Source organism: Microcaecilia unicolor, chromosome 2 (assembly GCF_901765095.1).
Source record: "Microcaecilia unicolor chromosome 2, aMicUni1.1, whole genome shotgun sequence".
Taxonomy (NCBI): Eukaryota; Metazoa; Chordata; class Amphibia; order Gymnophiona; family Siphonopidae; genus Microcaecilia; species Microcaecilia unicolor.
This window is the reverse complement of record NC_044032.1, coordinates 312,582,866-312,654,753: the sequence shown is the minus strand read 5'-3', so window position 1 is coordinate 312,654,753 and position 71,888 is coordinate 312,582,866. Positions and strand designations below refer to the sequence as shown.

General features: G+C 46.4%; 1 protein-coding gene across 3 annotated transcripts; it reads right to left on the bottom strand.

Annotated features, from left to right (window-relative positions):
• Positions 1–25,661: 25,661 nt before the first annotated feature.
• KLF4 (Kruppel like factor 4) lies at positions 25,662–35,667 on the bottom strand. Of its 3 annotated transcripts, none has more exons than XM_030194311.1 (5): positions 35,095–35,667; positions 34,843–34,960; positions 31,976–32,810; positions 31,730–31,894; positions 25,662–27,394 (listed from the first exon to the last, which is right to left on the bottom strand). In XM_030194311.1, the coding sequence occupies exons 1-5, from the start codon at positions 35,097–35,099 to the stop codon at positions 27,219–27,221; spliced, it is 1,299 nt and encodes a 432-aa protein (XP_030050171.1). In that variant the 5' UTR covers positions 35,100–35,667; the 3' UTR covers positions 25,662–27,218. The 3 variants fall into 3 exon arrangements, with proteins under 3 accessions (XP_030050171.1, XP_030050172.1, XP_030050170.1); XM_030194312.1 differs by having other exon boundaries at positions 34,858–34,960; XM_030194310.1 differs by having other exon boundaries at positions 31,730–32,810.
• Between the last annotated feature and the right edge of the window lie 36,221 nt (positions 35,668–71,888).

The window sequence follows — 71,888 nt, the reverse complement described above, 5'->3', positions numbered from 1 at the left end:
GGGTATACACCAGGGTCTGGATCTAGACAATCAAGGAGATCGGCGTAGTCGATGGTGCTGACAGGTATTTTAAGTCACAGTTTTATGATTTTCTCATTGAAGTATCTTGTGAGATTGTCTGCTCCTGGTGTATCTTTGCTGTTGGTTGTGACTGGTGTGATATGTAGTAGTTGATTCACGAGTTGGAAGAGTTTATGTGTGTCCTTGTAGCAGTGGCGTAGCCAGACCTGACATTTTGGGTGGGCCCAGAGCTAACTTGGGTGGGCACTATATATATAGGTTATTTTTTAACAGGCTCTCTCCCCGGGTATAGCCTGCAATTTTTTTTGTTGGGGGGGGGGGGCGCAGAGGCCTCAGTCTACCTCTGCGCCCCCCCCCCCCCCCAAATTGCAAGGCTGGCTAAACCCAGAGAGAGAGCCTGGGAGGGGGCAATGCATTACTCTCTCCAGAAAAAAAGAAAGATTTTAAATGCTCCCTGGTTCCAATCTAATTCATGTTTAATGTGGGATAAAATCCCAAAAATAAGTAAATAGATAGAAACTCTGAATGTTGAGCACCTGATTCTCATAATATGATGTCTGTTTTAGTGGACCTTTTAGCAGGAGAAAAAAAATCTCTGCAAGTATATAACACATGCTAGGGTGTCCCTGTAACCAGCCCCTCCCTCCAAATGACACACTAATTACGATTTATAACAAATTACTACTCTACCTATAAAAAGTTATACTTTCTCTAGTACATCCGTATGCTGCAGCAGCTGGCTGGTATGTCTTAAAATATAAATAAAATTAAATAAAAATGCTACCAACAATTAAACAATGTGGAAGCAGCAGCTCTTATTCAATCCAATCTGCTCCGGCTCCCTCCACCCTCCATCCCAGACTCACACTTTCTGTGGCTCCTCCGACTTCGTCCTCTCTGGTGGCACTGCAGGTCCCTCTCTCCTGATGATCTGCTCTCTCTGACAATAAGAGCAGATCGGGAGGGGACCCGCCACCACAGACACCTTCCATCTGGGCTTCGGCGTCTGTCTCCGCGCTGCTGCACAGCCAAGAGGACCAGGCCACATGAAAAAGCTGCGATCAAGGGGGCACACCGGCAAGTTGAGAAGGCGCGCAAGCGAGCACACACGCACTCGGCCGCTGCGCGATCAGTTTTTTTAAAAAAAGTAGTGCTGCGGGACACGCGGGTATACATCGGCAGGCAACAGGCTACTTCAGCCAATCCCAGGAGCCTTCCTTCAGCTTGTTCCACCCCGGAGGGTTGAAGAGAGGCCCCGGAATTGGCTGAAACAGCCTGTTTCCTGCCGACGTATACCATTCTGACCCGGATTTAAAAATGAAGCAAGGCACAGGTAGGAGAGGTGCTGTTTTTGCTGCCAGTGCTGGCGCAGCAGAACTGACAAGCGCCTGCCTATCTAGCACCCCTAGAAGATCCTCCTGATTGGGTGGGCCTGAACTGAGATTGGGTGGGTCTGGGCCCACCCAGGCCCACCCGTAGCTACGCCCCTGCCCTGTAGTTTGGTCCAATTTTGGTTTTGTAATATAATCTTTTGGTTTGTCTTATATTCAGCTCTGTCCTGCTCATGTGCAGTTATTACATACCAATGAAAGTCTGTAGCTAGAAACTAGGTGAAAACCATTGTGTAACAGGCACTCAGGGGCCCTTTTACTAAGTGGTGGTAAGCCCGCTGCGTGTTTACTGCATGTCAATCTGGAACTACAGCCAGGCTACCGCAGCACGTACCATTTCTGGTGCTATTTTTGTAGCACTGGTGCTTACCCAGCAATAATTGGCATCATTGGGTTAGTGCAGGAGCCCTAATCACCACCTCAATGAGTGGTAATAACTGTTCCCTCCAAAATGGCCATATGGTAAGTGGTTCACTTACCGCACAGCCATTTCTTTTTGAGAAACAAATACAGCACTTTATCCGCTGCAGTACAAGGGGGCCTCAGCGTGCATCAAAAACACACAGCTCAGGCCCTCTTTTACCGCAGCTTAGTAAAAGGGCCCGTCAGTATATAATTTTCTCCCCTTTTTTTTTTTTAACAGGAGGCTTAACAGTCCCAGTTTGCAAGAGTCCATAGAATTTTGTGTCCTCAGTGGGGTGATGTGGCAGGGTGTTAACTCCCATTACACAGATTCTCAGTCTCAGGAAGTGAATAAGTTGGATGTGAGAAGGTTTCTAAAAGAAGGACTACAAACATTATCCATGTTCTGTGTCCATATCATACAGCATAAGGAAAAAGATTCTGGAGCACCCTACTCTCAATCTGAATTTGAAAATAACATGATTTTTATTGAAACTATTTCCTCAAACTTTTTTGTATCTTTCTCTTCATCTTGCTCCCTGAGAGGTGTCCTCCATTGCTGTTCATCTTCAGCTACCTCCCTCCTACATGTTCTAAATGTGAGGCAGTCTTCTATCAAATTCAGTACCCTAATGTTTCTAGATGCAGAAAGCTGATGGGGCCAATGCAGAAAGCCACTGCCTGTCTAATTGCATGGTTACTTTGGGTTTTACGAGCACATTAGTGGCCACACAGTGCAGGAAGGGGTTGAGGACGAATGTTAAATTGTGCAGAAGACAATGCTGTAGCGGAGAGATGAAATGAATTCTTTGCTTCGGTCTTCACTGAGGAAGATTTGGGACAGATATCGGTGCCAGAAATGGTATTCGAAGCTGACAAGTTGGAGAAACTGAATGAAATCTCTATAGACCTAGAGGATGTAATGGGGCAATTTGACAAATTGAAGAGTAGCAAATCTCCTGGACCGGATGGTATTCATACCAGAGTACTGATAGAACTGAAAAATGAACTTGCGGAACTATTGTTAGTAATATGTAATTTATCCTTAAAATCAAGTGTGGTACCAAAAGATTGCAGGGTGGCCAATGTAATGCCAATTTTTAAAAAAGGTTCCAGGGGAGATCCGGGAAATTATAGACCGGTGAGTCTTACGTCAGTGCCAGGCAAAATGGTAGAGACTATTATAAAGAACAAAATTACAGAGTATATTCAAAAGCATGGCTTAATGAGACAACGCCAACATGGATTTAGTGAAGGAAAATCTTGCCTCACCAATCTATTACATTTCTTTGAAGGGGTGAACAAATGTGGATAAAGGTGAGCCAGTTGATATTGTGTATCTGGATTTTCAGAAGGCATTTGAAAAAGTACCTCACGAGAGACTCCAGAGGAAATTGGAGAGTCATGGGATAGGAGGTAGTGTCCTATTGTGGATTAAAAACTGGTTAAAAGATAGAAAACAGAGAGTAGGGTTAAATGGTCATTCTCCGAGGACAAGCAGGCTGCTTGTTCTCACGACTGGGTGACGTCCGCGGCAGCCCCCACCAACCGGAAGAAGCTTCGCGGGCGGTCTGCACGCAGGGCACGCCTACCGCGCATGCGCGGCCGTCTTCCCGCCCGTGCGCGACCGTTCCCGCCAGTCTTTTCTTTTCCGAGCTGGAGAGAGTCGTGCGTCGCCGCTCTCTCTTAGTCAGCCCCAGAAAACCGTCGCGTTGTTCGCGAATTTGTTAATTTTTTGTTTCTGGTTGTCGCGCGTTCCAGACCTTTCTTTTCCTTTTAAAAAAAAAAAAAAAAAAAGAGAGAACGCGCTTGTATTTTTCCCTCATTTTCTAGCGGGGGCGTCGTGGCCTTGTGGCCGCGCGGTCGATTTATTTTTCGAGGTGTGATTTACCGCCACCATCGACGACTTTAACTTCGCCGATGCGATTTTTCTGTCGATGTCCTCGAAGGTCCCGAGTGGATTTAAGAAGTGTGGTTGGTGCGGCCGGCCTATCTCGCAGACCGACACCCACGCTTGGTGCCTCCAGTGCCTCGGGCCGGAGCACAATATCAAGTCATGTTCTTTGTGTCTTGGTCTCCGGAAACGGACTCAGGTTGAGAGGCAAGTTCTTCGGGACCGTCTTTTTGGAACTTGCGCCGGCCCCTCGACGTCGACGGCATCGGTATCAACGGCCGGTTCTTCGGTACCGGTATCGATGTCCGCGAAATCGGCACCGATGGCATCGACCCCAGGAGTACAGGTCCCGTCGGCCCGCCGGTCCTCCGGTGACGGTAGGGGTGAGAGGCTGCGTGGGCAATCGGCCCCGGTCACTCCCTCTGCCCATGGCCCTCGGGACCGAACCCTGTCTGACCCGGCCCCTCGAGACCGAGGGGGATCGACCTCCTCCTCCTCCGTTCCACCTGGCGCCAATGACGGGCACCGCAAAAAACAGAAAAAGCACCGTCATCGGTCCCCATCGGTGCGCCCGGCCCTCGGTGCCAGAGAGGAGTCGACGCCGAAGCGTCCACGTCGAGAGGAGAGGTCCCCCTCAGTAGTGGAGGTACCGACGCGTCAGGGTCCCAGCACTTCGGTGCAGTCTCCTGGACCCGAGCAGCTTCCGGCACCGACGCCTCTACCGGCCCCCCCGTCTTTCCCGACAGCGGGCCTGGACGAGTGCCTCCGAGCCATCCTTCCGGGGATCCTGGAAGGGCTGATGCGCCAGGCTGTGCCGGCGCCGGGGGTGCTTGCGCCCTCGGCGCCATTGACTGTGGCGCCGGCGAGCTCTAGCCCGGTGCCGAGGCCTTCGACGCAGGTGGAGTCCCCGTCGACGTCGATGGAGGGAGCTTCATCCCCGCCGGCGCGGGAGTCCACCGCTCGACGACACCGAGGCCTCGGTGCCTCGACGTCGAGCCGGGCCCGGTTAAGGACTCAGCTACATGAGCTTATATCCGATACCGAGGAAGAGGCCTCGTGGGGGGAAGAGGAGGACCCCAGATATTTCTCCTCAGAGGAGTCTGTGGGCCTCCCCTCTGACCCCACGCCTTCACCGGAGAGGAAGCTCTCGCCTCCTGAGAGCCTCTCCTTTGCCTCCTTTGTTAGGGATATGTCTATATGCATTCCCTTCCCCGTGGTCTCTGTGGACGAGCCGAGGGCTGAGATGCTCGAGGTCCTCGACTATCCATCACCACCTAGAGAGTCCTCCACGGTGCCGTTGCACAATGTCCTCAAAGAGACACTGCTTCGGAACTGGATGAGACCATTATCTAATCCCACCATTCCTAAGAAAGCAGAGTCCCAGTACAGAATCCACTCGGACCCAGAGTTAATGCGGCCCCAATTGCCCCATGACTCGGCGGTCGTGGATTCTGCTCTCAAGAGGGCACGGAGTTCGAGGGATACCGCCTCGGCGCCCCCGGGGCGGGAGTCTCGCACTCTGGACTCGTTTGGGAGGAAGGCCTACCAATCTTCCATGCTCGTGACCCGCATCCAATCTTACCAGCTCTACACGAGCATCCACATGCGGAACACTGTGAAGCAACTGGCGGACCTGGTTGATAAGCTCCCGCCGGAGCAGTCCAGGCCTTATCAGGAGGTGGTCAGGCAGCTGAAGGCGTGCAGAAAGTTCCTGTCCAGGGGTATCTATGACACCCGTGACGTGGCATCTCATGCTGCGGCCCAAGGTATAGTGATGCGCAGGCTCTCATGGCTGCGTGCCTCTGACCTGGACAACCGCACCCAGCAGAGACTAGCCGACGTCCCTTGCCGGGGGGATAATATTTTTGGCGAGAAGGTCGAGCAGCTGGTGGACCAACTGCATCAGCGGGAAACCGCCCTCGACAAGCTCTCCCACCGGGCGCCTTCAGCATCCACCTCAGCAGGTGGACGTTTTTCCCGGGCCCGGCAGGCTGCGTCCTATGCTTTTGCCAAGCGTAGGTACACCCAGCCGGCCTGAAGGCCTCGACAGGCACAGGGACAGCCCCAGCGCGCTCGTTCTCGTCAACAGCGTGCGCCTAAGCAGCCCCCTGCGCCTCCACAGCAAAAGCCGGGGACGGGCTTTTGACTGGATCCACGGGAACATAGCCGCCCTCAAAGTGTCCGTGCCGGACGATCTGCCGGTCGGAGGGAGGTTAAAATTTTTTCACCAAAGGTGGCCTCTCATAACCTCCGACCAGTGGGTTCTCCAAATAGTGCGGTGCGGATACGCCCTAAATTTGGCCTCCCTTCCACCAAATTGTCCTCCGGGAGCTCAATCCTTCAGCTCCCATCACAAGCAGGTACTTGCAGAGGAACTCTCCGCCCTTCTCAGCGCCAATGCGGTCGAGCCCGTACCACCCGGGCAGGAAGGGCAGGGATTCTATTCCAGGTACTTCCTTGTGGAAAAGAAAACAGGGGGGATGCGCCCCATCCTAGACCTGAGAGGCCTGAACAAATTCCTGGTCAAAGAAAAGTTCAGGATGCTTTCCTTGGGCACCCTTCTGCCAATGATTCAGAAAAACGATTGGCTATGTTCCCTGGATTTAAAGGACGCATACACTCACATCCCGATACTGCCAGCTCACAGACAGTATCTCAGATTCCGCCTGGGCGCACGGCACTTTCAGTATTGTGTGGTGCCCTTTGGGCTCGCCTCTGCCCCACGGGTGTTTACAAAGTGCCTCGTGGTGGTGGCGGCATATCTATGCAAGCTGGGAGTGCACGTGTTCCCATATCTCGACGATTGGCTGGTCAAGAACACCTCGGAGGCAGGAGCCCTTCGGTCCATGCAGTGCACTATTCAACTCCTGGAGCTGCTGGGGTTTGTGATAAATTACCCAAAGTCCCATCTCCAGCCAACCCAGTCTCTGGAATTCATAGGAGCTCTGCTGAATACCCAGACGGCTCAGGCCTTCCTTCCCGAAGCGAGGGCCAACAACCTCCTGTCCCTGGCTTCGCAGACCAGAGCGTCTCAGCAGGTCACAGCTCGGCAGATGTTGAGACTTCTGGATCATATGGCCTCCACAGTCCATGTGACTCCCATGGCTCGTCTGCACATGAGATCTGCTCAATGGACCCTAGCTTCCCAGTGGTTCCAAGCCACCGGGAATCTAGAGGATGTCATCCGCCTCTCCACCAGTTGCCGCACTTCACTGCTCTGGTGGACCATTCGGACCAATTTGACCCTGGGACGTCCATTCCAAATTCCACAGCCCACGAAAGTGCTGACGACGGATGCATCTCGCCTGGGGTGGGGAGCTCATGTCGATGGGCTCCACACCCAGGGTCTGTGGTCCCTCCAGGAAAAGGATCTGCAGATCAACCTCCTGGAGCTCCGAGCGATCTGGAACGCACTGAAGGCTTTCAGAGATCGGCTGTCCTGCCAAATTATCCAAATTCGGACAGACAATCAGGTTGCAATGTATTACACCAACAAGCAGGGGGGCACCGGATCTCGCCCCTTGTGTCAGGAAGCCGTCGGGATGTGGCGTTGGGCTTGCCAGTTCGGCATGCTCCTCCAAGCCACATACCTGGCAGGTGTAAACAACAGTCTGGCCGACAGACTGAGCAGAGTCATGCAACCGCACGAGTGGTCGCTTCATTCCAGAGTGGTACGCAAGATCTTCCGAGAGTGGGGCACCCCCTCGGTGGACCTTTTCGCCTCTCAGACCAACCACAAGCTGCCTCTGTTCTGTTCCAGACTTCAGGCACACGGCAGGCTAGCGTCGGATGCTTTTCTCCTTCATTGGGGGACCGGCCTCCTGTATGCTTATCCTCCCATACCTTTGGTGGGGAAGACCTTACTGAAGGTCAAGCAAGACCGCGGCACCATGATTCTGATAGCGCCCTTTTGGCCCCATCAGATCTGGTTCCCTCTTCTTCTGGAGTTGTCCTCAGAAGAACCGTGGAGATTGGAGTGTTTTCCGACCCTCATTTCGCAGAACGACGGAGCGTTGCTGCACCCCAACCTTCAGTCCCTGGCTCTCACGGCCTGGATGTTGAGGGCGTAGACTTCACTGCGTTGGGTCTGTCTGAGGGTGTCTCACGTGTCTTGCTTGCCTCTAGGAAGGATTCCACTAAAAAGAGTTACTTTTTCAAGTGGAGGAGGTTTGTCGTTTGGTGTGAGAGCAAGGCCCTAGAACCTCATTCTTGCCCTGCACCGAACCTGCTTGAATACCTTCTGCACTTATCAGAGTCTGGCCTCAAGACCAACTCAGTAAGTAATCACCTTAGTGCGATTAGTGCTTACCATTATCGTGTGGAAGGTAAAGCCATCTCTGGAGAGCCTTTAGTCGTTTGATTCATGAGAGGCTTGCTTTTGTCAAAGCCCCCTATCAAGCCTCCCACAGTGTCATGGGATCTCAACGTCGTCCTCACCCAGCTGATGAAACCTCCTTTTGAGCCACTGAATACCTGCCATCTGAAGTACTTGACCTGGAAGGTCATTTTCTTGGTGGCAGTTACTTCAGCTCGTAGGGTCAGTGAGCTTCAAGCCCTGGTAGCTCATGCTCCTTATACCAAATTTCATCACAACAGAGTAGTGCTCCGCACCCACCCAAAGTTCCTGCCGAAGGTGGTGTCGGAGTTCCATCTTAACCAGTCAATTGTCTTGCCAACATTCTTCCCCAGGCCTCATACCCGCCCTGCTGAACCTCAGTTGCACACATTGGACTGCAAGAGAGCATTGTCCTTCTACTTGGAGCGGACACAGCCCCACAGACAGTCCGCCCAATTGTTTGTTTCTTTCGACCCTAACAGGCTAGGGGTCGCTGTCGGGAAACGCACCATCTCCAATTGGCTAGCAGATTGCATTTTCTTCACTTACGCCCAGGCTGGGCTGGCTCTTGAGGGTCATGTCACGGCTCATAGTGTTAGAGCCATGGCAGCGTCAGTGGCCCACTTGAAGTCAGCCACTATTGAAGAGATTTGCAAGGCTGCGACGTGGTCATCTGTCCACACATTCACATCACATTACTGCCTCCAGCAGGATACCTGACGCGACAGTCGGTTCGGGCAGTCGGTGCTGCAGAATCTGTTTGGGGTGTAAATCCAACTCCACCCTCCAGGACCCGAATTTATTCTTGTCAGGCTGCACTCTCAGTTAGTTGTTCTTCGTAGGTCAATTTTCTGTTGTGTCCTCGCCGTTGCGAGGTTCAATTGACCTGGGTTCTTGTTTTGAGTGAGCCTGAGAACTAGGGATACCCCAGTCGTGAGAACAAGCAGCCTGCTTGTCCTCGGAGAAAGTGAATGATACATACCTGTAGCAGGTGTTCTCCAAGGACAGCAGACTGATTGTTCTCACCTACCCTCCCTCCTCCCCTTTGGAGTTGCGTTTTCATCATTTTTGCTTGTCATTCAACTGGCGGGAACGGTTGCGCAGGGCGGGAAGACAGCCGCGCATGCGCGGTGGGCGTGCCCTGCGTGCGGACCGCTCGCGAAGCTTCTTCCGGTTGGTGGGGGCTGCCGCGGACGTCACCCAGTCGTGAGAACAATCAGCCTGCTGTCCTCGGAGAACACCTGCTACAGGTATGTATCATTCACTGTATTCTCAATGGAGAAGGGTAGTTAGTGGGGTTCCCCAGGTGTCTGTGTTGGGACCGCTGCTTTTTAACATATTTATAAAATGACCTAGAGATGGGAGTAACTAGTGAGTTAATTAAATTTGATGACGATACAAAGTTATTCAAAGTAGTTAAATCGTGGGAGGATTGTGAAAAATTACAAGAGGACCTTAGGAGACTCGGAGACTGGCGTCTAAATGGCAGATGACGGTTAATAAGAGCAAGTGCAAAGTGATGCATGTGGGAAAGAAGAACCCGAATTATAGCTATGTCATGCAAAGTTCCACGTTAGGAGTCACCGACCAAGAAAGGGATCTAGGTGTCGTTGTTGATGATATGTTGAAACCTTCTGCTCAGTGTGCTGCTGCGGCTAAGAAAGCAAATAGAATGTTAGGTATCATTTGGAAAGGAATGGAAAACAAAAATGAGGATGTTATAATGCCTTTGTATCACTCCATAGTGCGACCACACCTCAAATATTGTGTTCAATTCTGGTCGCCGCATCTCAAAAAAAGATATAGTGGAATTAGAAAAGGTGCAGAGAAGGGCGACGAAAATGATAAAGGGGATGGGACGACTTCCCTATGAAGAAAGGCTAGTGTCTAGGGATCTTCAGCTTGGAGAAAAGACGGCTGAGGGGAGATATGATAGAGGTCTATAAAATAATGAGTGGAGTGGAACGGGTAGACGTGAAGCGTCTGTTTACACTTTCCAGAAATACTAGGACTAGGGGGCATGCGATGAAGCTACAAAGTAGTAAATTTAAAATGAATCGGAGAAACTTTTTCTTCACTCAACGTGCAATTCAACTCTGGAATTCGTTGCCAGAAAATGTGGTAAAGGCGGTTAGCTTAGCAGAGTTTTAAAAAGGTTTGGACGGCTTCCTAAAGGCAATACTTATGTACTTATGACATGGCCACAACACTCCATTAAAAGGTATTGTAACTGTACATATGTACATAAGCACTGCCACGCTGGGAAAAGACCAAAGGTCCATCAAGCCCAGTGCTCTGTCTCCGACAGCGGCCACTGTTCTGTATATTATTTCTTAATATTTTTATTTCTTCTGGTAATTTGCCAGATATGGCTTGCTATTTCTTTACTGTTCCTGTATGAATGGTTTGTAATATTATTGAAAATGCAAATAAAAAAGTATTGTAATGAACACATTCAAGTATTCTGTGCAATGCAGAGAAGGAAACTGTGGCTCTTGACACATGCACAACGTGAGAAATTTTTTGCCAAGTCCGGGGCAGCACAGAAGGGTTAGCACAGAGGATATATTCTAGTTTTTGACATTTATCTGCCAGTTTGTCTTATTTTGTAACTGGAAAGAAGTGCCTGCAAGTTTGAAAGCCTGAAGGGAAGGTTCACCTGCATTCTTATCATCACATATCATTCCTTATACTCCTTCTAGAGCTCTTCGCTCTTTAGATTCACATTGCTTGGTGATTCCTTCTCTGAGTTCAGCACAATTTGAATCAACAAGTTGTGCAGCCTTCTATTTCATTGCCCTAAAACTGTAGAATGATCTCCCTCCCATTGTTAGGGGGGGAATTATCCTATAGAAACTTTAAGATAGCATTGAAGACCTTTTTTTCCTCCAAGCATTCGATTGTAAAGATTAGGAGGCCCAGTCCATTTCCATTTCCTCATTTTATATCTTTACTTGTGTGTGTGTGTGTGTGTTTTTTTTTAATCTTTAAACGTTTTTTATTGATGAACAAACATTTGGAACAAAATTATAAAAGGCAAACATTCTATAATAATAGTAATACATCATATGCATTTATGTACATCTTAACTGTATCATCAATTTGTTTCCCCCCCCCCCCCATTAACTCCCCCTCAACCCACCCCCCTCCCGAAACCTCTGTGCATGGACTTCTTACTTCATGGAATCTTCCTTCAAGTTCTGTCTCCAGTCTACCTATCTAAAACAAGGAGCATATATCTACTGGGTTCTTCACAAGTTAGGGTTTGCCAAGATTATTAAGTACAGCACTTCTTGCTTTGTGAGAAATATTTTGCAAGTATGGGTTCCATATAATAATAAAATTCTTTCTTCTCTTTGGGTTGCCAGAGGCCGCCCTGGCTTCCCAGAGCATTAATTCATGGAACCTATTCCTCCAAAGCCACACGAAGGGTGGTTCGTCCTGCATCCAGTGCCTGAGTATACATTTCTTCCCCACTGCGTATGCCTTACAAAAGAGCAACTCCAAATTTGTATCTGAGATCCCAAATGCATTGCTTTTATTCAAAAGTACTCCTCTCCAGGAGGGGAACAGCCCTTGCCTTGATAATTTTTCAAGATATTTCTGTACTGCTTTCCAAAACAGTTTTATTCTATCACATCTCCAGAATGCATGCATAAAGGTATTTCTTCCTCTGTGACATTTAGGGCATTGGGCTTCAGATATCCAGCCAGCCCTAGCTGCCTGTGACTGAGTAATGTACCCCCTGATGGATAAGGTAAAATTATGTATAATCATACCTGATAATTTTCTTTCCATTAATCATAGCTGATCAATCCATAGACTGGTGGGTTGTGTCCATCTACCAGCAGGTGGAGATAGAGAGCAAACTTTTGCCTCCCTATATGTGGTCATGTGCTGCCGGAAACTCCTCAGTATGTCGATATCAAAGCTCCATCCGCAGGACTCAGCACTTAGAGAATTACACCCACGAAGGGACACTCTGCCCAGCTCACCACCGCCGAAACGGGGGAGGGGAATTAACCCAGCTCATCCCCACACAAGTGGGGGAGGGGAATCCGTCCAGCTCATCCCCGCCGATGCGGGGGGATCTGGCTTATCCTGCAACCGCAACCGCGGGAGGAGCTGACTGACCCTAACACCGCCGAAGCGGGAGGGGTACAAAGCTGCCCTACAGCCGCACGAAGCGGGAGGGAGTGCCGGCAGAATTTTAAGTCTCAATCCAGCCCCGTAAAACGGAGGGGAGAGGAATGCAGCAGCTCACTGTAACACAAACTCGTCTTAACTCTTGAAGAATCCAAGTGAAAAAACTTGAACACGAAGTCTTTCTGAAGTAACTGAAGACTAAACTTGAACCTGAAATGCAACCAGAATAAAAACAGTACAGATATCTGGGAGGGGCTATGGATTGATCAGCTATGATTAATGGAAAGAAAATTATCAGGTATGATTATACATAATTTTACCTTCCATATCATCAAGCTGATCGATGTACCGAAGCAGTACTCACCCAGGGCGGGACATTGAAATCCCTGACCTCAACACTGAAGCTCCAAACCGGGCCTCCGCCAGTGCAGCCACAGTCAAACGGTAATGCTTGGAGAATGTATGAGCCGAAGCCCAAGTTGCCGCCTTGCATATCTCTTCCAAGGAGACGGATCCGGCCTCTGCCATCGAGGCCGCCTGAGCTCTCGTGGAGTGAGCCTTCAGCTGGATAGGCTGCACCTTCCCCGCGGCCACATAAGCCGCTGCAATGGCTTCCTTGACCCACCTTGCCACTGTAGGCTTAGCAGCCTGCAGACCCTTACGAGGACCTGCAAACAGGACAAACAGATGATCCGATTTCCGGAAATCATTGGTCACTTCCAAGTATCTGATGATGACTCGTCTCACATCCAGATATTTAAGAGCAGAGTACTCCTCTGGGTAGTCCTCCCTACGAAAGGAAGGGAGACAGAGCTGCTGATTCACATGGAAGCGAGAAACAATCTTGGGCAGGAAGGAAGGCACTGTGCGAATAGTCACTCCTGCCTCAGTGAACTGCAGAAAAGGCTCTCGACATGAGAGCGCCTGGAGCTCGGAAACTCTTCTGGCTGAAGTGATAGCCACCAAAAAGACTGCTTTCAACGTCAGGTCTTTCAGAGATGCCCTCGACAAGGGTTCAAAAGGCGGCTTCTGCAATGCTCTTAGTACCAGGTTGAGATTCCACGCAGGCACCACTGAGTGCAGAGGAGGGCGCAGGTGATTAACTCCCTTGAGAAAGCGCACCACATCTGGCTGCGAAGCCAGGGAAGCACCCTTCAGGCGGCCCCTGAAGCAAGCCAGAGCCGCTACCTGGACTTTAAGGGAACTGAGCGACAGGCCTTTCTCCAGACCTTCTTGCAGGAACGCCAACACTGAAGAAATTGGAGCAGTGAAGGGAGAAAGTGAGCCTGCTTCACACCACGCTGCAAAGATACGCCAAACCCTGGCGTAAGCAGTAGAAGTAGAGCGCTTCCTCGCTCTCAGCATAGTGGCGATGACCTTGTCTGAGAAGCCCTTCTTCCTCAGACGCTGCCGCTCAATAGCCAGGCCTTAAGACCAAAGGGGGAGGGATCCTCCATCACCACGGGACCCTGATGTAACAGGCCCTGCTCCACTGGCAGCCGCAGAGGATCGTCGACTGAGAGCCTGATCAAGTCCGCATACCAGGGACGCCTGGGCCAATCCGGACCCACCAGGATTACCCTGCCGGGATGCTTTGCCACCCGATCTAGCACCCTGCCCAACATGGGCCAGGGCGGGAACACATAGAGAAGCTCTTGTGTCGGCCACTGTTGGAGAAGAGCATCTACTCCCAGGGATCGAGGGTCCCGTCCTCTGCTGAAAAAGCGCGGCACTTGGCAATTGGCCGATGACGCCATCAGATCTAGGCTCGGCTGGTCCCAGCGCTTCGTGATGTCCAAGAACGCCTGAGCAGATAGCTGCCACTCTCCGGGCTCCAAGGTATGGCGACTGAGAAAGTCCGCCTTGACATTCATGACTCCGGCAATGTGGGCCGCTGAAAGCTGCTCCAGGTTCGCTTCCGCCCACTGGCAAAGATTCATAGCCTCCTTGGCTAGAGGGGCGCTCTTGGTACCTCCCTGGCGGTTGACATAGGCCACAGCCGTGGCATTGTCCGACAGGACCCGTACAGGCTTCAACACCAGTACCGGGATGAACTCCAAAAGCGCCAACCGAATGGCTCTGAGTTCCAGGAGGTTGATAGACCACTTTGCCTCTGCAGGAGACCAGAGCCCCTGCGCTGTCCTTCCCAAGCAGTGGGTTCCCCAGCCCGACAACGAGGCGTCCGTCGTGATGACAATCTACTCTGGGGTCACCAGAGGCATTCCCGCAGACAACTTGTCTGTCTGCATCCACCAGCTCAGCGCCCTGCGCACTGCTGTGTCCAAGGGAAGGCGCACAGCATAATCCTCCGACATCGGAGTCCAGCGCTGCAGTAAAGAGTGTTGAAGTGGTCTCATATGAGCCCTGGCCCAGGGCACAACTTCCATCGTGGCCGTCATAGAGCCCAACAGCTGCACATAGTCCCAAGCCCGAAGGGGAGAGGCTACTAAGAACTGGTCCACCTTAGCCTGAAGTTTGACAATCCGATTGTCTGGCAGGAACACTCTGCCCACTTGGGTGTCGAATCGAACTCCCAGGTACTCCAGGGACTGAGTCGGGCGCAGCTGGCTCTTCTCCCAGTTGATGATCCATCCCAGGGAGCTCAAAAGAGCAACTACCCGGTCACAGCTTTGCCGCACTCTGCATAAGAGGGGGCTCGGATCAACCAGTCGTCCAGATAAGGATGGACTTGTACCCCTTCCTTTCGTAGGAAGGCCGCGATGACCACCATTACTTTGGAAAAGGTCCGCGGAGCAGTAGCCAACCCGAAAGGGAGGGCTCTGAACTGGAAGTGTCGTCCCAGGACTGCAAAACGCAGAAAGCGTTGATGAGGAGGCCAGATGGGAATATGCAGGTACGCTTCCTTGATGTCCAAGGATGCCAGGAACTCTCCTGCCTTCACTGCCGTTATAACAGAGCGGAGAGTCTCCATGCGAAAGTGCCGCACTTTCAAGGCCCGATTGACCCCTTTGAGGTCGAGGATAGGCCGGACAGAACCTCCTTTCTTTGGTACCACAAAGTAAATGGAGTAACGTCCCTTGCCAAGCTGACTTTCTGGCACCGGAACGACCGCGCCCAGGCGGATCAGATTGTCCAAGGTCTGCTGCACTGCCACAGCTTTGACCGGAGACTTGCAGGGAGAGAGTACAAACCCGTCTTTTAAGGGTCGGCAGAACTCTAGATTGTAGCCGTCTCTGATGACTTCCAGCACCCACGCGTCTGAAGTTATTGTGGTCCACTCGCCCAGAAACGAGGACAGCCGTCCTCCAATCTGCACTGGGGCGTGGACCAAGACCCCGTCATTGGGTACGAGACCCTGGGGGAGGACCGGAGGGAGCACCTCTGGGACGGCGGTCTCTGCGAAAGGAATGCTGCTTGGGGGAGAAATTCCTCTTGAAGGAAGAGGGGGCAGAGGAACCCGACCTGCCCGGGCGGTACCGACGGGCTTCCTGCAACCGTCCTCTGGAGGTACCGGGACGAGTACTAGCCCGAGCCCTGACCTCTGGTAATTTCTTGCCCTTAGACGTGCCGAGATCGGTCACGATTTTGTCCAGCTCGACCCCAAAGAGCAGCTTGCCTTTAAAAGGCAACCTAGCCAGGCGGGATTTAGAGGCATGGTCAGCAGACCAATGTTTCAGCCAAAGCCACCGCCGCGCAGAGATTGTCTGAGCCATGCCTTTCGCTGAGGCCCTCAAGACATCATACAGCAAGTCTGCCAAATAGGCTAAGCCCGATTCCAGGGCCGGCCAATCAGCCCTCAAGGAATGATCCGAGGGGGAAGCCCGCTGCACCATAGTCAGGCACGCCCTGGCCACATAGGAGCCGCAAACTGAGGCCTGCAAACTTAAAGCAGCCGCCTCAAAGGACGACCTTAAGGCCGCCTCCAATCTTCTGTCTTGGGCGTCCTTTAGGGCCGTGCCACCTTCCACCGGCAACGCCGTTTTCTTAGTCACCGCAGTGATTAAAGAATCCACGGTAGGCCACAGATAGGCCTCACATTAACTCACAGCCAAAGGATAGAGGCGGGACATAGCCCTAGCCACTTTAAGGCTCGCTTCTGGGACATCCCATTGAGCCGAAATTAAGGTGTGCATGGCATCATGCACGTGGAAGGTTCTAGGCGGGCGCTTCGTCCCCAGCATAATGGCAGAGCCAACAGGGGCTGAGGGAGAGACGTCCTCCGGAGAGGAAATCTTCAAAGTGTCCATGGCCTGTAACAACAGGTTGGGCAAATCCTCTGGGCTAAAAAGCCGCGCTGCAGAGGGGTCATCCGCTCCATCCGAGCGGGGATCCGTCTCCTCCAAGGAATCCGCAAAGGACCGTTGGGAGACCTCAGACACGCTGCCCTCATCTACATCGGAGGAGACAAATTCCTCCAAGGCCTGGGAATCAACCCGAGGGCGTTTACCTCTGGGAACCTCAACCTCTTTACCAGACGAGGGAGCAGGGGCAGCGTTGTGCATGAGGAAGGCCTGATGCAGCAGCAAAACAAACTCGGGGGAGAAACCCCCCAGACTGTGCACTTCCGCAGCCTGGGCAACAGCCCTAGACGCACCCTCAACCGGCGCTCGCAATAGCGGGGGAGAGACATGCTGCACATCCAAAATGGCGTCCGGCGCGAAACTCCGCGAAGGAGCCGCGCGGGAAGAACGGCTCTTAACTTTAGCCGCTTCTGTGCCGTCGCCCAAATTAAGGGCGTTCATGGCATTAATGTCTCCAATCTCAAGGGCGGCCCAAGAAGAAGCCGTCCGAGCCGCGTGGCCGGCCAAGATGGCGGAGGCGAGGAGCGGGGGATGGGCGTTTATGGCGGGAAAAACCGCCACGCCGGAGGAAGGACCGGGACATTCATCGGTCACGAAACTGTCACCAAACAAGGGCGAATCAGGCTTTAAGACCCCCGCATCCCCTCTAGAAGCGCTGAAGCGACCCGGGGAGCGACCCTTTGCGCCCTCGCCCTCCGATGCCATATGCCACGAGGAGAAGAATCGGGGAACCCCCTGCCCGCTATAAAAAGGTAAAAATTACCTGCTGTCCGCTCCGAGTTGTAACGACCTGGTGTCCCAGTGAGTAGCTGCAATAGACGCTTAAATAAACGTCGAAATAAACGCCTTTAAGGATGTTCAAAATTTTTTTTTTTTTTTTTTTTTAACGGAGCCAGCGGGAGGGGGGGAGAAAAGGAGGGACCTGGCACCACCAGGTTTGCACTTGCTCAAAAGAGCCCTCAACCCCAGGCACTCAACAAACCTAAAAATTAGGCTTGGAGGCCTAGCCAGAGCTGCTGCTGTGTGTGACCACCACCTGCTGAGATAGAGAACATACTGGGGAGTTTCCGGCAGCACATGACCACATATAGGGAGGCAAAAGTTTGCTCTCTATCTCCACCTGCTGGTAGATGGACACAACCCACCAGTCTATGGATTGATCAGCTTGATGATATGGAATCCTATATTGACTCTCCTGTAGCTCCGACCCACCCACCTGTTTGGGTATATCTTTGATCAATTTAGCAAAATTTATTCCCTTCAGCTCATATCCCAGGTCTTTACTCCATGCATCTTTAAGCTTCTCATATACGCGAGGGGGACTGAGCAAGGTTAAAGCTTGATATTGACACTTTTCCATATGCATCCCCTCTCAAGAATTCGCGCAACTTTTGTCCTAACCTCGTGTCCAAAGCTGCTTGGTCCAAGCTATACCAATAATGGTGTATTTGTCTATATGTATAATAATCTTTATTGGTAAGTGAGAGCCTCTGCTGCAAGTCCTGAAATCCATACAATCCCCCTACTTCATTCCTCAAATGTTCAAGCAAGGTAATTCCCAAATCCGACCACCGATCCTTTCTCTAATCCCGGGGAAAAATCCCCGTTCCCTTTTAGCGGGAGTTGATCACTTATATTGGGATCTTGTCTCCAGGATCGCATAAGAGATTGCCAAACACGTCGCAGCGGCTGCAACAGTATGCTTTTCCTGCAAACAAGTGGCAAGCTCTTTGTTTTAGCCTGCAACAAAAAGTTCAAGTGCCAAGGTCTATATAGTGTTCGTTCCCAGCTAAGCGGCGTATGTTGATTTGTATTAAGCAGCCAATCCCTAAGGTGTCTCAGAAGGCATGCCTGATTGTATCGTTTAATACAAGGGAATCCTAACCCTCCCTGTGCCCATCCATCATACAGGTATTCAAATCTTATTTTAGACTTCCTCCCCCCCCATAAAAATTTCCGACACAGCCTGTTCAGCTTGCGCAGATCTTTACCAAGTATATGTATTGGCAACACCTGTAAGATATAAAGCCATTTCAGGAATATGATCCTTTTGAGTAAGTTAATTCTACCCATTAATGAAATAGGTAAGTGGCTCCATCTCTCCAAAGAGCATGTGGTGTCTTCTAACAACTTGCCTATATTAATTTTATACAGTGTGGTAGTGTCCATAGTCAGCCGTATTCCTAAATATCTGAAAGATTCCTCCGCCCATTTTAATGGAAGCTGTTCCCGCCACGCTCCAACTTGGTCTCCCTCCCTCAACAAGACTTCAGACTTCTCCAAATTTAGCTTAAAGCCAGAGAAATCGCCATACTCTGTCATACATTCTAGGAGAGCTGTTGTGTGTTTTTTTTTTAATGAATATTGTTTTTTTATGTATGTGTTAAGGAATTAACTTTCCTATTTATAATGGCGGTCCTTTGTAATTATTGATTTTGTATTTTACTATTGTAAATCTAAACCTACTCTGCCTAGATTAGGTGGTATAGAAAGTTTTATTAAACATTAACAGATCATGTGAGCATGTTGAGACAAAATGTAGCACATCAGCACCTGTTCTGCGCATAAATATCAGCCTCACAAAAACTTCATGTGCAAGAAATTTTGGGGAGACTAATTTTTGAGCCTGCACTTTATTTTTGTTTGGACACGTGCACAAGAAGCTGTGTTTACCATGAAACCTTTGTGCGCGTAAGCCTGGCCAGATTTCCCTTATTAATACGCAACTTCTGCACATTTTAAATGTACAAATCATTAAGTCCCTGCATGGCGTGGAATTAGATTTGCAGTAGACTCTATGAGCTCACTCATTTGCCTTTCTGCATCAGCCTTCTTGTTTCTCCTTTCCTTACCAACCTAGAACATGTCAAATACAAAGACAACTTTCTGTGGTCCACATGGCAAAGCACAATTACTATCAGTCCTCAACCAATGCCATGCTACTCATAACCAGCAGATGTCACTGTTGAATCAGAGCCTACCACTTTATTCCTCTTATTCTTGAGCCCAGTAAGCAGATTTGATTTTCAGGTTGTCTATTTTTACAAGTTAGGTCTGAATAAAAAAAATAAAAAGGTTAAGTGAAATATTGCATGTGATAAACTCATTTGTCTGGGTCAAATATTTACAATAATGTTTATAGGTAGAAGAAAATACCAGGTTAACTTGGGTTCTGTAAAGAGACTTTTTCTTTTGAAGTGCCTACTATTCAGTCTAATTTGCAGATGTTTTTTGATGGTTGTAATCAGTGTTGTGCTGGAGCAGGCTCTCACAGGCTCTCGAGAGCTGTTTAAGTTTTTAAGAATTTTGGAGCCGGTTTTCCATGGCTACTTTAACAAATAGATCCCAAAATGTGGGCTTGGGCCCCTCCTGAATTCTCATTTACTTTGCTGGCAAGAGAGAGCCCCCTGTTAACAATTTACCAGCACACCCCTGGTTGTAATTACGATCAACCCTTGATTGTTTTGGGGAGTAATTTTGGGACATGATACATAAATCAGGTGTCGTAGAAATGAAAGGTCCAAAAAATTCCACAAAAGTCCAACACAAGAGAAAAACGAGTGGAAATACAATTTCAAGAGATCAAACCAAAAAAAGAGATGAAATGCTCCGAAAAACTTTATTGAGGACATAAATCAGGTGACCAGAACAAAAACTATGTCTCCACAATCTACCAGGGGCCATCAGAGTCAGGAATCCTACTGGTGAGCCACCAGACAAGTTGCCATTAAAATATCTCTCAAAATACATTGTCATAATGCAAAACTCAAATTAATACACTCATAGGTTTCCAACTGTATGTTGTCCATGACCGTGAATGTTGTACCTTTTTAAGATTCTATTATGCTGCCGGTAAGGCTGATTTGTATACATGCTTGATAAAGTGTCATATATAATCCAATAATGGGGCCAAAATGCATAAAGCATTACAAGAAGCTTTCAGTGCATTATATTTAATTACTTATTGCATTTCTAAATTCAATCAGGTGAATTACAAAGTCAAGTACAAGAGAGTTCACAAACTAACAGCCTCACTTAATAACTGGTATTAGCATGTTAACAAATATCAATATAATTACCGTATGTTAAATAGCACAAGCCCCATGATCCTCAGTGGGACCTGTTTACGGTGGCAATTCCTATAAATTGGCATCTACATTTAGGCACTCTGATGACACATGGGTTTGTGTTAATTGTATAACCGCATCTGGGTGGATTCCATTATACAACACTTGTAGAAATCAGCATTGGCATGCCAGAATGCATGTGCACCCACTTAAGGCAGGTCAGTGGCTGGGGTAAATGCAGCAAGCTACGCGCTCATCTTATAGTAGTCTATAAGGCAGTGTTTTCTAAGTCCGGTCCTGGAGTACTCCTTGCCAGTCAGGTTTTCAGGATATCCACAATGACTATGCATGAACTTGATCAGCATACACTGCCTCCATTATATGCAAATCTCTTTCATGTATATTCTTTGTAGCTATCCTGAAAACCTAACTGGCAGTGGGTTCTCCAGGACCATACTTGGGAAACACTGCTATAAGGCACATGTGTCAGTGGGAGACACGCTCATGTCCCCCACCCATAATCTGCCCACTTTTATGCCCCCTAACAGATGTGCAATGCCACTTATAAATGCCCTTATAAGTTAGTGCTTAAATTGTGTGTATGCATAAGTGGCAATTAAGGTACCATTCATGTGCACTGCTGGTGCACAGTGAAAGAATTGCCTTTTATGTGTTTCACTTGAATTAACACAAATCAATGCACATTAACTTGTCACTTCAGGTTAATCAGTTTGTACCTGAAACACTGAAGGGAAGTCACTTTCCCAAAGATCATAAGTTGTGAAGTACAATTTGAATTGTGTCTTCCCAGTTCTTTGCTCACTGTTCTAACAACTAGCAACTATGCCTTCCTCAGAGCCTGGTTACTAAACTTTTTTTTCCTCATAGACTGAGGGAAAAGGCTTAGCACACTAGGCCCATCTAATAAGCACTCCATGAAAGAAGTGTCTTTTCTCTTGAGCTACTCCTGTTTCTTCAACCTTTCAAACAAAAACTATGCTAAAAAGCATGAACCTCTGTCCATGGAAAAACTTTCTCATATTTATCCCTCCATGGTGGACAAAATAAGAGAGCATCAAGTATAACATGAACCAATTACAGGGCTCTGGCTTCAGATCTTACTGCCAGCAGAATACTTTAAAGCAGCAAATTAAAGGATAGAAATACATTTGAAAATCCACAAGCCTTGTATGGCAGGCCTGTGAACCAAATGCCATTGTGTGCATAGGAGCTGAAAATAACCCCTTTCTAGCATAGAAGTGGCTAGACATCAAATACTATATTAAACACCATTGTGCAAAATAACTGGGGTTCATATTCAAAGGAACTTATGTGGTCAATCCTTTATTTTAAAACTTTGAGCTGAAACACACCAAATTTAACTTGACAATTTGATACCTGGCCAAAAATGATTCATCTACGAGAAGGATCAGGGACATTCTAGGGGATGGGACTACAGCTAATTTGGATAACAGTTATATTCAGTCACTGTGTGGAAAACTTTATCCAGTGAGGAGGACCATGAATCAATTACACTTTTTAAAGTTTAGGACCTCACTGAGACACAAACTATCTGGCATAAAGTTCTGAATGATATATCTGCTTCACTTTATGCCACCAATCAGGATCTGAATATCAATCCCACTGTTCCCAGTGGCAGCTGAGTAACTTGGCACAAGAGAATAAAATCCCTAGCTAGCTGTGAATGAAAGGTAATACTGCTGGATCCCAGCTCTGGTTCCCAACTGAGCTGGATGAGAAAGGAGGAACTAGTTCCCCCCCTTGACCCTAAACGCCTGTTCATCTAAAAATGTACAAAGGGCCACCTTTGCGGTTAAGAAGAGTTAGAACAACAGTAAACACTTTCCCATTCTACTTTAAACTTTGGCTTGTGCAGACTTGCATTGGAAGGTGCAAGGAATGTTCTGGGAGATTTTGGGCTGATTACTGGTTTTGTGTTAGTGTGGGGACTCTCCTCCCCCTCCAATATGATAGTCACTTCTTATGTTATCAGCAGCCTATTCCCTATAATGCTCTGTTACAGTAAGTATTGCTTTCCCAGATCTATTGTTTGTCTACAAAGCCAAATGGAACAGGTGGCTAATACACATGCCTGGTATTGTTAGCAGTACTTGCATATCAAAGTACAAATGGAATAACTGGTTATTTCAATTTTCTCCCCCCCCCCCCCCCCCCAATTAGGTAAAAGGATTCATTTAGAGCCAGAAGTGATCTGAAGGGCTCTTGTCAGCTCCATGCATTTTTGTAGCTTTTCTTTGCACTGCCTCCAGTCTTTTTACATTTTTAGGAGTGGCCTAGTGGTTAGGGTGGTGGACTTTGGTCCTGAGGAACTGAGTTTGATTCCCACTTCAGGCACAGGCAGCTCCTTGTAACTCTGGGCAAGTCACTTAACCCTCCATTGCCCCATGTAAGCTGCATTGAGCCTGCCATGAGTGGGAAAGTGCGGGGTACAAATGCAATTGGTTGACAATATTCTAAATTCCAGTTCACTTATGAATATTTCCCACCACAGTAAACATCAAAGAAAAACAGACTGAAACAATGCTGTTTGTTTAAAAGCCCCTTAAATGAAGCAAAATCATGCAAACACACTCTAGGAAGGCATGTAGCTGAGGACATGACTCCCTCTCCAAAATGAGGGAATGTGAAAAAGAGAGTGCAGTCATATTGGAGGTAGACAGATGTAAAGGTATATTTATATTCCCTCTCTACTACTTTCACAATGCACACAAAGTCAAATAATCTTGAAGAAAGTTTAGACTAAAAAGGCCATTAACCAAGAAGCACCTTTCCCAATTATAAAATTGTCTTTATTGCATTAGTAACATGATGGCAGTGCAGTAGAAGTAAAAAAAAACCCCAGATAATACAATGAACAATATGTCAGGTAATGTCTGGAGACTATTGTTACACCCAGTTTGGATTTTGAGGAGAAAATTGCAGTCACAAAGATATATCCCTAATGTTTGCTTTGGCTCATTTTCCTGGTCTATGCATTTTCTGTGTGCTAAGGCCCACAAAATGCAAAACCCCACAGACTCAGTAACGATGGTGGTACACATTGTTTTGGTAAGACTTTTTGTCAGATTCATACTCTCAAATTTCGCTCAGCTATTTCAGGAACTTTTTTCCCATCACAGCAGGGCCACTTAAGGACAGCATATTTAATAAGGAACAAAGGAATAAAAAGATAGTCACATCTCAGACATCGGAGAAACAGAACATGTGAAATCCAGTCATGAATCACAGGAAGGGTTGTTAGGCTTAAGTGGACATAATATCACTTTTCTTTTGCAGCCATAAAAAATGAATTAGATAAACTGGTCACAGCCATATGACTTCCCCTGACTCCCAATCTCTCTTGTCTTTCCAATGTGCTTTGCAGGCTGGAGAGGGGGAAAAGGAGAAAGGTTACATCTGATGAATGCAGCAGATCAGACTACCTACTGAACATGATGAGAATCTGGGCAGAAACAGACACAAAGATACCAATATATTAAAGTGCTTAGACACCAGCACTTATCATGTCAATTAGATTGTGTTAATGGCCCAAGTTGGTGTACAAAATGAGTTTTGCATTAATTTACATAGGCTTAAACATCACATTAATCTGACCACCATAGTTAATGTGAACGTCATCACACAATCTTAAACACTTTTAGCACTAACAGCTCTTGTTACATTTTGGGTGTTTTAGGGTGTGTTATTTTCCAATGCACTAACAAGTGACAAGCTCTGTTGCACAGCTTGGAATCTCATTACTTTATTAGCAAATGTTGTGTGTTGAAATGCTCATAAACTAATTGGTGTGCATTATAAGCATGTTTGATACAAATAAGCTAGATTAGTCACACTAAACAGTGCTTTTAACACGTATGTCTTTCTGAGCATTAGTGTACTTTTCAGTATAGTGACCCCCAAGGTGTTTTAGACCCCCATTAGCTTGCCAAATTGAGTAATTAATGGTTCTAGGATATGATTTTAAAGTTGAACAAAACTTTGTATGCTTTTCTTTCATTTTATTATCAACAATTCCCACCTCTATGGTTAAAAAAAAAAAAAGCCAACCCTCTCTTCATTCCCTATTCCTTCCCCAGGATCTTATCATACCAGATACTATCTTCAGGAGGCAGGAGCGACACAGAAAATAAAAAGCCGCCATCTTATGGTTAATTGTAGTACTGAGGATCTATCCTGCTTGGTGAAGACAGTAATAGATGGGGCGAGATGTGCAGATGGGGTAGGGAGAGTGCCCAGAAGGGGTTGTTTTTGCCATGGGGGAAGGAGGTTTGGGGCCTGGACCCACCAATGTTTTTTTTGTTTTCCTCTCCTTTTTCAACTTTGGGTCTTATTTACTAAGCTGCGCTATAGACGCACTAGCGTTTTTAGTGCGCACTAAATGCTAGAGACACCTATAGGAATATATGGGTATCTCTAGTGTTTAGCACACACTAATTTTTAGCACATTCTAAAAATGTTAGCGCACCTTAGTAAACAGACACCGTCATCTGTGGCTTGATTTTGTTTCATAAATAAAACAGAATTGTCTGGGCATAGCCCTAAATAGTTGTTAATTTAGTACACCCTACCTATTAAATTCAGTTAGACACACAAGGAAGGCAGGAGCAAAACATCAGACCAGTGAGCCTCCAGTGTTGGCTGCAAAAGAAAAGTCCCAGGTAAACATAGCTGATTGGCAGAGCTCCAGATTTGCTGAGTAATTAGAACCAGCACTCAGATACGATGTCTATTAGTTTTTTAAGTCTTTGACAGTGATAGCTTCCTGTGAGTTGGTAGCAATTTACTGCAACATTCTACCTTTATTCAAGAGATACTGGGCTCCTTTTATGATGTGGCACTATTGATTAGTGTGCGTTGAATGCAAAGAAGTCCATGGGAACTGAATGGGCTTCCTCACATTCAGCGCATGCTAATCAGTAGTGCTGCTTCTTAAAAGGAGCCCATTATTTGTTATGTTAAGGCACTGTTATTTTTAATCTCTCTCTATCTTTCTTTTGCTTCTCTCCTTCACGCTATCATACAAAATCATATTTCAAGGATAACAGAGACCAAAACAGCAAGCTATGGCCTCAAGATATTTTTATTTTTCACTGAAAGTAAACTAACAAAATTTCTCAGAACATCTGCAGCAAGTATTAGAATCCAAGTTTATGGCAGTCCAGACAGAACATGGTTCTCTAAACTCATTATCCCATGATCATAAGGTCAACTATGAATCTTTAATGACCTTCTAAGAAGGCCAGTTTCTAATATGTTTTCTAAAAAAACAAAAAAAGGTATTTTAGTTATAACGCAAGAATAAATAACTTAGACTAAGCAATGTAGTGAGAAGAAATACCACCAAACAGGCAATAAACACAGAAAATGAGGTGAGCAGGTAAAGTGAGGCTTTGGTTTCCAGCTACAGTGCCATATTTTCTTTAAAACAGGAGGAGGAGAGGGTTTAGCAGCAAAACAGGGTACAAAGCCGCATGGTAAAGATTCTGGCTTCCAAGTTTGCAACACAGACAATTCTAGTGTAGACTGGAATGGGAAAATGGTGAAACCAGGTAAAATATTATAGGCTTTATTTAAGACTTATTTCAGACTTGAATATGCATTGAATATGCAAAATACAAACTCCCAAAAACTTTAATTTTATTTATAGTTTACAAATATACAAAATAGAAGTTTGCTTAGAATTTATATTACATATTTATTATGTAAAGTACTATATAGGGGGAGAAAAGGCATTTGTTCTGCTTCAGGCCTATTTGGAAATAAACCATAGTACTGTACAAATTATTGCACATTGTAACACACTGTGGTTACAGACTGTCTGCATAAAATAAAATAAACATTATTAATAAACCAGGTGTATTTACCTGACTTAAGTCATAACTGAAGATCGGAAGACAAAAATATATATTTCCTTGTCAGATATGCAGCAGTTGTTTGAGAACTCTCTGGTTTCTACTTTTTGGTACCTTTAGAACAGGCAGTCACTAAGCACCATGAATTAGAAGTTTATCTTTTTTTTTTTGTTATTTCTTTTTTGTTGTACCTGAATTTTTTTTACCTATTCCCATAATAAAATAATGGCTTTCATATAGCTACTGCGCTGACACAAAGATCACAGGAATGTAAACTCCCCTCCCCCCAACCCCATGTATAGTTTATTAAACCCTGATATCCGTGGCTTCCAGTCATTTTTTGGCATTTTTATATTCCAGAAATATTCAAGTTGAATTTTTATATAAAAAAATGGAATGCTTGAAGATCCAGTCACAGAACCCAGTATTTTTGTCTTATTCATACAGTTTCACAATAATGTATTACTAATTTAAAAAAAAAAGTATCCACGAGTTCCACCTTCTGGAAGACTAATTGTTCCATCCGCATGATCCCTTGTAGTGCCTCCAGAAGCATAGCTAGGTGGGGTGCAAGGGGAGCAGCCGCTCCCCCAAACAGATTTTGAATGAAACAGTGCCTATGCAGATCAGCCCTTTGGCCTTACATCAGTGCCTATTTTACAAAAGGTCTGCTTCCCCTGACATCAAAACCTGGCTATGCTTTTGAGTGCCTCATTCTACCTCTTCAGTCTGTGCAAGAAAGTGTTGTGCTCAGAATACTGACTCTTCTGGCAGTACAGAAAGGAAAACTTCCACTACTTTCCCACTAAAAGTGCCTCTTCATATGTAAGGCCAAGTGGTCCGACCTGGAGAAGGCCCGGTCGCATCTCTGACACTGAAAAGGGCGATGACCAGTGTGCTTCCTGTAGTGACGAGTCAGTTCATCGGAGCGTGCAAACTTCCAGCCACAGCCTTCCCAGTCACAGTGGTATGGCTTCTCTCCTATGAAAAGACAGAGCGAAACATTTACATTTCCAACCTGATATGCTGATATCAATTTGTCTGCACTCTAGAAGCTATGTCCTGTGGGCCTGAGAGGGGAAGAAAGCAGATGCATATTACCACCTTCACAAGATGCAGCATTTCTGGGGGTTACACAACAATTATCAGATATAATCAATGTTTGGGATTATAACTAATCTAGATAGGTTGTTTGTAATGTAAGAAAAACAATAAAGATTATTTCAGCCACAAGGTGAGATTTACTAAAACGCACTACAGTGTTACCCCATGCTAACATGTATTAACATGTTTAAATAGGCCCCATGGCATAAAATGGGACCTGCAAGAAGTAACAAGCATTAATGTGTATTAGTACATGGTAATGCTGCATCACCTTTCAGTAAACCTAACCCATTATTTGCATATACTGTAAAACAGTATTTTCTAAGCTGTGTACAATAAAACATAAATAAACATTAAGCACATCATTAAGACAACATAATACAGAACAAAAAAGACAAAATTCTCTTAATACACAAGGCTCCAGATCATGGCTACATAATATACAGACGCTTTTATTTGTTGTCAGGTTATATGAGTAGATTGGAAGAGTTACACTGATCACTATTACAATACTGGTTATGGTCACATGCCTTACTAATATGAAGAACTGAAGACAGGTTAAAAAGGATACATTGTTAATCATTAGCTTGCATTAAACTACAACACTTGTCTCTAATTAGTTAACAAATCTTGAGCATCACAAACTAAGGGCTCTTTTTACAAAGCGGCGCTTCTGATTGGCGTGAACTGAATGCGAAGAAGCCCATGGGAATTGAATGAGCTTCTTCGCATTCAGCGCGCTGCTAATCAGTAGCTCAGCTTTGTAAGAGATGCTCTACATTTCAACAAATGCTTCTCCTTTGGAAGAACATTATTACTGGAAATTCGGTTTATAATCATGCATGCTCATGCTTTATAGAAATATCTCAAATCTACATTCAAAACTGCAAGATTAAGTAGGAAAAGGCCTGTGCACCTATTTCTCCAGCTTAGCAGGACAAAACCAGCAGGAACAGATGTGTATATGCACAACTCTTGCCCAGGTTGAAAAACCAGCCCTTATTGAAAAATTACAACTGATGAAAATTAGCTTATCTGGCCAAAAAAAACACAAAGGAAAAAGGTATGGGATTTGATATACCACCTTTTCTGGTTACAATCAAAGCAGATTATTATTGTAAGTAGTATACTACGCCATACTTTGCATTGTTATTTGAATATTTTTACTGCTGTAATTGCCATGCTCATGTTTGATTTATTCTTACTGTACACTGCCTTGAGTAAATTCCTTCATAAAGGTGGTAAATAAATCCTAATAAATAAATAAAAATAAATTTATAGGCACTTTTTTTTTGTACCTGGGGCAATGGAGTGACAATAAAAGAGCAGATTTCCCAGACTAGCAAAGTGTGAACAATGAAAATCCATGTGTTTTAGGGACCCTATTGCAAAGCTGCCGCAATAAGTGGCCTTAGCGTGACCTTACACGGGTCTTTCCTATGAGCTAAGGCCATTTTTGCTGATTTTCCATTTTCCATATTAATGGCCATGTGCTAACGTTGCCATTAAGGTGCAACCATTAACATAAATTAATGTAAGCGGTAAGGACTCATGTACTAATCCTGTGCTAATCAGAGTGGTATACATATTATATACAGGTACTTATTTTGTACCTGGAGAAATGGAGGATTAAGTGACTTGCCCAGGGTCACAAGGAGCTGCAGTGGGAATAGAACTCAATTTCCCAGGATCAAAGTCCGCTGCACTAACCACTAGGCTACTTCTCCACTTTATACTTTTAACATGTAGGTGGCCCATACTCATGTGCAACTTACTATGGGATGCCACAGCACACCCCACATTACACCTTTTTAAGCTCTGGTAAACACACGTTAGTGCTTAATGCAGCTTGGTAAAAAGGCCATTTACGCCCTAATTCTATATATGGTGCTCATAAGCAGTGGATTTTTTCAAGTCCATCTTAATAATGGCTTATAGATTTTTCTTTTAGGAATATATCCAAGCATTTTTAAAACCCTGCTAAGCTAACTGCTTTTACCACATTCTCTGGCAATGAATTCCAGAGTTTAATTACAAGTTGAGTGAAGAAATATTTTCTTCAATTTGTTTTAAATGTACTACTTTGTAGCTTCATTGAGTGCCCTAGTCATAGTATTTTGAATAAAATGGCTCTTATGCAGATCAGCCCTTCAGCTTCATATTGACACCTAATTTACAAAGAGTCTGCGCCCCCTGACATCAAAACCCGACTATGCTTCTGCCTTTAATAACAGAGTAAAGTTCAAGACTAAGAAGAAACCATCAAATAAGTATTATTCTCTCCCAAATACTCACTGAACAAGATTCATATCTTCCTGCCTAATGCCTGAAGTTCTTATGTCAGACCTCCCATATAAATCAAGGTAACCCAAGAAAGAATATAACTACTGCTCCCAATAAATCCAGAATTTTGGAGCACCTGTGAAAATACTTCTTTAAAACTATGGGCTCATTTTACTAAGGTCCACTAACAGATTTAGCATGTGCTAAATACTATGAAGCCCATTTTATTCCTAATGGCTTCTTAGCAGTTAGCACGTGCTAAATTAATTTGCGTACCTTAGGAGTCCTATATGTTGAACTTAAAAAACAAACCTCAAACTTTGTTAAATTATGTATAATATTGACAAAAAAGTTTTACAACTGACAGGGTACTTCCCTGTCTAGATTTACGAAAGCTACAAAAAGCAACCTTTCCTGTGTTGTTAAAAAAAAAAACAAAACAAAGAAAAACCCATCCACACTCCCAATTCATGACATTTCAGAGAGGCTTAATGACAAGCTCCTCATTCATTCAATCATCTCTGCCTTCAAATACAAACAGAAAGGTTATCCATCTTAGCTGCTGTAGTGGCTTTTACTTTTGCTTTCTAATACCAACAATGATTTAATCAAACCCAGCTTTAAATACATTCCTGGAAATTCACAATTACCAGTAAAAAAAAAAAAAAAAAGTGGTAAAAGCATCTGCATAAAAACAGATAAAATGTAATCAAAGAGAACCAGATATGCAGGTTGCAGAAGTGCAGATGCTATGGAATTGATTTTTGACCCAAGTCCCAAATGAAACGGACATCAGAACATGCAAATACATGGAAGCAGGTTTCGAGACAGCAGAAACTAAGGACCATCTGGCTCTATATGCTTGTTTCGACATTTAGAAGTACTTTGAGAGGTTTTTTTGTGTACAGAAACCTTTGAAATAGGACTGGTAAAACCAGGACCTGTTCACAAATACCATTAAGCTGGAAGTCAAATGAGGACACAAAGAGGCATATTTTCAAAGCACTTTGGGAGGCTAAGTTCCATGGCTTTCTATGGAACTTTGGGAGGCTAAGTGCTTTGAAAATGAGCCTGCTAGTTATCCTTAGTCCACTTTGAGGCTCATTTTCAAAGCACTTAGCCTCCCAAAGTTCCATAGAAACCTATGGAACTTAGCCTCCCAAAGTGCTTTGAAAATATGCCTCTTTGTATTTAACTTTCCTCAGAATGTATTTGAAACCAGATAAGGTTATCTTGTGTTTTTGTTGTTGTTTTAAACTGGCTTCAAATACATGTAAGTTAAATGAATAATACACTGTACTTTCCTGAAACTATGGAATTTTGTTTTAAGAATCCCACTATCCAGCAGCTTTGACCATTCCAATGGTAATTGTAAGCAGAGATAAATACCTCTACACAGTGATGATTCTCAGCCCAGTACTTAGGATACCCTCAGTCAGTGGAAGTGTCAAAATATCCACAATGAATATACATGTGATAGATCTGTATGGAATGAAGGCAGTGCATGCAAATTATCTTATGGATATCCTGAATCCAACTGGGAGTGTGCCAAGGACTGGGTTGGGAAACTGTACTGTACAGGTAGGCTAATTGCATTTCTTATTTAACAAAAAAGAAAAAAAAATGGTTAGCACAATTGGATCATAGGAGACTTAAAAGCTTTGCAAGACCAGAAAGCAGTATAATAGCACATACACCTCTGTAAGTTCAAAAGTTCTTAAATGACATGGTGAGCTCATAATATTTGATATACCAACCATCAAATATTTATTTCTAGATGGTTTACAATATTCATATGAAGGCTTTAATAATGACCACAAGGGGTACTTCAGAAAGAAGAAAGTCTGGAACATTCTCTGCCCTGGTTAGGCTTTTTCATCTGAGAACTGCCACCCACCAGTGAGCTAACCACACCTGAGAGTTGCTTACCTGTGTGGGTGCGGAGGTGAGCCTTGAGATGAGAGCTCTTGGTGTAGGTCTTCCCACAGCCAGCGTAGTCACAGGTATGAGTGGCTGTCCTTTTCCTGGGCCAGCTTCTGCGACCCCTCTTTGGCTTGCTTTCCTCTGGCATGCAGCTTCCAGAAGTCATGAGCTCTAAAGGTGAAGAAGGTGGAATCAGCATGGTCCCTGGCATGTTTTTTACAGCTCCTTCAAAAAGACTGAGATAAGACTGACCTTGGTACTGAAGAGCAGTTGGTTGCTGGTCAGGCTGGAAGGGAGGATAGCCACTGGCAACATGGAAAGCCTGGGGTAGTGGCAGTGCTGGATGGCTTAGTCCCTGGGGTGAAGGGTGGCAGTCTCTGTTTAGCATCTCCTCTTGGGGTAAGGGGGCAGAAGTCCTGTTGGAAAGTGCTGGACGCCCACCAGGGAAGTCATGCTGGGCTCTGGGCAGAGTACAAGAAGCTGTTCCTGCCTCCTGTTTGATTTTGGGGCACATCCTAGGCAGCTGTCCACTGTAAGGCACTGAACTGCCTTTGCTAACGTTGACAGCCAGGCTGTAGTCCCCCATGTCCAGGGTGGTTTTAACCACAAATTTTCCATGCAGGCTAGTGGCAGGGGGCGGTGGTGGTGGTGGCAGCGGCTGCATGTACACAGGGTCCAAGTCGGGTCTCATTAACTCTGCCACAAAGCCTCCAGAGGGTGACAAATCACTGATGTCATCCAGGTTGAAGGGGTTGTCTCTGGAGCCGTACAGCAGGGGCCCTGGGCCAGGATTATTGCTGGAGGTGGGCTGCCCCCGGGGACAGCGCAGCGGGTAGGGGAAACTGCAAGGAACAGCTGGGGGAGGGGAGCAGGAGGAAGGGGAAGAAGAGGAAGAAACCCCTGGGCCTTGCTCCTGGTGGCTCAGAGAGTTGGAGAGGATGAAGTCAAAGTCCAGCAGGTCGTTGAACTCCTCAGGGTCCCGGTGGCTGGGTGGCTCAGGCTCTGTACTGGAATTATCCTCGTAGGGCCGGCCAGGGTTCAGCCCAGGCAGCCGTTGCTTCATGTGAGAGAGCTCCTCCCTCCACCTCTGTGCAGAAAGTCACACAAACACACATACAAAAGAAAAAAAACACACCCAGATTTTAGTATCCCCTTCACTTATACCATGTGTCTTGATGCTAACTGCCAGAACCAACCGCTCCTCCTTCCTCATTCTCTATTTCTGTGGATAACATTCTCATCCTTCCTGTCTCATCAGCTTGCAACCTTGGGGTCATCTTTGACTCCTCTCTCTCCCCTTCTCTGCACATATTCAACAGACTGCTAAAACCTGTCATTTCTTTCTCTATAATATCACCAAAATTCGTCCTTTCCTTTCTGAGCAAACTACCAGAACCCTCATTCACACTCTTATCACCTCTTGCTTATATTGCAACTTGCTTCTCACAGGTCTCCCACCTAGCCATCTCTCTCTTCAATCTGTTCAAAATTGTGCTGCATGACTAATATTCTGCTAGTGTCGTTATGCTCATATTAGACCTCTCCTCAAGTCACTTCACTGGCTTCTTATCCGTTTCCGCATTCAGTTCAAACTCCTCTTATTGACCTATAAGTGCATTCACTCTGCAGCTCCTCAGTACCTCTCCACTCTCATCTCTCCCTACATTCCTCCCCGGGAACTCCATTCAGTGGGTAAATCTCTCTTATCTGCACCCTTCTCCTCCACTGCTAACTCCAGACTCCATTCCTTTTATCTTGCTGCACCATATGCCTGGAATAGACTTCCTGAGCCGGTGCGTCAAGCTCCATCTCTGGCCGTCTTCAAATCTAAGCTAAAAGCCCACCTTTTTGATGCTGCTTTTAACTCCTAACCCTTATTTTATCATCCTCACTTTAATAATCCCTTATCTCTTGTTTGTCCTGTTTGTCTGTCCTAATTAGATTGTAAGCTCTGTCGAGCAGGGACTGTCTCTTCATGTTCAAGTGTACAGTGCTGCGTACATCTAGTAGCGCTTTAGAAATGATAAGTAGTAGTAGTAGTAGTAGAACCAAAAGAAACATGCAAGAGGGCTGGCACACATCTTCTTGTCTTTGACTAGATACACTTAGTATCACTGTAAAAATAATACCTAGTATTAGCAATGGGTTCTGCAGTCTGTACTAAGTGCAACTGCTCTGGAAATAGCATGAAAGTTAAAAAATGATGGTAATAAATTCTTATTTCATGATCTTGCATCATTTTGCTCTACAAGTTCCAGATAGCTATCTAAAAGGAGCCAATCAACTAGGCTGTTTCTGAGCTGCTTCTGCTAGGTACCTAAGCCACCCATCCCTGGCCAGGGAAAACTGCTGGCAGCTCCAGTCAGAGATGATCGGGTGCTCCTCAACTGGTTAAGAGCAGTAGTGGGATCCCAGGTGCACAAAATACTTCTGATTGGTGAACACCTCATCCCTAACACCTGCAGGAAGGTGAGCCAGTACGGCATACCTTCAGCCCACAGCCCCATATGCAAACACAGTTTTTTAAAAAGCCAAGTGATTAGCAAGCAGAGCGGAAATATGAAACAAAAAAATTCAAACTATTTACGTTTTAAATAATTTGTCTCGCTTTTTTGTAAGTTCTTATGAGCAGGGACTGTCTTTTCTTCGTGTTCAATTGTGAAGCGCTGCGTAGACTGGTAGCGCTATAGAAATGATTTGTAGTAGGAGTAGTATGATTGTTGTTGCTTGGCTAGTATATATGTTTGTAACTTCTGTTTTATGATTTTGTATATAGCTTAGAGCCTGGTTGAATAAGTGCTTGATTAATGTATGCCTGAAGGATAGAAAAAAACATTTTAAAAGAAAGAGAGAAGGTTTACAAAAAGGCAGTTCGTATATCGTTTAGGTATTGGATTTCCAGTTGGAACGCATTTGTCAGAATGTCCCTCGCACCCATGCGAACAGCAGGTGAGGTTACACCAAATTCAGGCAGCTCTAGCTTCAGATGAAAGTTTCAGAGAAGTGGAAACCAAGAACATGCAAGACGGAGGGCTTAGCAAATAAAGCGGATCTATTTCAAGAACTCATGTTTTGTCAGGTCTTTGGTAACAGGTTGGGGTTGAGGGTCAGATACTCACGTTGCCAGCACTTGCCTGTCTGAGGGATTTCTCTGTGGCTGGGGTGCCCGCCGCGAAGGTGGCGATGGAAGGGAGCAACGTGCCGCTCAGAGCCATGTCAAAGTCGCCGGGCGGTTGCCTGAAGACAGGAGACAGAAAGGCATACATCAAAAAAGCACGTCCCAACTGAATCCGGTTTATTTTCAATCGCCAACCAATCCTCTACCAAGAGACCTCAGGATCACAATGCTTGCGATCATCCAAGCAATCTACCTCATTAATGCAAGCAACGACGAAGTTGAGTACGAAGTCCAGTAGCTTTTCAATGGCAGAAAAAATGTAAAACAAAAACCCTCCCCTGTTATTAAAAAAAGAAAACCAAATACACTTGTAATCGTGTTTTAATTCTTAATCAGATCTGCGAGGTGCGCTGATGCTTTCCTTGGCGGGGTCGGCAGTATATGTTAGCACAGAGGCGCACTGCTGCCAATCTGGGGAGCGGGCGCGAGACGCTCCGAGCCGGGGATTCCCTCCACGCGCCGGCCGGGCGCCGCCGACGCTGCCATGGGAGCCCTGGAACTTGCCGCGCGAGAGATGTGGAGAATATGCGCGCGTGCCCGCGCGGGAGTTGTTGGGTGTGAAAGGGATCCGGTCCGCGATCCTTCTCGCTCTCTCTGCCACCTCGATGCTTGTGAGTACTGTACATGTACACCCAAACACGTACATACACGAAAAAAGGCGATTCCAAGACGGGCTCCCCCTATCCCAGCCCAACCCCCAAAAGCGCAAGCAGCAACCGTTCTTCCCCACCGTCAGAGCCCAACTCGGAACTGTCATGCCGATCAGCAGAGGTTCCTTTACTTATGACTTTTTTTTTCACACGACACGATCCCCACCCATTTTTTTTTCGGTCGTTGCCTGTTGCCATGACGCTTGGAAAACAAACTACAGTACGCTGCTGAACACGTGGGGGGAGGGGAATGGCACTGGCAGACCGGAGGGAACGCAATAGAAGGGGAAGGGAGAGGGAGAGAGGGAGAGGGGGGGGGGGGGGGGGTTGGGTTGTGACGTCACCAAAAGCAGCTGGCTGCCATTGCGCTGCAGTGACGCCAGAAGCAACCGTAGGAGCGGCGCGAGGCAGCAGACGGGGCGGGGCCGAGCTCAAACATTTCCCAGTTGTTTGGGATTCGGGAGCAAAACACTCGCATTGGCAACCCAAGGCGCGGGGAGTTCCCTGAAGCCGCGCAACTTCCATTACCGGCAGGCAGGCACGCGTGACACTAGCCACACGCATCCCACTTGCCAGGGCTTCTGTGTATGCGTGTTTGCTTGTATGTATGTATGAAAAACGGAGCATTATTTACGGAAGTAAAGCTTTTCTTTGTTTTATTTAGCTGCAGTTTAATAATTCTATTTTAAGGCCCCCAAGCGACAATTCTAGAAAAAGACCAGGGTAGGGGGCACGATTTTCACTCAGAAGAACCCAAGCAAGTGGAATTCATGCCAAAGTTTTGAATATTTACACTTGGCTCATAGGGGTCGAGAAGAATTGAGAGAATGAGGCCTTAGGCTGCCTGTCAAGTAATGCATGAGAGACAATTTTTTTCGTAGGATTGGGAGGCATTTCATTTATTAAAATGTATATTCTGTCCTATCTCCAAATAATTTTAACAGATTAAAAATCTAACAAACATATGAAAGATAAATTAAAAACTATAAATCTCATCAAACAACATATCAGAACTATTACAAATTAACACATTCATTGTTTTTGTTTACAAAACAAACAAAAAACAAAGCCATGAATATAAAACATGAAGAAAAATAAACCTTTCCCTGTGTGTCATCATCAGACTGGGACAGGTTGGTTGTGCATGTCTGTATTCTTGTGTGCTTGACTATATATGTATGCGTTTGTGTGTTTATTTTGTACATCTATCGGGGTCAAATAAACACCTTTTCTCCTGTTTCACTGGATAAAGTAGTGTGGTTGCTATGCTAATCCAATTTAAAGGTTAATAAATAGAAACAACACAAAACAGAAAAGAAAAACTTTATCTTTTTTTTTTATTTGGGTAAACTTAACGTATTTCTCAAATAGGTTTTGAAGGCCAGAACTTTCTTCCTCTGCTCAAGATAATATGAACAAAAGGTGACAAAAATATCAAAATGTAAGTGAAACATGAAAGCATTCTGATAACAGTCTCAAGAGAAAAGGAAGAGGTGGAGGGAGGGTGAGAAAAAGGGAGTGATAGATGGATGAGGTGGAGGGAGGATGAGAAAAAGGGAGTGATGGATGGGTGATCTTGTTGGTGTTGAAGTATCTTTTCTTCTTAACCATTCATATGTCTGGGTTTGATCCATATATTTTATTTTTTTATTTTTGTTACATTTGTACCCCGCGCTTTCCCACTCATGGCAGGCTCAATGCAGCTTACATATTGTATACAGGTACTTATTTGTACCTGGGGCAATGGAGGGTTAAGTGACTTGCCCAGAGTCACAAGGAGCTGCCTGTGCCTGAAGTGGGAATTAAACTCAGTTCCCCAGGACCAAAGTCATATGGTTCTTGGAGTAACACTTGGGGTTGATATTCAGATGGTGGCGCTCAGCATTTTGTTGACTGTTGCTGGCGCTAAACCTGGAAATTCAGTGCTGGGCCATATCCAAGTCCAGCATTGAATTTCTGGGTTTGTGGAGCCAGCTAACACATAGCCAGTTAAGTGTGATATTAGAATTTTATGCGGTTAACTTGGCTGGTTAAGTTCTGAACATTAACACTTAAAAGGCCAAATGCCTACTCTGCCCCCGGAACACCCCCAAAATAGCTGATTTTGAGTTTGGCCCTAACCAAGTATTTTCAGTGGCGCTAACCGGTTAAGGGGCCCTTTTACTAAGCTGCGGTAAAAGGGGCTCTGAGCTAGCAGCGGTGGCCATTTTACTGTGTGCCAGGGCCCCTTTTACTGCAGCAGGTATAAAGGCCGAAAAAAGAAATGGCCGTTCAGTAAGTTTCCGCTTGCCGTGTGGCCATTTTTTTTGGTGGGGGGGGGGGGGGACACTTACCGCCACCCACTGAGGTGGCAGTAAGGGCTCCCACGCTAACTCAGCAGTAACCGGGTAGCATGCAACACTGCAAAATTACTGGTGGGTAACCCCCTGCAGAAATATTTGTTCAATATTTCCGCTACTGCTGGAAATATCACGTACTGGGTGTGGAACTACTGCTGGCATCTGCATTGGGCTGGTGGTAGTTCCGGGTTGCTGCACAGCAACCCTTTAGTAAAAGGGCTCCTAAGTGCTTGCTGTTCTCTGTTGCTGCTTAAGCTTAATTTTATGTTTCATCCTTGTTTTCCTGTTCCCATTGTAGTTGCTTTTCATTTTCCGCCATTAGGTTTTTGACTTTGAATTGTAAACCAGTTTGATGGAATCTCCCTTAGGCAGTATATCAACTTGGAAACTTGAAAATGACTGGTTAGCCCAAACAGGTGATTTAACTGGCCAGGAGCTATCTCTGGCCTGTTATAAGAACATAAATATTGTCATACTGGGACAGACCGAAGTTTCATCAAGCCCATCATCAGGGGCGTAGCCAGACTTCGGCGGGAGGGGGCACATTTTAGCCCCCCCCTCAGCGCCGCCGACCCCCCCCCCGCCATTGCCAACCCCGCCGCCACCACCACCACCTTGACCCCCCGCTGATGACCCTCTCGACCCCCCTCCTGCCGCCAACCCTCCCACGCTGTCGCCGTTGCCTACCTTTGCTTTGCTTTACAACGTACAGGACGTCAGACTCAGAAACAGAACGAAGGAAGAAGAGGACCATCGGCTGGCGGGGGTTGGGGTCCCCCGCCAGCAAAGGTAGGCGATGGCGGGTTGGCGGCGAGGGGAGGGTCGAGAGGGTCGTTGTCAGGGGGGTCCAGGGCCAAATCTACGGGGGCCCAGGCCCTCGTGGCCCCACGTAGCTACGCATCCTGTTTCTAACAGTGGTCAATCCAGGTCACAAATACCTGGCAAGATCCCAAAACAGTACATTCCTTGTCACTTGCAGCAGATGAATCCAGGAACAAGTGGGTTAAGTCTGCCTACCAGCAGGTGGAGATAGAGATAAACTAAAGGCAGTGATGCCAGACGACCAGCTCCTTCCTCAGTTAGTATGTCTCTATCTCAACAGGTGGTGGACGACTTTTTCTCCAGCTCCTGGGCCCAAGGCCTCTGAGGGTGCTCTTGGGCCGGTGGCCAGTTTGAGCCGGGGGTGGCGGACTGGTGGTGTCCCCTTTGGCAGCATACGCAGTTGCTGGGTCCCTGCTGCACCTCAAATTCCCTCTGAACAGGCTTTTGCTGTTCCTTTCCTTCCCTGTTTGTTTCTGCCTCACTAAAAAAAAAAAAAAAAAAGAGAACATAGCGTTTATTTAAAAGAGAAACGGAGATGCACAGGGAAGTGTGGTTTTGCTGAGAGCAGGTTTGTGTTACTGCTGTCCGAGACCTGTTTTCTGTTGCCTGCTTGTCTGAGCCTGCCTCGAAGTGGAGTCGGAGAGTTTTTTTTCCTTCTGCTCAGCTGTCAGTTCCCGCGCTTTCCCGGTCCGGGGTAAGTCCTGCTGGGTTCCTGTTCGGGGATGGACAATGGCAGCGGAGGTGGTAAAACGCTGTTCCTGATCCTGGAAACAGCATTTGGTGGCGGGCCTTTGCAGCGGGGGGGGTGCGCTGATTTGGCAGGACTCAATGGAGCTGTGCCCCCCCCCCCGCGAGAGCATGCTTTCCCGCCCAGAGCCTGGCGATTCTCGCTCCATTTTACGATCGGTTGCGGAGCCGGCTCCAGTAGCGGTTTTGGGCAAAGCTTCTTTGCTGGTAGGGGGGGGGGGGGGGCGTCAGGCACTGTGGACAGTGGTGCAGGTGCCATGGCTGCGACCTCCTCCATTGCGGGGGAGGGGCTTTTGCCAGAGTTTAGTTTGCTACTTCAGGCGTTTTTGTTGAAAAGGGCCTTGCCCCCCCCCCCCCCCCCACGTGGCTGCGACAGCTTCGGCTTTTGATTCTCTCAGGGGGTCTGGGGGTAACCAAGAGATTTTGGGTTTTTCCCCAGAGGATTTCTCTTCCCTTAAAAAGCCTAGGCTTTTTTGGGGTCTGAGGAGGGGTCCTGCATACGGTCGCCTGCAGCTTCCTTCGTGGTGGCTCTCTCGGACCAGACGGGGGTAGAGGACGTAGAGGACAGTGTCCTCACTGACCAACCGGAGGACTCTTCCGCCATGAGGATTTTCCATAAGGAGGAGTTGTCCTCCTTTATCTCTCAGGCGCTGGAAGCCCTGAATATAAGAGGACCCTGAGGTTGCGGCTTCTCAGGCGGTCAACCGCAAGATGGCTAGTACCAGATGACCTTCTAAGGCCTTTCCGGTACATGAAGCTGTTGAAGAGCTGATTTTGGCCCAGTGGGCGAATCCGGATGGGGGGCTGAAAGTAGCCAGGGCTATGGCCTGGCTGTATCCGGTTTCAGCGGACCGTTTAGAGCAGTTTACTCTACCTAGGGTGGATGCCCTGGTGACGGCGGTCTCTAAGAAGACTACTCTTCCAGTGGAAGGTGGTGTGGCACTTAAGGATATGCAAGACAGATGTCTAGAGGCCTCTTTAAAACGTGCCTTTGAGGTGGCCGCTTTGACACTTCAAGCTTATGTTTGTAGTTCTTATGCGGCTAGAGCTTGTCTCAGTTGGCTACATTCTGTCATGGATTCGATTTTGGAGTTTGATATGCCAGGAACTCCTCAGATATCGCTGATGGATATTGGGCTGGCGTACTTGGTGGATGCCTTGTATGATTTGATCCGTGCTTCGGCCAAAATCATGGCCTTGACTGTTTCCTCTCAGTGTCTTCTGTGGCTCTGTCATTGGGCCGCAGATATGGCCTCTAAGCAACGGCTCATTAAATTGCCTTTCCGAAGGAAATTGCTTTTGGAGAAGACCTAGAAAAGACTGTTAAAGATTTGGGGGATTCTAAATCTCAGCGTCTTCCAGAGGATAGACCCAAGTCTACGTCCAGGCAGGGAGCCTCGAGGTCACGTGTCAGAGAGACGTGACGGTATCGCCCGGTCCAACGCAGCCTTTCAGCGTCCTCGTTTTGGGCAGCGTTCTTCCTTTCACAATGAGAAGCATCTGGCTGGACCCCCCTCTCGTCAGGGGCTCCTTCTCGGGCCTCCCAATGATGGTCCACTCGGGAGGAGAGCAGATTGGTGGTCATCTTTCTCTGTTTCTTCCAGAGTGGGCTAGAATTACTTTGGACCAGTGGGTCCTTGATGTGGTGCGAGAAGGTTACAAGCTAGAATTCTTCTGTCCTGTCACCATAGGCGCCCCGTATAAGAGGCTTGGGGAGGCTAAGCCTCCCCAGCCCAGCTGTGAACTTCCCCGTGGCCACGCCTACAAGACTCGACAAAATCTTCTGTTGAGTAGCGCAGTAGCAGCCAGGAACGAGACCTGCCGTCGATACTCTCCACCCACAGCCAGCATAACATAAGAAAAAAAAGAAGCGCGGGGCCGCAGCAGCCTTCAGACATGCGCTGTCGGCTCTGCCGTCTCTGCCCCTGACGTCAATTTCCCGTTCCGGGGTCAGAGGACCGGCAGAGCCGACAGCGCATGTCTGAAGGCTGCTGCGGCCCCGCGCTTCTTTTTCTTCTTCTGTAAGCGCTGCTGTTAAGAGGCCCGGGCCGGAGGGAGAGAAGAGAACGTGGCCACTGGCTGGAAACGGTAGGAGGAGAGAGAGGGAGAGCCAGGGGGCATGGACAAGAGCAGTGGAGAGCCAGAGAGCGATAGGGAGAGAAAAAGGGGCCGTGGAAAAGAGCAGGGGAGAGCCAGAAAGAGATGGGGAGAGAAAGAGGGGCCATGGAAAAGAGCAGGGGAGAGCCAGGGACATGGAAAAAAGCAGGGGAGAGCCAGAAAGAGATGGGGAGAGAAAGAGGGGCCATGGAAAAGAGCAGAGGAGAGCCAGGGACATGGGAAAAAAAGCAGGGGAGAGCCAGAAAGATATGGGGAGAAAAAGAGGGGCCATGGAAAAGAGCAGAGGAGAGCCAGAGACATGGAAAAAAGCAGGGGAGAGCCAGAAAAAGATGGGGAGAGAAAGAGGGGACATGGGCAGGAGAGAGAGAGAGAAGCTGCTGGGGAGAAACTGGGGGAGACCCTAGCTGTCAGACTGAGAAATGCTGGCTGGATGAAAGGAGGGAAAAAGAGGAAAAATGCTGAAAGGAGGGGGCAGAATGAGGGAAGATGCTGGTAGGGAGGGACAGAGGAAAGACACTGGAAGGATGGGGTGAGAGGGGACATGCTGAATGGAAAAGGGCCGAGAGAGAACTGTCTAGAAGGAAGGGGAGATAGAGGGAGACAATGGACGGAAGGATTGGGAGAGGGTAATGGGTGGAAGGATGGAGAGAGAAAGAGGGATGACACTGGATGGAAGGGTAGGAGAGAAAGAAGGAAGGTGTTGGACATGGATGGAGGGAAGGGAAGTATATGCACATGGATGGAGGGGAGTGAGGAGAAATGCTGGATATGGATGGAGGGAAAACTGTTGAATTTAAGAGCTGGATCGGGATACTGAAGGATAGGGACAAGGCTACAGATGGTAGACAGGACGCGTAAGGACACAGGAGGATGGTGGACATGGTGAGAGAAAAAATATCAAATAGAAAGAAGACCCTGCATAAAACAGAAGACACTGGGACCAAAGCGAATAGAAAAACTAAATGATCAGACAACAAAGGTAGAAAAAAGTATTTTATTCAGAATTTATTAACTGGAATATGTCAGCTTTTGGAAATGTGCATCTGTGATGTTTTGCATGTAAGTTTCAATTTTTCTAGTATTGCTGCATGCTGAGTCTGACTTCTTGAGGTAACTTTCCAGTTCAGTATTTTGCCTTCATATCTGTTGTGTCATGTGTTTTCCATGTGATCAAGGTGCAGTATTCTGCTAGCGTGTAGTATTTTCAGCCCTTTTTGGTGTTTTTTTGTTTCACTAGGTGGTGCACTGGTGTTTTAGAGCCCGGTGTAATTACAGTGCTGCCTTTCCATGCATAAGGTTGTAGCTTGTCCTGTCCTTGGAATTAGTACTGTTATGGTTTGGTAAGGTTATGAGTGTGTTTTTGCACAAGTTTGTGTATAGTGTTTTGCAGTGGAGAGATTGTGTATTGGCCTTACTGAAGTGGCACCAAATCATCAGAAAGGGTTTTAGAGCCTAAATCATGACACACTACCTCTTGAAGGATCTACATAAAAGGAGCTCATTGTGAACACTTTCCACCCTGAAAGGGTGTTTTGTGGCTCTACATGAGAATTGTGATATTATGATCCCTTGTTTCATATTGTTGACGGTCTGCATTTTCCGTATGGGTGGTATATTGGTTTATTAGGGTCTGCCCAGTGTTATGGTACAGTAAGGTTTATGAGTGTGTTTTTGCACAAATTTGTGCATAGTGTTTTGCAGTTGAGCAATTGTGGTTAGTACATGCTTTGAGCAACCACTTTATTCTTTGACATATGATACATATTTAATATCTAAATTTAATAAAAGGTATTAATTGTGACTTATTTTTTACTTATTTTTTTTCTATGTTGTCAGACAATTATGGATGTAAGCCCCGCCCCTGGCCCCACCCCCTTTAGCCTCCCCAAACAGTTGGGCCACCGACCGCCTATGCCCGTCACAGACTTTTTTCTGGAGTCTCGCTGTGTATCGCGGGCCAAGAGGACAGCGGTTCTGCAGTGTTTGCAAGACCTGCTAAGGATAGGGGCTATCGTGCCTGTTTCTCCTCTCGAAAGGTGCACAGGTTGGTACTCCATCTTCTTTGTGGTTCCAAAGAAGGGAGGGGCTTTTCGGCCTATTCTCAATATCAGAAAAGTAAACCAGTTTTTGCGGGTTCGTTACTTCCGCATGGAGGGCAGTTATTGCTGCTGTTCAACCAGGCGAGTTTTGACGGCTCTCGATTTGAGGGAAGCTTACCAGATTTGCGGTACTGGGTCAGCACTTCCAGTTTCGGGCCCTTCCTTTCGGAATGGCCACTGCCCCACGCACTTTTTCCAAGGTCATGGTGGTGGTGGCAGCGTTCCTATGGAAGGAGGGGATTCGAGTGCATCCATATCTCGACGACTGGCTGATTCAGGCGACGACAGCAGAGGAGAGTCGAGTGGTCACCGACCGAGTGATTGCGGTGTTGCAATCCTTAGGTTGGGTGGTCAATATGGACGAGTCATCTGGTTCCTACTCAGAGTCTGGAGTATCTTGGAGTGCAATTCGATACGAAGCGGGGGAAGGTGTTTCTCCCTGAGGGGCAAAGGATCAAATTGCTTTCTCAGTTACGGACCTTATTGAGTCGTCGTGCTCCGAGTGTGGGACTATGTTCAGCTCCTCGGTTCCATGACTGCGACCTTGGAGGTCATTCCATGGGCAAGGGCTTACATGCTGCCTCTTCAGAATTTCCTTTTGAGCAGATGGTCGCCGACGTCACTGGATTATCAACGACGCCTTCCTTGGTCGAGCTGGGCCAGGGACAATCTCATGTGGTGGCTGCGGTCAGCCAATTTGCAGAAGGGTGTTTCTGTGGCGTCTCCCAATTGGGTGGTAGTCGTGATGGATGCCATACTTGCCCTGAAGGCGCATTCTACTCGGGCACAGGCGTCGGCCTTATCTCTGGAAGAGATTTGTCGGGCGGCTACTTGGGCGTCTCGTCATACTTTGCGAAGCATTACAGGCTAGACGTGTCTGCTCGGGAGGATGCGAGTTTTGGGGCGGGAGTGTTGGCGCGGGGAGTGTCAGCTTCCCACCCTACTTAAGGAATGCTTTGGTACATCCCACTAGTTCCTGGATTCATCTGCTGCAAGTGACAAGGAAGGTAAAATTATGTCTTATCTGATAATTTTCTTTCCTTTAACGCAGCAGATGAATCCAGGATCCCTCCCTAGTTCAGCTGACGTTTTTTCCATTTTTCGTAGTGTGGCTATTTTTTCCTTCCGAGTTCTCTTTTGCAAAGTTCAGACAGATATGGGAACACGGCAAGGATTCTGATTTCTGGATCAAGTTGCAGTTATTTCGAAGTTCTTATTTGGTTCTCTGTTTTTCATAGTGAGGATGGTTTCTGGTTGTTATTGGTTTCATATTTTTGGCCTTGGCAAATGCTTACGAATGACATACTAACTGAGGAAGGAGCTGGCTGTCTGGCATCACTCCACCTGCTGGTAGGCGGACTTAACCCACTAGTTCCTGGATTCATCTGATGCGTTAAAGGAAAGAAAATTATCAGGTAAGACATAATTTTACCATACATTTTATGCTTCTTATCCTAGAATTAAGCAGTGGATTTTACCAAGTCCATCTTAATAATGGCTTGTGGACTTTTCTTTTAGGTAACTTTTTTAAACCCCATTAAGCTAACTGCTTTTACTACATTCTCTGGCAAAGAATTCTAGAGTTTAATTACACATGAAGGAATATTTTCTCCAATTTGTTTACATTTACTACTTTGTGCCCACTAGTCCAAGTATTTTTGGAAAGAGTAAACAAGTGATTCACGCCTACCTGTTCCACTCCACTCCACTCCACACTGTACATCGCATTGAATATCAACCCCTTTGTATTTATCATTCTTTTGTTCATTTACCTTTTGTTTTTCCTTGTTTGCTGATCTAATTCTTTAAAAAGCTTTTTCTTCTGCTTTGTGTATTCTGTTGATTCAGTTCCTGTGCGCACAGGTAGATTCTCATTCATTCACTGCTGTTTATTGTCTGATGTGATGCCTTTGTGAGTTGATTTTTCTCTTTAGCATCTGGCCTGTGTCCCTAGCATACATATCACCCTTTTCTTGTTTCATTGTAAGTTGGGTTATTTTATGGAAAATACTGAGGGGGTCTTTTTTTTAAGCGTAGCTTGAGTCATCTGCAGCAGGGCTCATTTTATTCCTATGGGCCCTGCTGCAGATAACTCCAGCTAAGCTTTATTAAAAGACCCCCTGAGGTGTTTGTTATGATACATCTGGAGCAAATGTTGCTGTGAGTAAACCTTAGATAAATCTTCTCCCATCGTCTCTTTCTGTCTTAGTAGCTTTCCATGCTCTTAGGCTTTTTTTTTTTGTTGAAATTCTTTTTTTAAATCTAAATTTATGGGCCTTTATACTAAGCTGTGCAAAAAAGTGGTCAGCGCTATCCCCAGTGCGGGTCTTTCCTGCGGACTGAGGCCACTTTTAGTACCACAGTAAAATGGCCAATAATGGCCACACACTAATTTTCCCATTAGTGCATGAGTACTTACCAACACCTACTTTCTAATCTTTGTGAAAGGGCCCTTAGTTTTTAACTAAAATGTGAATTGTATAAGATGAAAAGTGATAATAACATGTATTAATGAAGGTTTTGTACTTGAGCAATCAGTAGTCTTTGTTTTCATATACTGATCACTCATTTTACTTTCGCTAAAGGATTACATGTAGTATTGTGAATTTGTTTAAGTAATCGGTAAGTTGTTTGGTTACCATGCTTTCCATTAATTTAACTCTCAGAGGGATGGATGCTACCGGGCGGTAGTTGGTGATGTCATTTGCTTTTTTCTTTGAGTCCTTAGGTATTGGGGTGAGTAGTATGTTTCCTTTATCCTTAGGGAATAATCCATGTTGTAATATGTAGTTTAAGTGTGACGTGAAGTCTGCTATGAAGCGTTGGGGGGCAGATTATATTAGGTTGTTGGACATATGTTTTGTTTTTGTTACATTTGTACCCTGCGCTTTCCCACTCATGGCAGGCTCATTGCGGCTTACATATTGTATACAGGTACTTATTTGTACCTGGGGCAATGGAGGGTTGAGTGACTTGCCCAGAGTCACAAGGAGCTGCCTGTGCCTGAAGTGGGAATTGAACTCAGTTCCTCAGTTTCTCAATTCCCCAGGACCAAAGTCCACCACCCTAACCACTAGGCCACTCCTCCTCTAATTTAATGTCTAATTTGCAGTGGGATTTGGCGAACTTATTGATCACTTTTGCAACGATTTCATCAGTAAGTAGAGTGAAGTTTGTCCAAATTCGGTCTGCTGGATATTCATCGGGAATTGGGTCCAGGCATTCAAAGAATTTTTCGTGGTCAGTGGTGTTGGGTGGTAGCGTGGTTCAAAGCTTTAAGATTTTCTTGTTAAAGTATTTGGCAAGGTTGTCTGCTGATGGGGTGTCTGTGTTGGTTGTAGTAACTGGTGTGGTGTCTAGTAGTTTGTTCACGAGTTGGGAAAAGTTTATGCGAGTGTTTGTAGTCTGGTCCTATTTTGGTTTTGTAGTATGTTCTTTTAGTTTGTCTTATTGCATATTTATATTTTCTTTGCATTTGTTTCCATGCGTTAAGTGTGTGTTCATCTTTTATTTTGTTCCATGCTTGTTCAAGCCTTCTAACTTGTGTTTTTAGTTTTTTCAGTTCTTCGTTAAACCATGTTGTCTTCATGAGGTTCTTGTTTGTATTGGTGCTATTTTGTCTAATATGCATGTGCATCTGTTGTCCCTGTCTTGGAGATAGTGTCTTGATTTCGCTTGTGCTATCCATTAGTTCTTGTAGATATGTTGCCAGAATGTTGCAGGGTCAATTTGGCCTCTTGTGGTGTATGTCGTGCGTTCTGGTTTGTGGTATGAGGCTTTTTTTTTGCCATTGTAGGGATAGGTTTAGTTTGTGGTGGTCTGACCAGGGTGTATCAGTCCATTTTGTATTTGATAATATTAGGTTTAGGTTAGAGGACAATTTGTATGTAATAAGGTCGAGTGTGTGTCCTTTTACATGGGTTGCTTGCATATTTGGCTAATTGAGGTCCCATAGTTGGAGGAAATCCTTGCATTGGTTAAATTAGGGTCTTCTAGGTGTAGGTTTATGTCCCCTATTATAAGTAGATTGGAGTTCTATACACAGGTATTTGATATGAAATCCATGAAGTGAGATTGGCATTCGTGCCAGATACCTGGTGGTCTATAAAACAAGACTATGTTTAGGTGGTCAAGCAAGGATGTATTGTGGATTCTAACTGAGGCGATTTCAAGTTGGGGTGTTATGGACTCAGCTGTTGTTGTTACGGTGAAGTGGGATTTATGGATTAGTGCTATACCTCCTTCTCTTTTTCCTTTTCTTGTCCAGTGAGTAATTTTGTAGCCTGGGGGGCATAGATCTAGAATTATGGGGTCATTTTGGTCATGGATCCAAGTTTCGGTGATGAAAAGTAAATCAAGGCTTTCTGATGTGATCCAGTCCGTTATTATTGTAGTTTTATTTATGACGGATCTAACATTAGTGTAACCCACTTGAATGTTTTGGTATGAGGCTTCAATGTTTGGTGATGCTTGGATTTTTGTTAGTTGTCGTTCCCTGGTTAGTGTGTGTGTGTTGTGACTTTGCTTTCCTTTTTGTTGATGTTGTTGATGTGTAGGCATTTCTCATTTATTTTGGTGAATGTTGGGTTGGTGAGGTGTGGAGTGTATGATCAGTCTTTGGTGATTCTGTAAGATGGGTATGATATTTTTTCTGCAAGTGGGATGGATAGTGTTAGGTATATCAATGATAGGGAGTAAATTGCTAGGAGTGACTTGGTGGTATTCATTGTGGGATCTGTTTGGAGATAAGTAGGTTACTCACAGTCAGATGGTCAGGAGTGACGTCCTAGGGCATAACGTTCAATGGTATTGTGCGTTATGCTGTTGGGTCTAGGAGGTTGAGGGAGACTTGGTTGGCTTATCGGATGTGTTGTTCCGGGTGGGGAGACTCCATGGTTCATGGAGGTCGGTGGTTGGGGTAAGAGTTGTGGAGTTGCTCCAGGGCGCAGGCTCTTCTAGTCTCTCAGGGTTATAGTGATGGTCAGTGTTTTATTCAAATTCTTGCAGTTTGGTCGATTTTTGTAAAAAACCTGGTAAAAACTTGGTGAAAACCTGGTAGTGAGCTGCTGCTCATGTCTAGATTGATTTAGGGGATGCAATATCACAGGCGATAGCCTATATCCTGTAGCTCGCTATTTCCGGTTGGTTCCAGTCACTCTCGTCGGCGGTTTGGGCTGCCTCCGTTCGCTGTCCGCCACATATTGTGTGGGGCAGATACTCCTGGCCACAAGCGGTTCCGATCTGTTATGACCCGGTAGTGGTGAGCCCCTGTGCCCCGACTGAGCACGGCAGAGATGGAGTGACACCGCACTCGGTCAGGCAGCCAGACAACCCCTAGCTGCACCTGGGAAGCGACCACCGTTCACTGGGAGTTGAGCCCCCAGCTGCAGGCGGCCACCAGGACTTCAGGAACCGGCGGGGTTGCACAGCCGCTGACCAGGATAGCAGGAAACAGACACTGTCCAGAACCAGAACTCTAACAGGCAAAGAAATAGTCAAATCAGTCCAGAGTCAAGGCAGGCAGCAAACAAGCGAAATCCGAGATAACTAGCCAAGGTCTGGTACACAGGAAAAACAGGAACAGAAGGCAGTCGGTGAACAGCACTCCGACAGCAACTCCTCAGAACAAATGAGGCCGAAGCAATGAAGGCCTGGAGGCAGTGCTTTAAATAGTGAGGAAATCTGAGCAAACCACACTCAGGTGAAGCCAATATGGCTGCCCCCATAGGAGATCCTCCCAAGACCAAATATGGAGTTCCTTCCTGATCTCGTTTATACAAGTTGGCTGCCCCCTCCTGAGCTAGCCAAGATGGCCGCTGCCTGTGCTCTAAGCCGGATGACGGCTGCCAGACTTGGGAAACTGAAACTGACCCATCCTGGAGAAACATCAAAAAGCCAGACCACACCTCGCCGGCGAATCAGACACGCAGGCCTGGAATCAGGTGAGGAACGTAACACGATCCCGGTCACGAGCCACTCCAAGTTGCGCTCAGGCGTCGTCTACTGTGGGTCTCTCCGGCTGCTCCGGTGCTCAAGTTTCCCACCTGCACTTTACGTCCATCTCCCTCTGCTCCTCTGCACAGTCTGTGTGGCGCCTCGCTCTCTTCTCTGCCGGCCGGCAGAGATCAGCGCTGAAAGCCTGTTCGATAGTGTTTGAGGCGGGCTCGATGGGTGAGCAGCCACTCGGAGATGGGCGCTCGTGGGCAGCTGAACGTCCACGCAGATGGTGTCCTCCGGTGATTTGTGGATGGCAGTTTTGGAGGTGATTGCGGGTGGACGGCTCCCCGATGATTTTATCAGGTAAGGACTAATTTTACCATAAAATAATTTTTGAGAGAAATGCCCATATAGATGTCCCTACAGATCAGAGGGGTAGCCTAGTGGTCAGTGCAGTGGACTTTAAAGAGTGGCACCCAGGTATAATTCCCACCATAACTTCTTTATTTTGTATTGTGAGCCCTCAAGGGAAAGAATAAAACCTACTGTACCTAAATGTACACCATTACAATCGCCTTCCACCCTGCAGGTGTCTCCTATGTTTACGTATAGTAGGTAATTTGGTGGTTTTGGAGGACTCACAGTTCCCACCACAAATGCACTAGGTAGAGTGGAGTTCGGACCTGGATCCTCTTGTTAACAGTCTACTTCACTGACCACCAGGTTACTCCTGGGACCTGCTTGCTGCTCTGTTGTTTGTGCCCATAATATCTGCAGCGGTTCAACAGCTTGGTATCCTCTTTCATTTTCACTTTTTATGGGGATGGGAGGGGGGCCATATCCACTGGAGGATTAACTTAGACGGTAAGCTCTTTTGAGCAGGAACTGTCTCTTTATGTCCAGTGTACAGCTCTGCGTACGTCTAGTAGCGCTATAGAAATGATAAGTAGTGTTAGTAGAGGGGTAAAGTCTTAGTCCCTCCAGTAGTCAACTGGTCAGTAAGAGCATCTTTTTGTAACTTAGATGTGATTGAAACAGGTCTAGATAAATATGTCCTTTTTGCCTTGGGCGTGTCTTCCTGTTTTATTATCACTGAAATATGTCCTAATTTTTCGCTCGCCCTAGTCCCGCCCAAAACACGATCCAACATACCCCTTTACTAGTTGGATGAACTGCAGTGACAGACATCCTAATTTTGTGTTTTGAAAATCGTGTTTTAGACGTTTTCAGCAGATGGGCATTGTTTTGACCATTTTGAGACCATCTATGTGCTTTGAAAATGAGCACCATCGTCTCCTTATCAAACCTCAACCTGTGCATATACTGCCTATATACCCTCTGCACAGGGGCCCTCCTTCTGTCTTGTTTCTCTTTCTCTCTCCAGTACCTACAGAAGCAACACCTTGCTTCCATTCATACTTGAAACCACAAGCGTTGCCATACTGGGACAGACCCAAGGTCCATCAAGCCCAGTTGCCAATCCAGGTCACAAGTACCTGGCAAGATCCCAAAACAGTACAATACATTTATACTGTTTATCCTAGAAATAAGCAGTGGATTTTCCCAAGTCCATCTTAATAATGGCTGCCAAACCTTTTTTAAACCCCGCTAAGCTAACTGCTTTTACCACATAATCTGGCAACAAATTCCAGAGTTTAATTACACGAGTGAAGAAATATTTTCTCCGATTTGTTTTAAATTTACTACTTTGTAGCTTCATTGTGTGCCCCCTAGTCCTGGTATTTTTGGAAAGAGTAAACAAGCAATTCACGTCTACCCGACCTCTGTCATATCTCCTCTCAACCTTCTTTTCTCCAAGCTGAAGAGCCCTAGCCATTCAGCATTTTCTCATAGGAAAGCCATCCCATCCCCTTTATCATTGTTGTCACCCTTCTCTGTACCTTTTCTAATTCCACTATATCTTTTTTGAGATGCGGTGACCAGAATTGCAGACAGTATTCAAGGTGCGATACAAAGACATTATAACATCCTTTTGTTTTCCATTCCTTTCCTAATAATACCTAACATTCTATTTGCTTTCTTCACCGCTGCTGCACACTGAGCAGAGGGTTTCAATGACACCTAGATCTTTTTCCTGGTCGGTGACTCCTAATGTGGAACTTTGCATCACGTAATTATAGTTTGGGTTCCTCTTTCCCACATGCATCACTTTACACTTGCTCACATTAAATGTCATCTGCCATTTGGATGCCCAGTCTCCCAGTCTTGTAAGGTCCTCTTGTAATTTTTCACAATCCTCTTGAGATTTAACAACTTTGAATAACCTAGTGTCGTTAGCAAATTTTATTACCTCACTTAGTTATTCCCATATCTAGATCATTTATAAATATGTTAAAAACCACCACTGTTAGCACCCAGGATCCACCACTAGTTGCATCCAGTACCCAGAACCACCAGCAGCTATGGTACTGTACCAAACACACACACAGGATGAAATAGAAACAGTCAACTACAGAGATACATTGATAAATAATGGTAGATGGATACACCAAAATACACACACACGTTCGCACACACAAACACACACTTGCTGTTGCACTCAGAAATGGGGTGGAGGAGCTGAGACAGGGAGAGGACAAGTATTTAGAAAATTGGAGAGGGTTTTGGTAGAAAGTGGCAATATGGAGCAGAGTGGGTGTCAATGGAGATGTATAGGGTTCAATGAAGGCAGAGAGGTTTTTCACTACTGCCTTTGGCTCCTAACCCTCCTCCCCCCTGTTCCTCTTTATCCTGTAATTCCCTTGCCCCTAATGTCTTGTCTGTCTGTTTTAGATTGTAAGCTCTTTGAGCAGGGACTGTCTCTCTATGTCAGATGTTCAGCGCTGCGTGCATCTGGTAGCGCTATATAAATGCTATTAGTAGTAGTAGTAGTTTGCTAGTTAGAGGAGGCCTGACCATATACTGAGACACCAATCAGCAGCACAATGCACCAACCAACCCTCCGAGTCACAAGAGACATCTCTCCTACTTGGTTACTATTTATAGTAGGTGCACATTTGGGTGTCATCTGCATACCCATTTATAGAATATGTGATGATGTTTGTGTGGTTTCTGGCTTGCCCAATGGATTTACATTCTGCACCCCACACATGCTTCTTTTTGGGAAGTGTACATACGTGCTTGTTTTGCCTTTATAGAATAGTGCTTAGAGCATTCCCAGTTTTGGGCAGCCAGATGATGATTGTGGGCAAGCTAACTTATTTGGGCAGCCAGATGGTGATTGTGGGCAAGCTAACATAAGAACATAAGAATAGCCATACTGGGTCAGACCAATGGTCTATCTAGCCCAGTATCCTGTTTCCAATAGTGGCCAATCCAGGTCACAAGTACCTGGCACAAACCAAAATAGTAGCAACATTCCATGCTACCAATTCCAGGGCAAGCAGTGGCTTTTCCATATCTGTCTCAGTAGCAGATTATAGACTTTTCCTCCAGGAACTAGTCCAAACCTTTTTTTAAACCCAGATATGCTAGCCGCTGTTACCACATCCTCTGGAAGTGAGTTTTACAGCTTAACTATTGTTTGAGTGAAAAAATATTTCCTCTTATTTGTTTTAAAAGTATTTCCGTGTAATTTCGTTGAGTGTCCCCTTTGTACTTTTTTGAAAGAGTGAAAAATCAATTCACTTTTACCTATTCTACACCACTCAGGGCCCTGTTTACTAAGCTACGCTGTAGGTGTGTAAAAGTTTTAGCAAGTGCTAAAAATTAGCGCGCGCTAACTCTAGAGACACCAAATGGGTGCCAGCTAAATGAAATTTTGAGTATACATTTAGGTTCATAAATTTTAAGAGTTTCACAGAGGCCAATTTAGGAGCTTAATTCTCAAAGGGTCCCTTTTACAAAGATGTGCTAGCGTTTTTAGCATGCACTAAACGTTAGAGATGCCCATATATTCCTATGGACGTCTCTAGCATTTAGGGCATGCCAAAAATGCTATTGCACCTTTGTAAAAGACCCCTAAAGTTAGAAGCATGATGCTTTGAATATTGGGGCCCTTATTGTTTTTTGTAATCATGGAACCTTCATCATATATATAAGCATTTTAAACTGTATATATAGGATACTGGCCAGCTAGTTCTTTAGAGTGTTTCTTAAATTCTTTTCTTTCTATAGAGCTTCTATGATCATGAAGGAATTGTGACACAGGCAAGCTGATTTTCAGCAGCAATGGATGAAAACTTGAAAAATGTAAGAAAAGAATTCCAATTTGTTTCTTTTCTAAAGACTAAAGTAGCCAAACTTGTCATTCATAACCAGTAAATCTAATACCCCCCCATAATTTTATTCATATCAAAAATGAATAGTGAACTGAACAAGTTACAGGAGATGGTCTGCTGTGCCTCCCCAGATTAAAAAAAATCATCTATATAGCAAATCCAGATTTAATATGATCATCAAATGGAGAAGAACCAATTCATTCTTTCTCACATACTGCCATGAATAAATTGGCAGTTGAAGGAGTGAACATTGTGCCCATCACCGTTCCTGATACCTATGAGTAAAAATGTTAAATAAAAAGTAATTCTTTTTTAAAGCCACATAAGCTGAATGGGCTGTGTCAGCACTACCATGCAGCAGCCTTTGGCACGGCTTTATAAAGGGGGGGGGGGGGGGGGGGGGGGTGGGGGGACATTCCTCACTACTTCTAGTACTTGTGGTGCAGAATACCTAGTATACAGCAAATTAATTTCTAGAGTCATCAGGAAAGCACCATCTCAACAATCAGGGATATTAATAATTAGACCACTCATTTATGAGATTCTTATGCAGGATCATACCTAAAGCTATGCTAAAATTTAAGCACACAATATTCAGTGCCCAACTCTATCTTATTCTCTGGTCACACAAGTGGAAGAAACCTATTGGATTCATTTGACATGATTTGCTTCTAAAACCATATTTTCTGAGATCCTGCAAACTGTCTGTGGTATTACAATAGCAATAACTTCCAGAACCCAAACAGCAGCAAATCTGTATGGAAAGGCACATGCAAATATTTCATTGGGCGCTAAAGGGCCCTTATACTAAGGTATGCCTAAAAGTGGGCTTTGCTGGTGTAGGCATGTGTTTTGGATGTGCGCAGGCCCATTTGTTCAGCGTGCCTGGAAAAAAAGGCATTTTGTTTGTGCTGGAAAATGGACATGTGGCACAATTAAAACCAGCATCCAGCTCATAATCGAAAGTGATCGCCGGCCATTTCCCGACATAAATCGGGAGATGGCCGGCAATCTCGGAAAAGCGGCAAAATCGATTTAATCGAAAGCTGCTTTTTTTGACAGCGCCGCTTTCCCGTCGCCTCGCGATGGGCGTGTCGGCGGCAAAGCGAAGGCGGGACATGGGCGGGTATGGGCGTGGCTACCAGATTGCTGACTTTTGCCGATAATGGAAAAAAAACGGCGTTAAGCAGTATTTCGCCGGGTTTACTTGGTCCTTTTATTTTCACGACCAAGCCTCAAAAAGGTGCCCCAACTCACCAGATGATCACTGGAGGGAATGGGGGATGACCTCCCCATACTCCCCCAGTGGTCACCAACCCCCTCCCATATTAAAAAAAATAAAAATAAAAACCTTTTTTGCCAGCCTGTATGCCAGCCTCAAATGCCGTACCCACCTCCATGACAGCAGAATGTGTTCTATCCTCTGACAGCCTTTCCCTGGTTGTGATTTGGCTCTCGGGTGAGTGTGACACCTTTTCTGTTAGGTGCACTGCAGAGTCACATCATCAATGCATTGTGGTGGGTGTAGGGTAGTGGGCTCTACTCCCATGGTGCTTTTCCCCTTGCTAACTGTTGTGTTTCCGGTAGTCCATGAGGTAGTGGCCATTTTTGTAAGGCAGTTTTAGATCCCTTTCATGTGTTACCCACGTTAGAGAACTTAGAGGCAGATGCAGCAACCAAACGTAAAAAAATCTAAATCGTTAAAGTCCCTAACGATTTTAAAATAACGAAAAATGCACCAAAAAAAAAAGTCACACATGCTGAGATCGGTAGTGAAACGTACAATGTATCAAAGAATCACAATACACATCGTTAATCGGCCCCCAAATCATGCGCAGAGCAGCCAAGCGTTATGTTAGCTGCTCTGCGCATGCCACAAACAGTCAAAACACAGTCAAATCGCAAGCACATGGCTCCCAAATAAAAACAAAAATAAAAAAAAAGGGTCGGGAGGGGGCAAGGGCGCTCATCAGGAGCGTCCTGTACTGACGGCCTTGCCCCCCCCCCCCCGCTGCTCCCCACTTTCCGCCGCTCCCCCCACCCCGAAAAAGCAAAATTCTAGCAGCCCCTGCCCCCTCCCCACTTTCCGCCGCTCCCCCCACCCCGAAAAAGCAAACTTCTAGAAGCCCCTGCCCCCCTCCCTTCCTCACTACTCTCTCACCTCAGCTCCGCCTCCCGACATCCTCCGTCCGTGCCCCGCCCCCTTTTGGGGTCGTCGCCGCCATTCCCCTCCTCCATCGGGCCCCCCTTCCTCTTACCGGGCCCGTGCAGCGCCTCTCTCCTCTGTCCGAAGGCGCTGCACGGGCAAGAAGAAAGCTGAATCAGCTGATGCCTGCCTTTGCCTAGCTTCGATAGAGCGTCTTTCTCCTCCTGGGCCCGCCCCTGTCTGACGTCAGTAACCTACGTAGGTTACTGACGTCAGACAGGGGCGGGTGCAGCAGAAGAAAGACGCGCCATCGCGAAGGCAGGCATCAGCTGATTCAGCTTTCTTCTTGCCCGTGCAGCGCCTTCGGACAGAGGAGAGAGGCGCTGCACGGGCCCGGTAAGAGGAAGGGGGGCCCGATGGAGGAGGGGAATGGCGGCGACGACCCCAAAAGGGGGCGGGGCACGGATGGAGGATGTCGGGAGGCGGAGCTGAGGTGAGAGAGTAGTGAGGAAGGGAGGGGGGCAGGGGCTTCTAGAAGTTTGCTTTTTCGGGGTGGGGGGAGCGGCGGAAAGTGGGGAGCAGCGGGGGGGGGGGGGGCAAGGCCGTCTGTACAGGACGCTCCTGATGAGCGCCCTTGCCCCCTCCCGATCCTTTTTTTATTTTTATTTTTTTATGTGTTTTCTGAGGTCCTTTGGACCAATCACAGCGCTTTTAGCTCTGCTAATGCGCTGGGATTGGCTCAAAGTTTGTTTATTTTTTCACTTAACACTTTTTCCTGCCACGGAGCTGTCCTAACGAGAGGTCCAGACCTCTCGTTAGTTTTCCTGCCTTTTTCCTGCGTAAAGGCAATCGGAAAAGGTTAGTGCATGTCGTTTCAATGGGGTTTTCACACTAATTGCTCATCTCCATTCCGTTTTCGTTAGCTGCTACTGTCGTCGGAAAATAGGCTTAAGTGCATGGAAAGGATAGGAAATTCTTCCCTGAGGGCTCATTTAACGATGAAAAACGTTTAGTGCATCTACCTCTTAGTTCTTACCTTGAATGTGGCTGAAAGAGGGCATTGTACACCATTCTACCAGCTCTGACCTACTGCTAATCTCAGTACCAGGGAGACTCTTTGCCAGTGGGGCACAACCTCTGATCTGCAGTTAACTGTGAGTAAATGTGCTTATTCAAATAAAGGACTTTTTCAAAGAGATTAGTCTTCAGGTGTGAACTGCTGTGCCAAGGTTATACAGCAGCAACAAGTCCTAGAGGCCTGCGTGTATGCAGGTCCCTGGAGCACTTTTAGTGGGTACTTCTGTACACTTAAGGCAGGTGGACCCAGGCCCATCCCCCCCTACCTGTAACACTTGTGCTGGTAATGGGAGCCCTCCAAAACCCACTGTACCCACATGTAGTTGCCCCCTTCACCCCTAAGAGCTATGGTAGTGTTGTACATTTGTGGGTAGTGGATTTTGGGGGGATTGGGGGGCTCAGCACCCAAAGTAAGGGAGCTATGCATGTGGAAGGTTTTTCTGAAGTCCACCGCACTGACCCCTAGGGTGCCCAATTGGTGTCCTGGCATGTGAGAGGGACCAGTGCACTACAAATGCTGGCTCCTCCCACGACCAAATGCCTTGGATGTTGTCGGGTTGGAGATGGCCGGCATTTTTTTCCATTATCGCTGAAAAACAAAACCGGCCATCTCAAACCCGGCGACATCCAAGGCATTTAGCCGGGCTAAACCGTATTATCGAACAAAAAGATGGCCGGCCATTTTTTTTGATAATACGGTTCTGGCCAGTTGTAGCGCCGCCGCCAACAGACGACGTTCGATTATGCCCCTCTACGCGTCCATTTTCAGGCCGAGACCATACTGCCACCCATTGACAGTGGCGTAGGAAGGAGGGGGGGCTGTCCGCCCCGGGTGCACGCCGCTGGGGGGGTGTCGGCTCTACTGGTTCCCTGCTCCCTCTGCCCCGGAACAGGTTACTTCCTGTTTCGGGGCAGAGAGAGCAGGGAACCAGCGGAGCCGACGCAGCTCCCAGCAACGTGCACTCAGTGTGGATCAGCGTTCCCGCCCGCCCCCCCCCCCCCCCGCTTTCGTATGGCAGTAAGAATGCACTCCGGGGGGGGGGGGGTGCGCCGAGGGGGGGGGGTGCGCAGCGGCGACCCGCCCCGGGTGTCAGCCGCCCTCGCTACGGCACTGGTCTCAAGCGGTAACAGGGCGGTAAGCGGCCAGCACTCGTAAGCTGCTGATTACTGCTGGTTAAGCGCCATACGGTAGGAAATAGAAAATATTTTCTACCGCATGTTTTGGGCGCACGTCAAAAATGGAAGTACTGCCTGGGGCAAGCGGTACCAATTTCATATGCCTTAGTAAAAGGGCCCCTAAAAGACCAATATATCTCCTATTGAGAAATCCAAAAATGTGAGACTGCTAATAGATCCCTGCCTGTACAGGAATTTCATCATACAGCAAATATAGGGGTATTTTACTAAAGATTAGCTTATCTACAGCAGGGCCCATTTTATTCCTGTGGGCTCTACAGTAAATAACTCGAGCTAATCTTTCATAAAAGACTCCCATAGAATAAGAGACTTCAAATTATGTTTGTCATTTTTATTGATGACACATATACAGTGGGGGAAATAAGTATTTGATCCCTTGCTGATTTTGTAAGTTTGCCCACTGACAAAGACATGAGCAGCCCATAATTGAAGGGTAGGTTATTGGTAACAGTGAGAGATAGCACATCACAAATTAAATCCGGAAAATCACATTGTGGAAAGTATATGAATTTATTTGCATTCTGCAGAGGGAAATAAGTATTTAATCCCTCTGGCAAACAAGACCTAATACTTGGTGGCAAAACCCTTGTTGGCAAGCACAGCGGTCAGACGTCTTCTGTAGTTGATGATGAGGTTTGCACACATGTCAGGAGGAATTTTGGTCCACTCCTCTTTGCAGATCATCTCTAAATCATTAAGAGTTCTGGGCTGTCGCTTGGCAACTCGCAGCTTCAGCTCCCTCCATAAGTTTTCAATGGGATTAAGGTCTGGTGACTGGCTAGGCCACTCCATGACCCTAATGTGCTTCTTCCTGAGCCACTCCTTTGTTGCCTTGGCTGTATGTTTTGGGTCATTGTCGTGCTGGAAGACCCAGCCACGACCCATTTTTAAGGCCCTGGCGGAGGGAAGGAGGTTGTCACTCAGAATTGTACGGTACATGGCCCCATCCATTCTCCCATTGATGCGGTGAAGTAGTCCTGTGCCCTTAGCAGAGAAACACCCCCAAAACATAACATTTCCACCTCCATGCTTGACAGTGGGGACGGTGTTCTTTGGGTCATAGGCAGCATTTCTCTTCCTCCAAACACGGCGAGTTGAGTTCATGCCAAAGAGCTCAATTTTTGTCTCATCTGACCACAGCACCTTCTCCCAATCACTCTCGGCATCATCCAGGTGTTCACTGGCAAACTTCAGACGGGCCGTCACATGTGCCTTCCGGAGCAGGGGGACCTTGCGGGCACTGCAGGATTGCAATCCGTTATGTCGTAATGTGTTACCAATGGTTTTCGTGGTGACAGTGGTCCCAGCTGCCTTGAGATCATTGACAAGTTCCCCCCTTGTAGTTGTAGGCTGATTTCTAACCTTCCTCATGATCAAGGATACCCCACGAGGTGAGATTTTGCGTGGAGCCCCAGATCTTTGTCGATTGGCAGTCATTTTGTACTTCTTCCATTTTCTTACTATGGCACCAACAGTTGTCTCCTTCTCGCCCAGCGTCTTACTGATGGTTTTGTAGCCCATTCCAGCCTTGTGCAGGTGTATGATCTTGTCCCTGACATCCTTAGACAGCTCCTTGCTCTTGGCCATTTTGTAGAGGTTAGAGTCTGACTGATTCACTGAGTCTGTGGACAGGTGTCTTTCATACAGGTGACCATTGCCGACAGCTGTCTGTCATGCAGGTAACGAGTTGATTTGGAGCATCTACCTGGTCTGTAGGGGCCAGATCTCTTACTGGTTGGTGGGGGATCAAATACTTATTTCCCTCTGCAGAATGCAAATAAATTCATATACTTTCCACAATGTGATTTTCCGGATTTAATTTGTGATGTGCTATCTCTCACTGTTACCAATAACCTACCCTTCAATTATGGGCTGCTCATGTCTTTGTCAGTGGGCAAACTTACAAAATCAGCAAGGGATCAAATACTTATTTCCCCCACTGTAGAACAAAGGATACAACAGTGTAGATACAATGTTATCATATTTATTCTAATAACATCCGAATCCTATCCCATTTCCCAATCCTATCCATATACAAGATCATGCTATTTATATACCATTTACTTCACCCCTCCCCTCCCTCCCCTTCCCCCCTCTCTTCCCCCAAATTACAATCATTAAGGCCTGGAGGATCTGGGCTTACCGGTTCAGAATGCGGCTCCGCGCCACTGGCAATAAAGTGGCTCAGAACCGCTCCGAAACCCGCTGAAATCTAACACCTCTAACTGAGGTGACCTGAACATGTTTACTCTGGAGGAAAGGAGAAACAGGGGTGATATGATACAGACGTTCAAATATTTGAAAGGTATTAATCCGCAACCGAACCTTTTCTGGAGATGCGAAGGCGGTAGAACGAGAGGACATGAAATGAGATTGAAGGGGGGCAGACTCAAGAAAAATGTCAGGAAGTATTTTTTCACAGAGAGAGTAGTGGATGCTTGGAATGCCCTCCCGCGGGAGGTGGTGGAAATGAAAACAGTAACGGAATTCAAACATGCGTGGGATAAACATAAAGGAATCCTGTTCAGAAGGAATGGATCCTAAGGAGCTTAGCCGAGATTGGGTGGCAGAGCCGGTGGCGGGAGGCGGGGATGGTGCTGGGCAGACTTATACGGTCTGTGCCAGAACCGGTGGTGGGAGGCTGGATGGTGGTTGGGTGGTGGGGATAGTGCTGGGCAGACTTATACGGTCTGTGCCAGAGCCGGTGGTGGGAGGCGGGACTGGTGGTTGGGAGGCGGGGATAGTGCTGGGCAGACTTATACGGTCTGTGCCAGAACCGGTGGTGGGAGGCGGGGCTGGTGGTTGGGAGGTGGGGATAGTGCTGGGCAGATTTATACGGTCTGTGTCCTGAAAAGGACAGGTACAAATCAAGGTAAGGTATACCCCAAAAGTAGCACATATGAGTTTATCATGTTGGGCAGACTGGATGGACTGTGCAGGTCTTTTTCTGCCGTCATCTACTATGTTACTATCCAGCTTATAATCGAAAGTGCTCGCCGGCTATATTCCAACACAAATCGGGAGATGGCCGGCAATTTCTTAAAAGCGGCGAAATCGGTATAATCGAAAGCAGCATTTTAGACAGCATCGCCGCTTTCCCGTTGCTTCGCCGGCGAAAGTTCAAGGGGGCGTGTCGGTAGATTAGCAAAGGCGGGACATGAGCGGGCATGGGTGTGGCTACCAGATGGCCGGCTTTCGCCGATAATGAAAAAAAAAAAAAGCGGCATTAAGCAGTATTTCGCCGGGTTTACTTGGTCCTTTTATTTTCACGACCAAGCCTCAAAAAGGTGCCCCAACTGACCAGATGACCACTGGAGGGACCCCAGTGGTCACCAACCCCCTTCCGTACTAAAAAAATAAAACTAAAAACCTTTTTTGCCAGCCTGTATGCCAGCCTCAAATGCCGTACCCACCTCCATGACAGCAGAATGTGTTGTATCCTCCGACAGCCTTTCCCTGGTTGCGATGTGGCTCTCGGGTGAGTGTGACACCTTTTCTGTTAGGCGCCCTGCAGAGTCACATTAGCAATGCATTGTGGTGGGTGTAGGGTACTGGGCTCTACTCCCATGGTGCTTTTCCCCCCTGCTAACTGGGTCAGAGTGTGCTCTGTTTTGTTTCCTGTTGTAGTCCATGCGGTAGTGGCCATTTTTGTAAGCCAGTTTTAGTTCCCTTTCCTGTGTTACCCACATTAGAGAACGTAGTTCTTACCTTGAATGGTGCTGTAAGAGGGCATTGTACACCATTGTGCCAGCTCTGACCTACTGCTAATCTTAGTACCAGGGGACTCTGATGTGCAGTTAACTGTGAGTAAACGTGGTTATTTCAAGAAAGGACTTTTTCAGAGAGATTAGTTTTCAGGTGTGAACTGGTGTGCCAAAGTTATACAGCAGCAATAAGTCCTAGAGGCTGTATGCAGGTCCCTGGAGCAATTTTAGTGGGTGCAGTACATTTGTGGGTAGTGGGTTTGGGGGGGGGGGTTGGGGGGGCTCAGCTCCCAAAGTAAGGGAGCTATGCACGTGGGAGCTTTTCTGAAGTCCACCGCAGTGACTCCTAGGGTGGCTGGTTGGTGTCCTGGCATGTCAGGGGGGGCCAGTGCACTAAAAATGCTGGCTCCTCCCACGGCCAAATGCCTTGAATTTGGCCGGGGTTTGAGATGGCCAACAGAACTTTCCATTATCGCTGAAAAACAAACCCGGCCATCTCAAACCCGGCGAACTCCAAGGCATTTGGCCGGGCTAAACCGTATTATCGAAAAAAAAAGATGGCCGGCCATCTTTTTCGATAATACGGTTCCAGCCACCTGTAGTGCCGCCGCCAGCATAGATCACCGGCGATCTTTTTGGCTGGCGACGTTCGATTATGCCCCTCTATGTTACTATCCTTTATGCCAAGACGTTCCATTGTCAGCAAAGATATCATCTGTGCGCACCAGGGTGACAGAGACAACACCGTTTAGTCCAACCAGCAGATGAGAATTGCTTTCTTCCCCATGAGGACAGCACGTTTTAGAAAGTCAGCCAGACCTGGAGCCCACGGCTTTGCCAACTGGACACTGTCAAATAATAATAATGGAGATAGGACGACTCTACATGACCACATAGCTGATATCTGGGCAAACACCTGGGACCAAAAGTCAGTTATCTTAGGGCAGTGCCAAAACATATGCCCCAGTGTCGCCTGAGGTCTCCCACATATGGCACAACTGTCTGATCTCCTAAGAGCTGCCCTGTATGCCCACGTAGCCGCTCTGTATAAACGTAAAATAAATTTAAATTGCAACTCACATAGTTGTTCCTCCTGTGCCCATGATTGCACAGCCAAAAGGCAAGTCTGCAATTGAGACCAGGTTATGTCTACCTCCAGATCCCTAGACCAGCTGGAAGCAAAGAAATCATAGTTAAGGTTCTCCGTGGTATTTCTTAGGAACCTGTGGTGGAACTTTAAAGGTACATAAGATGGCGCGCCCAACGTGAGGGCTTCCTGAAGAGTCTCCTGCATATCCTCATTGAGATTTTCCCAGCCTAGGCTCCTCATATAGTGGTTTAATTGCATGTAGGCAAAGATATCCGGTTCTGGCAAGCCATGCTTTTCTCTTAGATCTGTAAATTTAAACAGCGGTCCTTCCTCTGTCAGCACGTGGTACAAGTAGACCAGACCCTTAGACCGCCAACGTGCAAACATACTCGAATCGGTTCCCGGAGGAAAATCAGGATTGTGGTGCAAGGAAAGGTATGGCGAACAAGCTGCAGAGAAGTGGTGCCATTTGCAAAGCCACCTCCAGCTGGCTCATGTCGTCCGAAGAAATGGGGAAATCCTCAAAGCCCTCAGGCTACACTTTGGGACCGTATGAATCTGCCAGCTAAAATGGGTAGGTCCCAGGCTCGCAAATTCCAGTGGAGTTGCTGAAAAATCACATGAACCTCTATACCAGTCATTGATATGGCGTATAGTGCAAGCAATAGACAGATACCTCACACTCAGCAAGCCCAGACTTCCATGCGCCCTTGGCTTCTGAAGGACAGTGATTGCTATTCTGGGCCACCTACCCCGCCACAGAAAATACTGCACTTCTTTATTAAGAGCTCTTTCATCTTAATTGACTAATTCCCTCAGCTCTAACCCTCGTCGTCTCTTCGCCACCCTCAACTCCCTCCTCAAAGTGCCCTCCGCTCCCACCCCCCCTCACTCTCTCCCCAATCTCTGGCCGACTACTTCCGCGACAAGGTCCAGAAGATCAACCTCGAATTTACCACCAAACCTTCTCCTCCATCCTATAACCCACTCTCTCAACCAACCAACCCAGGCCTCCTTCTCCTCTTTTCCTGATATCACCGAAGAGGAAACCGCCCATCTCCTCTCCTCCTCGAAATCCACCACCTGTTCCTCAGACCCCATCCCCACCAACTTACTTAACACCATCTCTCCTACTATCACCCCCCCCCCATCTGTCATATCCTCAACCTCTCTCTCTCCACTGCAACTGTCCCGGACACCTTCAAGCATGCTGTGGTCACACCACTCCTCAAAAAACCATCACTTGACCCTACCTGTCCCTCCAACTACCGCCTCATTTCCCTCCTACCCTTCCTCTCCAAGATACTTGAACGTGCTGTTCACAGCCGCTGCCTTGATTTTCTCTCCTCTCATGCCATCCTCGATCCGCTTCAATCCGGCTTTCACCCCCTACACTCAACAGAAACGGCACTATCTAAAGTCTGCAATGACCTGTTCCTTGCCAAATCCAAAGGTCACTAACCCATCCTCATCCTCCTCGACCTATCCGCCGCTTTTGACACTGTCAATCACAACCTACTTCTTGACACACTGTCCTCTTTTGGGTTCCAGGGCTCTGTCCTCTCCTGGTTCTCCTCTTATCTCTCCCATCGTACCTTCAGAGTACACTCTCATGGTTCGTCCTCCACCCCTATCCCGCTCTCTGTTGGAGTTCCTCAGGGATCTGTCCTTGGACCCCTTCTTTTTTCAATCTACACCTCTTCCCTGGGCTCCCTGATCTCATCTCATGGTTTCCACTATCATCTTTATGCTGACGACACCCAGCTTTATCTCTCCACACCAGACATCACTGCGGAAACCCAGGCCAAAGTATCGGCCTGCTTATCCGACATTGCTGCCTGGATGTCCAACCGCCACCTGAAACTGAACATGGCCAAGACCGCCATTGTCTTCCCACCCAAGCCCACTTCTCCTCTCCCTTCACTCTCTATCTCAGTTGATAACACCCTCATCGTCCCCGTCTCATCTGCCCGCAACCTCGGTGTCATCTTCGACTCCTCCCTCTCCTTCTCTGTGCATATCCAGCAGATAGCCAAGACCTGTTGCTTCTTCCTCTATAACATTAGCAAAATTCGCCCCTTCCTCTCTGAGCACACCACCCGAACTCTCATCCACTCTCTCATTACCTCTCGCCTTGACTACTGCAACCTACTCCTCACCGGCCTCCCACTTAACCATCTATCCCCCCTTCAGTCCGTTCAGAACTCTGCTGCATGTCTTATCTTCCGCCTTGACCGATATACTCATATCACCCCTCTCCTCAAGTCACTTCACTGACTTCCGATCAGATACCGCATACAGTTCAAGCTTCTCCTACTAACCTACAAATGCACTTGATCTGCAGCCCCTCCTTACCTCTCTACCCTCATCTCCCCTTATGTTCCTACCCGTAACCTCCGCTCTCAAGACAAATCCCTCCTTTCACTACCCTTCTCCACCACCGCCAACTCCAGGCTCCGCCCTTTCTGCCTCGCCTCACCCCATGCTTGGAATAAACTCCCTGAGCCTTACGCCAGGCCCCCTCCCTGCCCATCTTCAAATCATTGCTCAAAGCCCACCTCTTCAATGTCACCTTCGGCACCTAACCACTACACCTCTACTCAGGAAATCTAGACTACCCCAACTTGACATTTCGTCCTCTAGATTGTAAGCTCCTTAGAGCAGGGACCGTCCTTCTTTGTTAATTTGTACAGCGCTGCATAACCCTAGTAGCACTCTAGAAATGTTAAGTAGTAGTAGTTTAGCTCGAAAAAACAAAGGGTTCATTTGAAAAAGATAAATCCAGCGTGGGGCGAGCATCATATTAAATAAGTTTATCCGACCTAGCTGTGATAAGGGGTAGGCCACCCAAAGATGTAAAAGACCAATCATATCCTGCAAAAGCAGGGTCACATTACATGCATACAACTGTTTCAGGTTATTAGGAATACAAACACCCAGGTATTTAATGGGGCCCTTCTTCCAGGACACAGGGAGATCCGCATCCCAAATTTGCTCTCCACCCACCTCCACTGGGAGCACCTGAGACTTCCTTAAATTCAATTTAAAATCTGATAAGTGTCCATATGATTGACGTTTCTGCAAAAGAGATTCCAAAGATGAATGTGGCATTGTCAGTGTAAGCAGCAAATCATCTGCTTAAGCTAAAACCTTTAGTGTAGACTTCTCAACAGTCACACGAGCCACCTCGCTGGAGCCAAGCAGCATACACAGCAAAGGTTCTAAGGTGAGTATAAAGAGAAGTGGGGACAGTGGACAACCTTGATGGGTCCTCTTTTCTACTGAGAAATAGGCTGAACCCACTCCATTTACCAGTACTGAGGCTCTCATATCTGCATACAGGGCGCCTACCGCTCCTATAAACCCCCCCCCCCCCCCCCAATTCCTACGTGATGCAATGTGTTAAAAAGGAAGGGCCACTTCACCTGATCAAAGGTTCTTTCCGCGTCTAGACTAGTCACTATCATAGGTGTATACTGGTTTGAGCTGTGTGACATAGCTAATAACAATTTCCTCACGTTGGGCACTGAATGGCGCCCTCTCACAAATCCCACTTGATCTTCTGCGATTATTAATGGGAGGGCCCCTACCAGTCTGTCAGCTAAGATTCTTGATAGCAATTTTACATCAACATTTATCAGGGAAATGGGTCTATATGCCTCCAGTTGAGTGGAATCTCGCCCTGGCTTTGGAATCAGAGTTATTAGTGCCATATTCATGTGTGAGGGAAAGGATCCCGCCTCTACCAGAATCAAAATAATCTAATAAGGGCCCTACTAGTTGTGTTTATAACATCTTATAAAATTCACCTGAGTAACCGTCAGGACCTGGAGTAGAATAAAGTTTGAGTTTGCGCAGTGCCCCCTCAACTCCTTTGCTGTCAGCGGTGTACTTAGCTGAGCTACCACCTCATCCAGAAGGGTGGGCATACCTGATTTCCGCAGATAATTTTGAATATCTGTGTTAAAAGATGAAGTCTATGGCTCTTGTTCATAGAAGTCTTCAAAATGCTTCTGGAATGTGTTTGCTATGTCTCGAGAATTATTAGTCACCTTCCCATCCTTCCGTCTTATACTCAAAATGTATCTGGGGGCTCCTTTACCCCTCACCAATTTTGCCAACAGCCTCCCTGATCTAGTGGATGCTTGGAATGCCCTCCCGTGGGAGGTGGTGGAAATGAAAACGGTAACGGAATTCAAACATGCGTGGGATAAACATAAAGGAATCTGTTCAGAAGGAATGGACCTAAGGAGCTTAGCCGAGATTGGGTGGCAGAGCGGGTGGCGGGAGGCGGGATGGTGCTGGGCAGACTTATACGGTTTGTGCCAGAGCCGGTGGTGGGAGGCGGGGACTGGTGTTGGGAGGCGGGGATAGTGCTAGGCAGACTTACACGGTCTGTGCCCTGAAAAGGACAGGTACAAATCAAGGTAAGGTATACACAAAAAGTAGCACATATGAGTTTATCTTGTTGGGCAGACTGGATGGACCGTGCAGGTCTTTTTCTGCCGTCATCTACTATGTTACTATGTTACTATGTGTCTCGTGTACAGGAGCTTCTTAGTTGTCTGTTCATGCAACATGCTATTCAATGCCGCCCTGGTAGCCAGCATAGTGGGGCGTTTTCGATAGAACGTCTAAATCAGGATTTCGACGTTTTAGAAAAACGTCCAAATTCTAAACAGGAAACAAGATCATTTTTTTAAAAAGATAGACGTCTATGTTTTGTGTTCAAAAATGCTATGGACGTCCCTTTTTTTGGTCCATTTTCGAACAAAACACGTCCAAATGCAAGATGTCCAAAACAGAGGAGGAGTGGCTTAATGATTAGTGCAGTGGGCTTTGATCCTGGTAACATGGGTTCAATTCCCACTGCTGCTCCTTGAGACTTAGGACAAGTCAAATGCACAAGGGGTATTTTTGGATATGTGAAAAGAAATCCCCCAAAGAACGGAAACTCAAGACACCCCACGGAATACAACAATCTAAAATAAAAGTGGGAGGACGACCAAGGATGCCAAAGACTGAGAAGATGTATAATAATAGAGAAGTTTATTGAAGTATGGAGACTCGACACAACGTTGTGTTTCGGCCTTAGGCCTGCATCAGGAGTCTTATTTCACAAAAAGCCTTCTGGGCAATGATGACATAAAATCTTCTGGAAAGGATAGTCTTTAAAAAGACCGTTGTGGAATATAGCGTGCACGTTTGTCTCAGACTGTACAATCGCTGCAAAATGCTTGAAATAGCAAAAGGTATTTTTGGATATGACATCTAAGTTTTAATTTGGACGTTTTTTTATAAAACGTCCAAAATCAGAACAGGAAAGTTCATTTTCTAGAAAAAAAGTCTATCTTTTCCTTTTGAAAATGCTGTTTGGAAAAATGTTTTGTGATTTGTGGAAGTAAGGGGAGGTGATCCCCGATTCCCTCCAGTGGTCATCTGGTCATTTGGGGCACCTCTTGTGTGGAGTAGAGGAGTAGCCCGGTGGTCAATGCAGCAGAATTTGATCCTGGGGAAGTGGGTTCAATTCCCACTGCAGCTATTTGTTATAAAAACAGGTCTAGCTCAAATCTTGGACGTTTTTGTTTTGTTCCATTAAGGCTGAAAGATGTCTAAGTCTTAGGAACGCCCAAGTCCCGGCTTGAACACACTCCTGGCACGCCCCCTTGAGATTTAGACGTCCTTCTGACATACTTCTGACGTCTAAAAATAGGTTTCGAACATACTGATTTGGATGTTTTTGTGAGATAAACGTCCAAATGCAGACTTATGTCACTTTTTGGACATTTTTTCTCTTTTGAAAATGAGCCTAATAGTCTCATACAATTCTGGAAGATGAGGCCTAGTGTATTTCCACCTAAGTGCCCGGAGCTTCTGCTCCAATTCAACAATACCTTGTGTAAGTCTTTTGTTCCTTGCACTTATGTATGCAATAATATCCCCTCTAAGGACCGCCTTCCCTGTAGGCCAAAACAATAAGGGAGTATCTTTGTGTTGTTGGTTATTCAGCATGAACACTTCCAATTTTTTACACAGAAAGTCTTTAAACTCCGCGTCTTGGAAGAGATAGGACGGAAACCGTCAGCCATCTGAATGTAAGAGTCTGGGTCCGTATCTATCCAGACCGGAGCATGATCCGAAATCTCTTCAACGCCTATATGGGCCCGCTCTATATTTGTGAAAAATTCTTTTTGGACCAAAATGTAATCTATTCTAGACAAGGTGCGATGTGCCCGCAAAGTGTGCTTATAATCCGTCTCTTGGGTGAAGTGCCCACCAGGCTTCTATCAATTGGAGCGACATGCAAAACTTCTGCAAAGTGCTTGTTTTTGGAAACCTGCCCTGATCCGCGGGGGCCGAGTGATCCATGAGATGATCAAAATCCTAATTCATATCTCCAGTCACAATTAAGGGGAGACGAGGGAGAGTCTGACATTTTCCAATAGAATTTTAGTGTGACATTGTATTGATTACCTAATGAGGATCGCCACTCCCTCCCCCTGACAGCCCACTGATGGAGAACAGTACACTTCTCCCACCCAACGGGTTCTCAATTTCAGATGTTCCGCTTGGGAGAGTCTGGTCTCCTGTAGACACACTATGTCCGCCCGATGGTGCTGCAGAGCCTGCAAAATCTTGGCGCATTTAATGGGAGGTGTAACCCCCCCCCCCCACACATTCCAAGTTAAAAGGCGCATACTGTTGTGTGAGGTCATCACGTGTATTGTGGGGGAAGGCTAACTATATAAAGGACAATCTCCAGATTCAACCCCCCGGGCACCCAGCCCTCACCCTGGGGGTTCCACACATTCACATTCATCATTCGGACATCACTTCCATACCGCTGCACCTCCTTATCTTTAACTATCCTCGCGACCTTTGTATATCTCCTTAACCCTCCCTCCTATCCACCTAACTCCCCCCCTCTGCCAACTATTGTATCCCCAACCTCACGAGTCCTGCCGCCCCTCCCCCCCTCCCCTCCCCACTGATAGAACCCCTAATTCTGTCTGCGTCACAAAATGTAACGAAGGTCTAGGGATCACCTATTTGTGCAAAGGGGACCCCACTCCCCCTTGCACATGATCTTGATTAACCAACTGCCATGGGACCTGATAATGATAGAGTTTCACATTGTTACACTGCGTCTTACTAACGCAAACTAGTAGGATACTGCCTCACCATCTTCCATATTGGTAAATGCCATATATCAGTCACTTAGCATCCTTGCATTCTCCTCTGCCAGCCATAAACCACTACTAAATGGACTTGGGAAAAATCCACAATTCCAGGAATAACATGTATAGAATGTTTGTACGTTTGGGAAGCTTGCCAGGTGCCCTTGGCCTGGATTGGCTGCTGTCGTGGACAGGATGCTGGGCTCGATGGACCCTTGGTCTTTTCCCAGTGTGGCATTACTTATCTACTTATGTGAATGGTTTCACTCTATTGTGGATTTTGTATGCTTTGCATTTGGACATTTTTTTGTTTGAAAAGGGACCAAAAAATAAAATGTCCAAATTGCAAAACGTTTTTCCAAACAGCATTTCTTTTTTTTTTTATTTTTTTATTTTTTTATTTATTTATTTATTTATTTATTTATTTATTTATTCATTTTACAAAATATATCAAGATATATAACCTTGAACAGAAAAGTAAATATTTCAGGATATCTGTACTTACAAAAACATAAAAAAAAAAATATAAAAACAAAAAAGTAATAATAATATGAAATATATTACTCAAGTCCACCAGAAGGAGAATCCAAGATATAATACATGGAGGTGATTAGAGGAAAATAATTTAACAAAATCAAATAATACCTAGAACTAACAGAAAAAGAAAACTTCTTATTTCACTCCTATTGTATTCTTAGAGGCTAAGAAGGATGTTAATTATAGGGGTTCTGTGAATACATACTTCATCAAATTATATCGAATCACACATTTACATGGAAACCGCAAATAAAATACGGCTCCCAATTGAAGAACTGCTGATTTTAATAAAAGAAATTGTTTTCTTCTCTTTTGAGTTTCCTTTGAAACATCTGGGAACAAATTAATTTTAAGTCCAAGAAATAATTTGTCTTTATTTCTAAAGAACAATCTAAATAGCCAAGCTTTATCTGATGATAGAGCTAGGGTAGCAATCAAAGTCGCTGGCCTAGCTTGGTCAGTTTCAGAAGTCTCTAATAAAGTAGAAACATCCAATGGGGCATTTTGTTCTTGCTGAAGATCTTTTTGTGGCACATAATATGCTTGATTAAAAGGTGGTAAAGTTTCTTGAGGAATTTGTAACACTTCCAGTAGATATCTTTTAAGCATATCTAAAGGTTTCACCATTTTGACCATGGGGAAATTTATAAATCTGATATTATTATACCTCATAAAATTATCATAAAGTTCCATCTTCCTCCTCAGATTTACAACATCTTTCACCATAGTTTGCTGTACTTTCTCAGTCTCTAGAAGCGTTTTATTCATCTTTTCTTCAGTATCTTTTATACCTTTAATATCAGATTCATTTTTAACTATCTTCTGTTCTAAACGAACCACTTTCTCAGATAAAACTTTAGATTGACCAGCAAAGGTCGTAACGGCCTGTGCCATCAAATCCCATAAGGCATCTAACGTTACCTCAGATGGTTTCTCCGGAATTTTAAGGGAAAATGGCAGAAGTAGATCCTGAGAACCCGTAAGTTCTTCTCCTCCTCGTCCCACAGCCTGGGTCCCTGCAATGGTCGTCTCGGGAGTTGTGAACTGACCCTCTGGCTCTTCCTCGCGCTGTTCAGGAGCTTCTTTCATTGGGGTTACCCTTCCG

What these genes read in the sequence shown, in the direction of transcription:
- KLF4 (XM_030194310.1), bottom strand. An exon ending in GACAGGCAAGTGCTGGCAAC is followed by an intron (nt 32,811 to 34,842) that starts GTGAGTATCTGA and finishes CTTTCTGCACAG; the next exon opens with AGGTGGAGGGAGGAGCTCTC. An exon ending in TCACCTCCGCACCCACACAG is followed by an intron (nt 27,395 to 31,729) that starts GTAAGCAACTCT and finishes GTCTTTTCATAG; the next exon opens with GAGAGAAGCCATACCACTGT.